Here is a 69,965-nt window from a genome sequence, read left to right as displayed (position 1 = left end):
ACTCAAAGTCCCGACGGGCTACTGTGTGAACCCGAAGAGGCTAGTGAACATGAGAGAAATCAAGTTCAACTGTGGCACTATGAAGGCCCATGACTATCATGTCATTATGACTCAGCTGGTCTCTATTGCTTTGCATGGTATCCTCCTCCCAAAGGTCGGCGCCCCAATCATAAAGTTGTGCTCATTCTTCAACGCGATCTTAAAAAAGATCATTGATGTGTCCATGCTGGACCAGCTACAGTGGGATATAGCCAAAACTCTCGTTAGGCTTGAGATGCATTTCCTGTTGACTTACTTTGATATCGCAGTGCTTCTTCTCGTTCATCTTGTTGACCAAATTAGAGCCCTCGGCCTAATGTACCCGCATCAGATGTTCCCTTTTGAAAGGTTGATGAAAGTTTTTAGGAGGTATGTTAGGAACAGATTCAGGCCCGAAGAGGGCATGGTTGAAGAATGGTCAACGGAGGAGGCCATTGAGTTCTACACATATTATCTGGGCATCAATAGGGTCGGAGTTCTAGAATCTTGTCACGAGGGAAGACTTGGTGGCAAAGGAACGATCGAGGAGAAATCTATCACAGTAGACGAACCCGTTTCTTTCAGACAGGCACAGTACGTTATTCTCCAGCAAGTAGCGGATGTGATGCCATACATTGACAAGAATAGGCAATCGCTGCAAACTTTTTATCCGAGAAGGTCACAGGCTTGGCTTGATAAAATCATAAGGAGAAATTTGTCAGTAGGTTGCGATGCCGCTTGATTGGAACAACATTGGGTAATCAGCTGGATATCTTTGCCAAGGGACCTTTGAGTACATTGCTTAAGTACCATGGGTATGAGATCAATGGATTTACATTTTACACAAAAAAGCAAGATGGAAAGAGCACATACCAAAATAGTTGTGTTCATTTCGATGCTCACGACGAAAATGGTGACGTACTATGGTTTCATAGAGAAGATATGAGAGCTAGACTATGGTCGGTTGAAGGTAGCTCTTTTTCGCTGCCACTGGGTCTGGCTTGAGGAAATCACCACCGACAGAGAAGCGTTCACTACCATTGATCTCACCAAGACCGCATACTAAGATGACCCCTTCGTCCTTGCAAAAGACGTTATGCAAATCTTCTATGCAGGGGACAACAAGACAAAAGGAAAGCTAAAAGTAGTCCTAGAAGGAAAAATGAAGATTGTCGGTGTCGATGGAGTGACAAACGAAGAAGACTACAGGGGCTATTAGGAAATGCCTGCATTTAGGGCGAACGTACCCCTACCTATCCTTGAATAGGTTGACGAGCTTGCTTACATCCAGCATGATCACGATGAGGCCCTCATTATTGGACCCAATGAAGATAGTTAGATTCTTATTAACTATGTAATCACTATTTAGACATTGTATTAGTAATTCACATTGAATATCTAATTTATATTTTGTGCGCATCTCTATAATTAAATTATTGACTATGTAATCAAATATTGAGATGATGTTCATAAACACTATTATTTGATAATTATAGACCATTAATTAATTATCATAGAATTAAATAATCAAGACATAAATTTTTATCTTATTTTGGAATATAAACTAATTACATTATATCTATTAATAAATAAAAAAGAAATGCAAACTAACCAAACTCCATATCCTAGCTCAGCGGTTAAGGCCGCGCACTCTGTACTCCGAGACCCGCGCTCGAATCCTAGACGGGCCAAACTTTTTTTATTTTTTATTTATTATTTAGTAGTGCGTGATGACAGGATAAGTGAAAAAATAAAACCAATCTTACCGAACTCCATATCCTAGCTCAGCGGTTAAGGCCGCAGACTCTCGACCCCGCGACCCGCGCTCGAATCCCAGGCGGGGCAAACTTTTTTTGATTTTTCATTTATTATTTAGTAGTGCGTTACCACAGGATAAAAGAAAAAGTACAACTAACTCTAACGTAATCCCTATTCTAGTGCAGTGGCTAAGGCTCCAAACTAAGAACCCCAAGACCTGGGTTCGAATCCTAAGCGCGGGACAATTTTTTTAACTTTTTTTAAAAAAGCTATGATGGCAAGCGGCCCAGCTACAGCATGGCAGGGCCCATCACTATCGGTTTCGGTATAAAAACCGACAGTGATACAAGCTATCACTGCCGGTTCCCAAAACCAGCATAGATGGCGACATTCACTGTTGATTTTTAATCCAAAACCGGCAGTGATGTCTAGATGCTCCTCATGGATACACATCTATGGCCTCTCTATGGGAGAAAGCCCTCCACATACAAATTTCAATAAGCGTAGTCATCCACAAGGATGGTGCACATAAAAGGTACTAGAAGAATGTTTCTGAAGATAGAGCAACACCGAAGCTTGGGGACGTCGCGAGGTTGACAGAGTCATCCTATGCAATGTGCTCTGTCCTATCTGACTAGAGCAGTATGGATTCATCGGTGCTCGGCAACCGTCCAATGTGCTCTGGATTGTGCTTGGCAACAGTGCCCGGCAACCTCTCCGTTCGTCTCGGCGTAGCTTGTTAGCCATCTCGGGTATCCTCTGGCGTCTATTTGACCTTACCTAGGTGCTAGAAGAATATTTCTAAGATGGTTATCTTATAATGTATTTGTACACTTCTATTGTAACATTAACCTAGATGGAAATAGGTTTTTGTTATCGTATATTTAATTTTAGTGTCATGTCTTTGTTATCGTATATGTAATTTTATTCTGAGATTTCTGTTATTTTATATTGTATTTTTGTAGCCAAAATATATATATATATATTGATGTTTGTCTCTTCAAATGGCACTGCATGTACAGATATTTTACATATATATTGTGCCCTAATAATTAATTATCTAGCGTTTTTTGTGGACAACGGTGTTTTTGTACCCATATATGAAATTATGCAATTTATACGAAATTTTTGGACATTATTTGAGCATTAAATAAAGATCACAGGATTAATTTTTTTCTCATAAGTAATGACCATGCATGCAGCATGCATGGAAGTATGTGGTGGCAGCCACATCACTGTCGGTTTTTATACAAAACCGATAGTGATAGGGTTACATCACTGTCGGTTTCATTACAAAAGCGGCAGTGATGGACACCATCAGTGTCGATTTTGTTTTAAAACCGACAGTAATGTGTATGCCCCATATAAAAAGGAACCATAGGAACATACACACGCACGCACCTTCACTTCACTCTCATTTCTCAGTTTCACATACTCTCACTTCTCCCTCTTTTCACTCTACGTGATTTGGTCATGGCTCCTGGGTATTTCATTGCAAGTATATATGTTCTCCTCTCTCATATTGTAGCTATGTATATATGCATCAATCTATATTTATTTAGTTTGTGATATTTTTTGGCATATTTTATATAATGCAATATATATTTCTATTCATATTTCTTGAATTTTATTAGGTATAATGCAATATATATATTCTCCTCTTCCATATTCTAGCTATGTATGTATATGCATCGATCTATACTTATTTAGTTTGCTACATTTTACTTGGCACATTTTATATAATGAAATATATATTTATAGTCATATTTCTTGAATTTTATTAGGTGGGATGAACGGACCTCCCCCACCACAAGAACCAGGTTTCCACCCTGGCGACGATCCATTCGATTCTGATGTGGCCATTTCAAACCGCCCTCTTGCAGCTATCGTATCAAATATTTTCCAACATCTTATTTTTTGATGCTAATTAATTAATAATTATAGTTTAAATTCCATAATAAGTGTTGTTTCATAACATGTATGGACTCATTCAAATAATATCATTGTTGCATATGTCATAGACGATAACCCCGATAGAGTGGCTGCAAGCAGCACTTAGCTTGCTCATGGTGTCGGACAGTGTTGAGAAGACAGCATCTGCTGATGATGGTCACACTTGGATGTGTGAACTAGGCTTCTACATCCCTTCGAGGCTACCATTAGGGCATCAGGAATTTATCCAGCGGACGGGATCATGGATGCCGAGTAGGAGAAGCGCCCAGTTCTCTGCCATGCGCAACTGTTTGGTGGCACTTTAGCACATTTGCTATCAGGTGCCTAATTTCTTGCAATTCAAGATAGAAGCTTTGCGTGCTGGTGATGTCCCCGTTCCGCAATTAAGTAAATACTAGGCGAGCTACAACCAAATGAATGTGGTAAAGTCGACAGTACTGATACCCGAGTCATGGTTATTTATTGTTGTTATTATAATAACGATCTCTTATTTTTTTCTTTTGCCCGCTTGCAGGTGGTGCTCCATGACAGTACCTATGCTGCATTGGGCTTGTTAGACATTTTAGACCAAGCTACGGAGAGACTCGAGTACGACTGGGAGTACTGTACTCAAAACCTCAGCCAGCACACTACTGCAGGACGCTAGTGCTGCATAAGATTTACTAACGGGGCCAATGGTCATTCAGTAGGTTACATCTATGGACGACCATGTCACCGGTCTTTTGAGGCACAAGAAAGTGCAATCGTACGGGCATTGGCCTTCATCGATAGTTATGGTTACAGAATCTGTGACATCAATTAACATGCTTGGATGCAAATGTATGGTGTTGCGCATCCACCCCCTCATTAGTGTTTGTTTAGGTTTAATTTGAAAGGTTTATGTTTAATTTGGTTTGTGTTTGTCATGTAATTAATGTGCTGTGAAACAAGAACTCTAAATTCTGGTGCCGTATTGGTCTCAAACTTTTTCTCAGGCTTGCACATGCCACGGGTGAATTAAACACCAAGTTTGGGATTTTTCTAAGGTGGTTTGATACTTTCTCTGGTTTAATTGAATTTTCACGCGACGTCACCGATTAATTAGAGGTTGAACTGAGTCTACCCCTAAAATGACCCGGAATGGTGCAATACTTTTCCATAGGGTCTTATGTGCCCTAGGAACCAATTTTTGGTTGAGGTGGATGCAAAATTCTAGTGTATCCAACATGTAATTGGACCTCTTTTGTCTCATCTAGCACAAAGAAAATATAATAATAAAGAAAATAATCAGAAAAACCTAAGCTCTTGTGTGGGGCCATAATTTGGGTGTACATGCTTACGAAAAAAATTTCAAGCCATTTGGACATAGGTGGTATATACCTGCTTCACAAACCTATACAAGTCGTCTAATGTTACAATGACTAAACACTTAGGTTCCCAAGGTTTTTGTGATTCATATGCATTCCGGTGTCGTATTGGTCTTAAACTTTTTTCCAAGCTTGCATGTGCCATGTGTGAAGGAGACATCAAGTTTGGGATTTTCTGAGATGGTTTGGTACTTTCTCCGGTTTAATTGAATTTTCGCACGTCACTGATTAATTAGAGGTTGAACTAAGCCTACCCCTGAAACGATCCGGAATGGTGTCAAACTTTTCCATGGGGTCTTATGTGCCCTAGGAACTATTTTTTTGCTCGAGGTGGATTCCAACATGTAATTGGGCCTCTTTTGTCCCGTCTAGCACAAAGAAAAATATAATAATTAATTAAGAGAATGATAAGAGAAACCTAAGATTTTGTGTGGGCCATAATTTGGATGTACATGCTAGCAAAAAAATTAAGCCATTTAGGCATTGGTGGAATAGGAATATAAATATGTGAATTTATTCTATTTAAAAAAGAAAAAAGATTATATATAATCGGCAGTGATGGGCCAAAACCGACATTGATGATAACTATCACTATCGGTTTCACTTTAAAAACAGACAGTGATAACTATATTTTAAAAAAAATCAAAAAATGTACCCAGCCTCGGATTCGAGCGTTCGTCTCGGGGTCTAGAGTAGCTTGCCTTAACCGTTGCGCTATGATAGTACTTGTGTCAGCTATAGTTTTTAATTTTTTTATTTGTATATAGTGTAGTAAATTTATATTAAAAAATAAAACAAAATTAAAAAAGTTTGCCCCCTCCCAGGGTTCGAACCCAGGTCTCGGGCTCCTGAGTGTAGTGCCTTAACCGCTGCGGTAGGATAGTAGTTGTGTTTGGTTTAGTTTCTTATTTTCTTTTATTTAGTTATAGTGCAGTTAGGTGATTGAAAAATATATCAAAAAGTTTACCCGCCCAGGGTTCAAACCTAGGTCTTGGGCTCCAGAGTGTAGTACCTTAACCACTGTAGTAGGATATTAGTCGTGATAGGTTTAATTTCTTATTTTGTTTTATTTAGTTGTAATGCAGTTAGGTGATTCAAAAATATATCAAAAAGTTTGGCCCGCCTGCGCTACACAGGGTTCAAACCCGAGCCTCGGGGTACATAATGCGGTGACTTAACCGTTGTGCTAGTTGTAGGAGTTTGTAAGGAACTCCAAACTAACTCTACATAAATGCTAAGCGAAACCTATAGTGCTGAAGCTCATCACTGTCGGTTCTAGGCTACCATCGGCAGTGATGCTCCATAACTATATAACCAGAGCGCGCGCTGGCAAAATATTTTGCCCTCTTTCGAACGCACGTGCCGCTCTGTTCGTCCATGCCAACAAAGCACCACCTCCACCCGTGCTGCCGTCCACTGCCCTCGCGCCCTCCTCTTCCTCCACACCGGTGGTCGTTCTTCACCGTGCGCCCTGCCATAGCGAGGAAGCCCCCTGATGTCGTCCCCCACCCCATTTGCCTCCATGCCACCGTCCTCCATGCCCCACGGTCCACCACACCACAGGCCTCAACACCCGTGGTCCTCCACGCCATCATCCCACATCCCGTAGTCGTCCACACTGGCCGTCCGAGGACCTTAGGAGCGCGCAGAAAGCAGCTTCTCCATGCTACATAGTGTGCGCCGCCCTCACTGCCCCTCCTCTATTCGATGGAATGCCCATGGGGATAACATCCTCCTTCTTTGTGTAGCATGGCCTCTTCTCTCCATCGCTGGCAGCGAGGAACGCCGTCAGCCATGGTCGTGCCCTCGTCTTCTGCGATGCCATCGGAGCACCGACGCCGCCTGTGCCCTCGTCTTCCTTGACGCCGCTAGAGCACCACCGCCTCCCATGCCCCCTTCTTCCTTGATGCCACCGGAGCACCACCGCCGTCTACGCCCTCGTGTTCCTCATCCACCCCCACCGCAAGACCTGCATCTCCCAAGATCGAGGCCTGCAGGAGCGCGCTGAGAGCTGCTACCCCCCCCCCCCACACACACACACACACGGTGAGTGCCTTCGGCCATGCCCTTAGGTGTTCGCTGAAATGCCCGTGAGGATGACAGCAGCTTGTTTATCCCTTTTTCTCTAGATTTGATGTAGAAACACTTCAAATTTCCTTAGTAGCAAATGTTCTTTGATCTATGGCGAACAAGTTAGCTTAAAACACTATGGTCATTTGAAGCATGGTTGAAGACATACTAGTGCTCAAAGTGGGATTGAAATGAGTTAGATGTTGAAATTCATGATTTAGTTGTGTTGCAAATTGAAGTTTGAATATTTCAATATAGTCTACAACTTTGCTCGATACATAAAATTTTGTTTGCTTGGTCTACAACATGTTTGAATGACATAGCTAAATGTCTTTCATATTTGTTTTGTTATGTCTTTCATGTACTGCCAATTACGATAATACTTTCATGTCCACAACATGTGTGTAATTTGGTCAAATGTATAGGCAACCATGACATGGTATGTAGTGCATGTTGGTCGGTTGCCTGGGATCTACCTTACCTGGGAAGATTGCTATGCTCAAGTCAATCAATACCTAGGTAATTGTTACAAAAAAATACAACATAAAAGCTGAAGCTTTAAGGGCCTACTATGGTCATCCAGCCTACTATGGTCCAATGAGTGTAAAACATGGCCATCCGGCCTACTATCGTCCAATGAGTGCAAACCATGGCCATCTGCCAGCACTGGAATTGAAGAGGAGCCACCCACTAGAGATATGAAAATTAGGAGAATTGCTCCTTGGTCTTGGAAAGATGCCATGCTTTTATTTATGGCTATGGTCATTATTTTTCTTATTTGGAAGTTGATGTAGGCTTTGTTTCATAGAACAGTAGGTGGACTTTGTTGTATGGAGCCAATCAAACAATGCATTTGTTCTACGTGAACTATATGTGGACTTATTATTAGACTTTTCATTAAATCTCTATTAGTTGGGAAATATATATGCACAAATGGTACTAGTAGTTGTACATAGCCAAAACTGACCATGATCATGTCACAGCCATGACTCATCATTGCCCGTTAACCCGTCGCCCAAGAACCGATAGGCAACAACAAGCGGATGATATCGGTGGACGGGAGAGCCTACTAGGTAGCCACACATGCTAATTAATTGAGAGCCTATTAGCTTACTTGGTGTCTCTAGCAGGAGGTTCAACAAACCGAGCAGCCAAATGGTTCAAGTAGCAGCAAGGCTAGAACCAAGCGAGGCGTGTCACAGCTTCCTACTAGTAGGAATGCACACTAGCACATCACTGAGTTTGACCAAGTTGGGGAGCCGTTCGCACCTAAAAAAGCCCCTCGCTCCAAGTGTCGGTGCTCCGTGCAGAAAATGACCAACACATAAATACTTATAGTTTTGTTGTATGTTGTGATCGGATGTGGCCTAGCACTTAATGACATAGGGTTTATACTGGTTCAAGCAACGTGCTCTATGTCCAGTTTGAGTCGGTCGATGACTTTATTCCTGAGCCCAGATGCTCGAAGTTTATTGTTGGTTACAAACGAAAGGGAGAAAGATGGGGGGTACAAGAGGTCTGGCTGAACTCTGATCTGAAGGGCCGAGAGTGATGGGAGCTCCGCTATGTGCTAAGTGTTCGAACGTTTATTGTTCATTGGGATCCTTGGTCGTTCGGATCGTGTGTGTTGTTCGAGTTGTCGTGGACTGATTCTCTCCTTTGGGAGAGAGCGCACCCCCTTTTATAGAGGAAGGGGATGGCCTTACAAGAGAGAGAGTGTACGTATGCTAAGTCTCATTGCCCACGCCATTTGGTACAAGATGATTGTAGGCACCCATAACACTGTTAATGTCAGATGCATGTGGAGGTTGCGTCGTCTTCTTCTGGTATGGTAGATGTCAGTGCCTACCATACTGTGATGCCTAGAGGCATGCAAGGAGTTTTACCATGCTCGCCTGGTATGGGAGTTTGCAGGCGCCCACAACACTGTAGGGCAAATGTCAGCGCCCACAACACTTCTTGGGTTCTGACATGCTTGGAAGGATGTAGGGCACCCTTCTAACATGTCCTGTCGGTACTATCCTATAGGTGTATAGGGTATGGTCCTTGGTATTGTGGTTGACTTGAGTGCCCTGCCCTACTTGCTCCATCCATTTCTTGGTCCTCACCGAGCGAGCGTTCTCGGTCGGTTGGTCCCAGTTGGCTCTAACTACGCCAGTCGGTGAAGAGCAACAAGCAGGGGTTTATTGCGTCCACGGTCAGAGACGTGGGTCGGAGTTCAGAAGCGGTGTTTGGCCAGGCCTTTCGGTCGGAGAGGCGGGCCAGAGTTAGAAACGAGCTATGTTCCTCCTTGGCAAGGCCTTCCAGTCAGAGAGGTGGGTCGGAGTCAGAAGCGAGTGTTGTTCCTCCTTAGCGAGGCCTTTCGGTCAGAGATTAGATTACCCTTCTGGCCTGTCATTTAGGTGTTTGGGCCAGCCCAGGAGTTTGCACGTCATTCACAACATCGTCTGCTAGGCCGAGCTTTTGCTGGGAAGTCGGTCCATGAGGGACCCTGGGTTTATGAACCCGATAGGAGCCCTCGAGCCCCCGAGCGATTTAGGTAGAATCATCTAGGGGATTTTTGTCTTGATGGCGGGTGCGCGTGAGCACAACCTTGGGTGTAGCCCCTAGGCGATTCGGGTAGAATCGTCTGGGGGGGTTTCATGTTGCCTGTGGGGGAAGTTTTGTTTTGCCAACAGGTGCGTGCGAGCGCACCCGTGGGTGTAGCCCTCGGGCGACTCGGGTAGAATCTCCTTGGGGGGTTTGTCAACGGGCGTGAGTGTGTGCACTTTGGTGGGTGTAGCCTCCCTTTTCTAGTTTCTGGCCCATCATTTCTAGGAGTGTGGTCATAGGCGTTTGGTCGTGGCTGAGGGACTGGGTGAATCAGAGTCGCGGATCTAAGGATCAGGCGAGTCAGAGTTGCTAACCAAAGTGTTGGGCGTGCCAAGGGATCGGACGAGACAAACTCGTGGATCTAGGTGTCGGGCGCGCTGGGGGATTGGGCAAGTCGGAGTCACGCATCCAGGCGTCAGGCGTGCCGTGGGATTAGGTGAGTCGGAGTCGTGGACCCAAGCACAGCTGAGGTGTTTGGGTGTCTTGAGCCCCTGAGCCCTGTTGAGCTTGGTAGGGATTAGTTGAGTTTTGTGAGTTACCCCATTCGTGGTTTCTCGCAACTGAAGGGGTTGAGCTAACGTCGCTTGCCTCAATGGCTTGAGTGACATGCTCGGTGAGCTCGCTAATAGGCATGTTCGAGTGAAGTCCAGGTCCGTCGTGATGGGGTTGGCATAGCCCTCATGTGGCACTCCACTACTCCTTAACCCGCAACCCGACAGATGCCTGGGTTGTTCCAGAGACCAACCTGGGTGGCCCGCTGGCCTCCCCTCGATGGAGATTCTGTGGGTTTAGCTCGAGGTTAGGATCGAACGAGAAGGTTGAGATGACCCTGTCTACTTCAGGACAGACTGGGCGAGGGCTGCTTGGGGCTCATCTATGTTTTCTCCCCTGACTCTATTTGACATGAGGTAGCCTCGAGCCCTTCATGGGCTGGCCTTCGAACCCCGATCGGTCATTGCTCATGTTGAATGAGGCAACTGTCGCTTTGTGATGCAACACGGAGTGTTGTGATGCATTTAACTGCATATGCAATGATTTTAGATGTATGGAATGAATGAATGCGTGCATAGATGAATGAATGTTCATATAAAGAAATAGTGGGGGTTGGTAATGTTACCTTAATGACTTGAGTGACAGGGTTTAAGGAGCTCCTATCGGATATGTCCGATCAGGATCCGCGCTCGTCGTTCGTGACGGAGCCAGCATGGCCCACATGGGGCGTCCCTTTGCTCCTTACCTATCTCTCGGCGTTCGCCTGAGCCATCCGATTGACTCAAGAAGCTAGTTGGTCTCTCCTAATGGACATCCTGTCATTGGGCCTTTCCAAGTCCCACCTAGGAAGGCGGAGAGCCACCTACGAGTAGTGGCGCCTTGTTTCTTGCGCCCGGTGTGCAATAGTGGTGGGCCATACCTAGGCCACATCCCGTCTGACCAAGCACTGTTCCATTGGGCAGGTGAAAGGTCCTAATATGGCTAGAGGGGGATGAATAGCCTATTTAAAAATCTACAAATCAACTAGAGCAATTTGATTAGTATGACAAATAACGAAATGCAAACTTGCTCTAGCACTACATGGGTTGCGAGCCACCTATCCAACAATTCTAGTTGCTATGATCACTAAACACACAATTTTCCCATCTTGCGTACAAAGAGTGCCATAGCTTCATCATCAATATCACTAAGATCATCATCATCACTTGATTCTTTCTTGGACTTTCCCTTGTTCTTAGATGATGATAAGCTAGCCTTGAATGCTATACTCTTCTTCTTCTTGTCTTCTACTTCCTTCTTGTCATCCCCCTCTTTTTCCACACGGTATGTCTCATGTGTCATGACATCACCTAGTACTTGGTTGGGGGTAATCTTCTTTAATCCTCCTCTTATGATAAGCAATCTCAACATCTCAAATCTTGGAGGTAGGCACATTATGAACCGATGAGAGACATCATCATCCTTGATCTTCTCTCCCAAAGCCTTCAAGTCATTGATAATTACTTGCAACTGATGGAACATCTCTAGAATGCTCTCATCATCCTTCATCTTGAAGCTTGTTAACTTATCCTTGAGGATGTACAACTTGGCACTCTTTACCACTGGTGTGCCCTCATATGTTTCCTCCAATCTCCTCCACACCTCATTATCTCTTTCACAATCCTTGATTTGCTAAAACACCTTGGAATCAATGGCATTATATATGCTGTTGAGAGCCATTATATTGCATTACTTGTTGGTCTTGTCTTGGTTAGTGGGATTGTCGGGATCAATGATAGCATAGTCATTCTCGGTCACCTCCCATACTTGATCATTGATTGAACCAAGATACATCCTCATCTTTCTCTTCTAATAATTATAGCATGTGCCATCAAAGAATGGTGGTTTGCCCCCCACATGGTTGAACACAACTTGAGCCATAATTTGACACCGAGGTTGTTAAGCCTTTAATCAAACGGTGACCACGGCTCCAATACCACTTGAAAGGTCCTAATATGGCTAGAGGAGGGGTGAATAGCCTATTTAAAAATCTACAAATCAACTAGAGCAATTTGATTAGTATGACAAATAACGAAATGCAAACTTGCTCTAGCACTACAAGGGTTGTAAGCCACCTATCCAACAATTCTAGTTGCTATGATCACTAAACACACAATTTGCTATGTCACTACTCACTAAGAGCTCTCACACTTGCTACACTAAAGAGCTCCACTAGATGAACTTAAACTACAAAGCAAGCTCTCAATTCTAGTTACACTAAAGAGCTTGCTACAACTAGTTTACAAGAATATAAATGAGTGAGTAGGGTGATTATACTATCGTGTAGAGAAGTGAACCAATCACAAGATGAATACTAAATCAATCACCGGGAGAATACCAAAGGGCAAGAGACAACTAATTTTTCTCCCGAGGTTCACGTGTTTGCCGGCACGCTAGTCCCCATTGTGTCGACCAACACTTGGTAGTTCGGTGGCTAAGAGGTGTTGCACGAACCTCGTCCACACAATTGACACCATAAGAACCTACCCACAAGTGAGGTAACTCAATGACACAAGCAATTCACTAGAGTTACCTTTTGGCGCTCCGCTGGGGAAGGCACAAGACCCCTCACAATCACCACGATCAGAGCCAAAGACAGACACCAACCTCCGCTCAACAATCCTCGCTACTCCAAGCCATCTAGGTGCTGGCAACCACCAAGAGAAACAAGTGAATCCCATAGTGAAACATGAATACCAAGTGCCTCTAGATGCAATCACTCAAGCAATGCACTTGGATTCTCTCCCAATCTCACAATGATGATTAATCAATGATGGAGATGAGTGAGAGGGCTTTGGCTAAGCTTACAAGGTTGCTATGTCAATGCAAATGGCCAAGAGAGTAAGCTTGAGCCGGCCATGGGGCTTAAATAGAAGCCCCCATGAAATAGAGCCATTGGCTCCTTAGTCCACTGAAAACAGGGCGACCGGACATGCCGGTTAGATCGACCGGACACTGGACTCCAGCGTCCAGTCGCGCGATGTGTGCCATGTGGCCTCTGCTTCAAACGCTGATCGCCTGATCTCAATGGTCATCAGTACATTTAAGTTGTGACCGGACGCGTAGCTTGAAAGTGACCAGATGCAGGACCTTAGCATCCGGTCGTTTCTAGTAAGCTTCCATTTGCGAAAAATCACAACAGGACGTGTCCGGTCATGCCCTGCTAGACTCACCCAGCGTCCGGTCACTCAGTGTCTCCTCTATGTGTTGCCACGTTAGTAGGACTGGACGCACTCCGTTAGTGTTCGGTCACTAAGTGACCCAGCGTCCGATCGAAGACCGACGCCAGCGTCTTCACGCTTCCACTGACCGGACGCACTGGTCCTACCGAGACCAGCGTCTGGTCACTTACAGTGACCTCCATCTTTTCTATAGAGTGCGCTAGTGGCACAGTCAGACTGTCCACACTCTACGGGCGAACACTCTACCGGTGAAGTTTCTAACCCTTGCTCAAATGTGCCAGCCACCAAGTGTATCACCTTGTGCACATGTGTTAGCATATTTTCACAAACATTTTCAAGGGTGTTAGCACTCCACTAGATCCTAAATGCATATGCAATGAGTTAGAGCATCTAGTGGCACTTTGATAACCGCATTTCAATATGAGTTTCACCCCTCTTAATAGTATGGCTATCAATCCTAAATGTGATCACACTCTCTAAGTATCTCGATCACCAAAATAAAAATGACTCCTACCACTTATACCTTTGCCTTGTGCCTTTTGTTTTTCTCTTTCTTCTTTTCAAGTCCAAGCACTTGATCATCACTATGGCAACACCATCATCATGTCATGATCTTCATTTGCTTCACCGCTTGGAGTAGTGTTACCTATCTCACAATCACTTTGATAAACTAGGTTAGCACTTATGGTTTCATCAATTCACCAAAACCAAACTAGAGCTTTTAGCAGGGTGCGTCCCATCGGTCAGGGTGTGTCCCATCGTATCCCATCCAAATTGAATGGGGAAAGGGAGAGGGTTTTTTGCCCCCATCGTTTTGCCTTTCCCCAATTGCTGTGCCTTTCCCAACTGATGTGCCTCTTTCTTTAAGTAGGGGAAGGGAGAGGGCTTCCATTTCATTCCTTCGCCTATTCCTCATCTGCCACCTCTTCTCCTTCTTCCTTCTCGCCAAGAGCGTTTGAGTGCCATGGCGGTTCCTAGGAGAGAAAAGGGGAGAGCGAGGGAGAGGAGAAAACTCATAGATCCATTCATGAACCTGAAGCGCAATGTCGAGCTAGAGGTCATCCATCGTGAGGGAGTCAGTGCTAGCTGCCTTCGCTGAGAAGGGGTTTCTATCGCCGAAGGAGGTGGCGCACTAGAGGGCTCCTGCTGGGGAGGATTTCCTACAACCTCAGGCTAGTGAGGTTGTTTCCTTCCTCGACTTTCATGAGTGCGGGTTAGGATATCCCGTGCATTGGTTCCTGTGTGGGCTCCTTAATGAGTGGGGCCTAGAGCTGCAGCACCTCAATCCGACTGGGGTGCTACATATCACCGGCTTTGTTACCGTATGTGAGGCCTTCCTTGGGATGGAGCCACATGTGGACTTCTTCCGGTGGATGTTCTCTGGGTGAGATTTGTCGAAGGGGAAGCCGCTCATGATTGCGCCGGTGAGAGGCTTCGCGCTGTAGAAGAAACTGAGCGCGTCAGGCTCACACCCCACGTACACCCCCTGTGATTCCAATCGGGGGTGGCACGAAGAATGGTTCTACATCAGAAACCCGACAGAGACATCGTTCCTGCCTTTTACCGGTAGGAGGCCAGAGAGGTAGGAGAGCTGGTCATGGGGCCCTGCCAGCCGATAGAAGAAGAAGGTGGAGATTATTGAGGTGGAGCTCTAGAAGCTCGTGCGGCGTAGCCTTGATGGGGTGTAGGTGTTCCACACCTTCTTCCGCCATCGGTGGCTCCACTGGCGGAGAGGACACGACTGATGTGGATGTATGGTGGCTCGATGGACCCCGACCGTGCGTCGCCAGAGGAGCTGGTGAATGACGAGGTCTAGAGTTGTCTTGACTGAGTGTTGCAACTAAGGCCTAGAGAGACCCTTGATGGAAAGCCCAGAGCTCTCAACGCTGCGAAGCAGTCCAATCTAATATGCTCCCCTCTCTTTATTTCTATGTTCTTTTCCCCTTTGGCTCTCCCGTATCCTGACTTTGAGTCGTCCCTTCTGTAGGGACTTGGAGTTTACAAGTCCCGGCCGCACCTTCCGAAGGGGCTAGAGGGAGCAGCTTGGCAAGCCGCCCTGAAGGAGGCGGCGGTTGAGAGGAAGAAGAAGAAACCCGAGGAGGCTCGACGAAAGCATGAGAAGGAGATGGAGATAGCCTGGCATGTGTGGGCCAGGGAAAATAGGAACGACGTCGAGCAGGTCCTGAGTGGTACGAGGCTTCAGGTAGCCAAACTTGTGGATTAGGGACTCATAGGATATCCCAGAGAGGAATGCGCTGATGACATCCACGTCGACGACATTAGGAAGGGAGTTGCACCGCTTTGAGAACCTACGGATGTAATCCCGCAGGGACTCGTTGGGCTTCTGCTGGCAGCTCTTGAGGTCCTAGGAGTTCCTAGGGCAGACATACATCCCCTAAAAGTTCCCGATGAAGACCCTCTTGAGGTCCGCTTAGTCGTGGATGCTGTCGCGTGGGAGGAATTCGAGCCAAGCTCGAACATCCCCTACGTAGATATCGAGGTACTAAATGATGAAGTGGTTATCATCCACTCCACCAGCTCGGCAGGCAAGCTAGAAGTCTTCAAGCCATATACCAGGGTTCATCTCCCCGGTATACTTGGTGATGTTGGTAGGCGATCAGAAGCATTGTGAGAACAATGCTCTCTGGATGTGTCGGCCAAAGGCCCATGGTCCCGAGCCATCTGGGCTGGGACTCCGATCATCCGACCAGCGACTATGCCTGGGGTGCATTTCACCACTCCCCGTGATGGTCTAGCTGGGGTCTGTGTCGCCTGCCCTCACTGCCGCTCGATGGACGTCATCATCATGCTAGGACTGATGTCGGTTGGTGATGACGCTGCAAACATCTTGGTTCGGCCCGAGCCGCTCGCGCATAGGCGGTCGGTGCAGAGCGGGCGCTAGGTCATGTCGGGGCATAGATGCGGCCTCCTATGCCATGCTCAGTGGCTGTAGCAGTGAGCAGGTGGAGCGATTCATCTAGTGCATCCCCACTCCCCTGGTGGGGAGAGAGGCTGCGAGTTGGTGTCACGATGCGGAGCTCTCTGCTTATTGAACAGCGGCGGTTTTCACCAGTGCCCGGAGGTTCTAGTGGATTGCCTATTCTTGGGGGTCATTCTGCTCTAGAAGGCCACCCACGCCAAGTGCGCCAGCGTAGGTGGTGGCTGGTTCTGTCGCCGTTGTCGTACCTCCTCGCCGTGCTTTTGTGCGAGCACGAGAGCCCCCGCATGAGGGTCTGGAGGGGTGTGAGTCTGTAGGGACTTCGCTACCACCGGTGGTTGTCCTAGAGTGTCCGCCATAGCGCACTCCTAGGACGGACAATGGCTAGGTGCAATGTCGCTGATGCTAGAGCCATCGCTCTCAACCTCATCATCTACGAGTTCGTAGAAATAGGTGGGAGCGTAGCTCGTCATCCCCACAAATTCGGATGTGAGAGGAGGCGGCGTTAGCATCTTTTGGAGCCCCTAGGCATATGCGTCTGTGGGGGACGCGAGGCCGTAGGGGGACCATCGAATGGTGGTTGCGGTAGGGACAGTAGGGTCCATCCAGAGAATCAGCAGAAGATAGTAAATAGCGAGTAAATAATAGCATGTACATTACTCACAGCGGGGTTTGAGCAGAGCGTTTGCTCAGAATGAAGTGCAGGCGCCTCATCGTTGAAGTCGTCGGGTGTCCCGGAGCCGATGGAGGGTGCCCCTCCGACGGTGCCGAAACAAGTGCCTTCTCACGGGGGTGTAGTACGCCGAGCCAATCGGCCATGAAGTCCAAGCTTCCGAAGAGGATGGCCTAGGACAGCTCAAAGATGGGAGGCCCCACATCCCAATAGGTGGGAGTGCGGGGAACCCTAGTGAGCCGAAGCGAGTCATATCGCTTGAGCCTGCCATGGCGCTGGCGAAGGTGGCAGAAAAGTGGGCCATCCGATGACCAAAAGTGTGAACGTACATCGTCTTCCCCATGGACGGCGCCAACTGTCGGTGCAAAAAATGACCAACACGTAAATACTTATAGTTTTGCCGTACGTTGTGATCAGATGTGGCCTAGCACTCAATGACACAGGGTTTATACTAGTTCAGGCAACGTGCCCTACGTCCAGTTTGAGTCGGTCGGTGACTTTATTCCTGAGCCTAGGAGCTCGAAGTTTGCTGTGGGGTTACAAATGGAAGAGAGAAAGATGGGGGTACAAGAGGTCCGGTCGGACTCTGGTCTGAAGTGCTGAGAGTGATGGGAGCTCTGATATGTGCTAAGTGTTTGAACTTTTGTTGTTCGTTGGGATCCTTGGTCATTCGAATCATGTGTGTTGTTCAAGTTGTCGTGGACTGATTCTCTCCTTTGGGAGAGAGTGCACCTCCTTTTATAGATGAAGGGGATGGCCTTACAAGAGAGAGAGAGAGAGAGTGTGTGTGTGCGTATGCTAAGTCTCGTTGCCCATGTTGTTGGGTACAAGACGATTGTAGGTGCCCATAACACTGTTAATGTAAGATGCATGTGGAGGTTGTGTCGTCTTCTTCTGGTATGGCAGACGTTGATGCCTGCTATACTATTGATGCCCAAAGGCATGCAAGGGGTTTTACCATGCTCATCTAGTATGGGAGTTTATAGGTGCCCACAACACTGTAGGGCAAATGTCGGTGCCCACAACACTGCTTGGGTTCTGACATGCCTAGAAGGTTGCAGGGCACTCTTCTGACATGTCATGGTGATACTATCCTGTAGGTGTACAGGGTACGGTCCTCGGTATTGCGGTTGACTTGAGTGCCCTGCCCTACTTGCTCCGTTCGTTTCCTGGTCCTCACCGAGCGGGCATCCCTGGTCGGAGTTCGGAAGCGGTGTTTGGCCAGGCCTTCCGGTCAGAGAGGCGGGCCAAAGTCAGAAGTGAGCGCTGTTCCTCCTTGGCCAGGTGTTCTGGTCTGAGAGGCGGACCGAAGTCCGAAGTGAGTGTTGTTCCTCCATAGCGAGGCCTTCCGGTTGGAGATTGGATCACCCTTCTGGTCTATTGTTTAGGTGTTTGGGCCAGCCCAGGAGTTTACGCATTGTTTGCAACATCGTCTGCTGGCCAAGCTTTTGCTGGGAAGCTGATCCATGAGGCACCCCAAGTTTATGAACCCGACAACATGACTATCATCGGGGCACTTGTAAGGGACTACATCCCGATTAAGTACAGGAAGTGGATTGGGAAAGATGACGATCCATGGAGGGTTCCTAAAAGTGAGAAGGATGACATATGGGAGAAATGGATCCCACAGTATTTTAGTTTCCCATAGGACTATGACAAGGAACAAGTCAAGAAAAAGGCAAAAGAAATCATGGGGACATGCTTCAAGACTTTCAAGGGGACATTGTACAAGAATTTTATCCTCAAGGATAAAGAGCCAAATTGGGATGGTGGAGAGTACGCCAAGTAGGACTTCTAGCAGCTATTCAAGCAATAGAGGCAATCTGAGGAGTACTTGGAACTGAGCAGGAAGAATAAGGAGATCTCGCTTAAAGCGATGAATCCTCATAAACTCGGCTCTCGTGGCTACGCCAGTAAGATGGATGAATTTGAAAGAGAACTTGAGGTGGCACGCCATGGCGTTGAGCCTGAGACTTCCAATTGGGAGCCTAGATCGATATATTTCTATATGGCAAGGGGGTACACCATGGCCCGGACAGGAGCTTTAGCTCCACACATCCAGCCATGAGCAGCCTCGTCCAGTGGATCTCATAGGTAAATGATGAGGTGAGGAAAGGGACCCGCAGTACTAATAGGGAGAATGACGTGCTCACCCAAGCACTCGAAAACAAGGTGCACCCTAGTCGTACTAGAGGAGCCGGTCTTGTTCCTTGGAAAATAGCATTCGAGGAAGAATCTTGCACTTATCGAAGTCGCTCGAGGGGTAGAGCGGTACAAGAGTATATGAGGGTTCTAAAACAGATGGAAGACAAATTTGAAAAATGGATTGATGAGAGGGTTCAAGAAAAAGTCAATGTACTTTTGGCGTCCATGGGATCAGGAGTAGTACCACAAGAACCTGTTCCGACTAGCTTTAGCCCATAGTTCAGGGGTCGTAGCAGCTGTGGATCGACTCCGCTCGACGATGAAGAGGTGAACACGCCTCATCCTGTGGATAGCATCACTGAACCCATCAATGTCAGGCTATACATCTGTCAGTAGTGGACAACTTACAAGGTGGCGGTCGACCAGGCCTAGCCTGCGGGAGACGGGACCATTAATGGCCACTCAATTCCAACGGGGTATGCCCACGTCAGCATTGATACTATACTTGATAAGAAGTATAACAAGATGCACATTGATTACCCACACAGGAAGACAGCCAATGCCTTGTTCAGAACAAGGGCACTCATATGGCTTGGCGCAAGTCCTTCATTAAGCTTGATCACCAGTTGTCTTCGGATGATGATGAGGACAGTGGCGAATCTTTGCCGCCCAGAGATGATCACTCACTATTCCCAACAGAGGAGATCACTCTACCTTCCCTCCTCCCTTGTCATCACCCTCGAGAAGACAGAAGTCTCCTTCTCTTCCTTGTCCTCCTCCATCTTCATTAGCCCCGACAAAAGAGAAGACTCCTCCTCCATCTTTATCAGCCCTGAGAAAATATAATTCTCGTCCTCCTCCTCCACAACCGCCCAAAACAAGATCTAGGGCATCTCGCGATCGTAGAAAAGGTCCTCGGATTCGATCGCTAATGCTCCCAAAGTAGACCAACAAAAAAAGAAAAGGACGATGAGTGGTAGCATTACAAACTTGATGAACCAACAAAAGCTAGAAGTAGCCTCCAAGGAAGATAAAGTTAGATTCTAGAATCTATTCGCCTCACTGCCTAAGTGGAGGGTGCGGTTCGAATTCAATAGACAAACAGAGAGTAAGCACAATCAATTAAGAGTTGAAGAAATACACCATGAAGATCAAAGGAAGATAAACAAGATTGTCGATGACAACCCCGGATTGACCAAGGATGATGCCGCGAACATCTATTATGATTCACTATATGAGACGGCAAGATCGGCAATGCAGTTTCAAAGAGGCAATTTCTTGGTGGACGAGGAGGAGTATAAAAATTTGACAACATATATACGTGATTTGCATGATTATTACATGGCCCAAGCACTTGACGGGGCAGGCGGGTTTCGAATATATTATCCGCCTGCAGCATGTTTTCCATTATCCTAATGAAGAGAAGCACTTTGTCGATTGGGATCACTTGTTTCAGCTATTCCAGAGACATGATCTCGATACACAAATGTTGACGCTGTGGACTATCTAAGTACCCTACTCGCACGATATTATAATTAATTACTCTCTCGATACACAAATAGTTAACGACTGCACATTCCCCATGAATTATATATGTGTGTAGCAAAACATTGCTTCAAAACAAAGTACGCTCATGTCTTTCCTAGACCCCGAGCTAGTCAATGAGAGAACATGCGAACATGCGGAGGCATGCATGGAAATAAAGTGAAAGATCTGACGGAGACACTAACTGCCATTTTCAAAAATTTCAAGATGAGTAATAAAACCAAAATACTTCTAGCCTACAACTGTGAGTATGTGTTCTCTGCTCTTATTTTTATGCTTGTTTTTTGTAGTTACGATTATTCGTTAACTAGGGTTTTGTGATTGCAGCAACCATTTCGTCTTCATTGTTGTCGATATTAAAAGAAATCGTATCAAGGTGTGGGACTCGAAGAAAAAAACCACTTTCTTTGCTCGATCCCCTAGTGGAAGTGCTTAATGTGTAAGCGAACCTAATAACATATTATTTTCTAATTGCACATAGCACATTCTAATGTTGCCCCTTTTCTCACACTATAATGTGGCACAGTATCCAGGCAAGAATAGTCGGTGGGACGAAGGTCCCATTTCAGGTTGCACTAATGCAATTGGAGACCCTAGACTAGCCGACGGGCAATAATGAATGTGGGTTCTACGTAATGTGGGTAATGCTTCGCTACCTTGGAGTAAAATCAGATATGGCAGATTATTTGGTGTGTAGAATCCCCATTTCATTTATATCTGTTAATTCAACAAAATGATCTACTTATTTCTCTAACATTTCTGCCTTTCGAAACCGATTTTTTTGAATGACAGCGCAAGAAATTTAAACACAATAGGCTGTTAGAAATGGAGGTCATAGCAGTGTCATCGGAGCTAGCAGCCTTCATCGTATCGGAGTGCTTGGAAAAAAAAGGAACATTCTCCATTGTGAAGTCCGTGAAGTACAAGGCGTAGTACGGCCCAGAGCGGCTCGCTAGACTATTGTAATTTCTTTTTTATTTCAAGGGATCGAGAGCTTCATAAGTATATTTGAACTGTAACTGTAACATTTGTAATGTTTAATGTTGATCGACCTGTCGTCTACGTAGCGAATATAAAGCGAAACCTGATTCTAAAAAAATAAATTATATAAAACAATAAAATATGAAAAAGAGATCACGGCCGGCTAGTACCAAGCCGGCAGTGATGGCTTCAACAACACTGCCGGTTTGAGATACGATACGAGCCAGCAGTGTTGCTGAACATATCACTGGCGGTTTGCATGTCAAGCCGACAGTGATGTCTGAGCAACACCGCCGGTTCAAAGCTCAAGCCGGCAGTGTTAGCTTGATCATCACTGCCGCCTCGAGCCACAAGCCGACAGTGTTGCCTTGAGCATCACTATCGGCTCGAGCCACAAGCCGGCAGTTTTGGCTTGAGCATCGCTGTCGACTCGAGCAACAAGCCGGCAGTCTTGGCTTGAGCATTACTGTCGGCTCGTACCACAAGCCGGCAGTGTTTGGTTGAGCATCACTATCGGCTCGTACCATAAGCCGACAGTGTTGGCTCAACTGACACTGCCGGATGATGCTAGGAACTGACAGACTTGCCTGCACATCACTGACGGTTCTGAGTACCGGTAATGATATGAACCCCACATCACTACCGGTATACCACTGCCGGTTCAAAATCCGGCGTGAAGGAGGACTTTGAATGGACAGTGACGTCCTGATCTGAGGCAGTGGTGTTAGCCCCGAGCAACAAGGATCTGAGTCGCTTGGGTGTAGCCCTGGCCCTGAGCCCCTGACTGATTGGGGTAGAATCAGTCAGGTCCTCATGGGGTTAACTCTGTGGTAAAAGGTGTTTAGTAAGGGATTTCCGAGACCCTGGTGTTAGGTACTCATCGTAATAGGTAACTACGTACAGGCAAAGTGCACTACACAAGCTTGATATGCAGACTAACGTAGGCAATTAAACAGACCCTGTACCAACGACACCAATGAGTAATGACAGATTGGGTTTGGGACATACACTTTGAAATGGATTGACGAGGTCAATTGTCTTGCCATGCATAGAACGAAAATAACTAGATCACTGCCGATGTTCACGTATACCAATCAATCAGTATGCATGTTCCACGCTAGCTAGAAAGCTAATAATAACCAGGTAATTAAGCTCGGCATTAGGCACCACGTACAATTAATTACTTCAAAAAAAAATCTTTACATCACTTTGCTACTAGTAGTAATTATATACATAAATATAAATAATAGGCTAGTACTAGATCACGCTGCTAGTATTAACAAATATTTAAATATAGTGACGTGTCCCCATCGCGGAAGGGATCTTGGGCATCCCCGATTCTAGTGGGTATTGCGACATGCCGCGCTGGCGCTAAGCACTTGTACTTAGCACCTTTTATAATAGTACTCCTATTACTACACTACAAGTGCTAATTATGAGTATATATATATATATATATATATATATATATATATATATATATATATATATATATATATATATATATATATATATATATTCTGTGTTGCTTATCATTTACACCATAACACATGAAGTAATCATGCTCTAACAGAAACTAATCCAGGCTAATTGATAAGTACAACTCATTAGAAAAGCAAAATTTTAATTAGTCTAATCCAAGCAGGACCTAATCTATTTTGAGCAACCAGGGTCCATGAACCAAACCAAGGCGTGCCTACCATCCTAGTTATAAGCATGTTTGGTTGGCTGGAAGCATGTTTGGTTGGCTGGTTCGTTTCGTTGCTGGTTCATGAAGAAATACTGCTAACTGGTTTATGTGAGAGAAAAATACTATTCCGGCTAAAAATTTACGATCGTTTACAACAAGCCACAGCCAAACGATCAGGCTGAGTATTATCAGCTAGCTACTAGGAGCATCTGACGTGAACTATAGTACGTATATGGGGGCGCAATTATCAATGCGCTCGAGATTATACATGCACGTTGGACCGTACCCGCGACCTATATGTACATATATACATATACATATACATATTTTTTTTTCTTATTCTTATCTCTGACGGCTCCCTGTCTGCTTAGCACATGCATGGGTATGCACACACCTAGCTCTCTCTCCCCAGATCCAGCCATGCATGCATCCTGCAGGGAGCCCTTCTTAACTGATAGTTGCATATGGTTTAAAACTGGATCAGATCAGATCTCATCGCACTAGCAGATTAATTAGATAGTGCATGCATGATACATGTGTTAATTCCAAGGGATGTTGTGAGTCACATGTACTTCACATGCATGTGTAGTAGAGTGCTGGTGGATGCTGCTAGCTTATACCCCGTATACTTTAATTCAGATCGAGGAAGTTCGGTACGAAATAAAGCAGCAAATATGCTTGTGGATGTAAATATATACCACGAATATTAATTAGATCTGCACACACATTATCTGACTATTCGAGTGAAATAAAGGAACTAATACTAGGTGCTAGGTACACTTGGAAGATTATCTAAGCATAAACAACATCGTGGCACGAGAAACTCCCGCATTCCCAGCAGATCATCGGGGTAGAATAGGAAAGCGTAGAGAGCCATTTAACAAGGTATTAGAGCATCTCCAACAGATTACTTATTATACCAACCCTAATACAAAAAAGCCATCATATAAGGGATTAAGATTGCTCTAGTAGATTACTTGTCATATCCCCAATGCCTAAAATTTATAAGTAACTAAATACTCAAGACTCACCCTCTCCGTCTCTCAAATGTATAGGTGATCCATCACCTCCCCCCATCCATCCAAAAAGAGTATTGATAATATGCTGGAGGAGAGGGGAAAAACTACAAGACCAATAATAGGAGATCACCTATATAAATTTTAGGAGATAGGGAATAGGTAATCTAGCGGAGATGTTCCTACATTCTTTTCTTCCAAATCAGAGAGAAAATATGGGACGATGCAGCAACCTCCTTGACCTGGTCATTTTTAGTGAGTCTCTCTCTCTCTCTCTCTCTCTCTCTCTCTCTCTCTCTCTCTCTCTCTCTCTCTCTCTCTCTCTCCACCTCTTCCTCTATTAGCATAGCTCCAACAGGCATCGCTGAACATAACATGAGCATTCGAAAAGATATGAGTATTCATGATAATGGTTGGGTGATCATCACGAAGTAACAATGAATTTATTCATAAAAGCATAACAGAGCACAATGTGCACAATAGGGAAATGACATGGGGAGCTATATACAATAAGAACCAAGATGTCTCATTCATCTTCCCATTGGGAATGCTTATTTGAAGACGTCTGATTCTCAGGTGACCTAGCCACCCGAACACAGTCGTTCTTCCTCTCGCACCCCGTGTGCTTGTCCATGTGCATGTGTGTTCATCTCTCCCCCTTTCACCCTACCTGGTCCCCTAGAGCTTTGCCATTTTGTATATATATCGTACTCCCCTCCATTCCAAATTACACTACTACGGAAATCTTAATGGAGACGGCGAAATGGGTTAATGGAGGCGGGCATTGCAACTGCCTCCAATCAAAGGTCATGGTTAATCGTAACATTAAGGAGGCGGTTGCCCTGCCCGCCACGGTTAATCCTTTAACGGCCTCCATTAATTAATTTAAAAAAAACTAGCGAGCCCAATCGAGCCCGCTGCCGTCGTCACGTCCGCTAGATCTAGGCGCCCCTCCTCCTCGCTGGATCGGGCATGGCCGTGGGAGAGCCCGTCGACCACCCGCCGCCAGATCCGGATGCCCGTCGACAGATCCGGTCGCCTACCGCCGCATCCGCCCACCTGCCGCCGTCATCTAGAGGTGGGGGGAGCGGGCCACCGCCGCTGCGAGAAGGAGTGGTAGAGGAGGAGCATGTGCCGGCCGGAGGAGGAGCAAGCGCCGCCAGAGGAGGTGCAAGCACCAGATCCGGCCTCTCCGGCCACGCCGCCGCCGGATACGGCCTTCCACACGCCGCCGGTGCCGGATCCGGAGGGGTAGAGGAGCGTCGCGCACGTGGTGGAGCCGCACCATGGGAGGAGCGACGCGCCGTGGTGGAGCGCCGCGTGCCACGCCGTGGGAGAAGGAGGGAGGAAGCCCGCTTCCGTGGAGCCGCAGCGCACCGTGGGAGAGAGAGGGAGACCGCGTGGAAGAGGAGGAAGAGGGAGAGGGAGCCGCCGGCGGTATGGGAGAGGAAACGAGGAGAGGAGGAAGAGATATCATGTTGGGACGAGGGAGCGCCGCTGGGAGAGGGAGTCGGCTGAGGAAGAGAGAGTGAAGGAAGAAACTATAACTTCCTCTTTTTATATGGAAGACGACTATCGGGCCTTGTCTGGGCCTGTTGGGTCTCAGCCATTTTAGCAGGCGGGCCTTATAGTGTGCCCGCCTCCGAAAATCGATTTATGGAGACGGGCACCTTAAGACGACCGCCTCCGAAAATATGCTATTTTTGGAGGCAGTTGTCTTAAGTCGTCCGCCTTCGTAAATCGATTTATGGAGGCGGGCACCTTAAGACGACCGCCTCCGAAAATATGCTATTTTTGGAGGCGGTTTTCTTAAAATGCCCGCCTCCATTAATCATAGGTATTAACCGCAACGGTTGGATTTTGTGACCGCCTCCATTAATAAAAGAGCACCGTCTTGCAAAATCATTTGTGTAATAATGTTATAAATAATTACATCCAAAGCTGTAGCGAACGAGTTGTATATTTTGGAGTAGCAGATGAAAACCCATGGTCCATCCATGGATGTCAGCGCGCCAGCCATGCTCTTATTTTTTCCCCATTACATTCCTCTTTTCCTAGCTACTCAATGAATTTAAAGAAACAGGAGAGCCACCATTCCAAGCGCAACAGCAGCCGCCACTTGTGTGAAGGAAAAGAAAAGAGCAAAAAAAAAAGGGTTTGCACTTTACAGTACCACCACTTGTGACGGGCATTGAAAGGCTGGTGATGGGTCCACGGGCACCTCCAAATCAACGGCCCAAACTGAAACGGCTACCCCCTCCCTCGTCTCGTCTGTCCCCACTCCCCAGCCACCCATTTAAACCAGAGCACTCCCGAGGCCTCGACCCGCCCGACCCCGACGCCTCCAACCCTCCCATCTCCCAACGCCGCGACCCCTCCGCCACCCGTCTACTCCCAGCCTCCCCACTCCCACCGCCCACCGGCACATCCGCGCGCGCGACCCCTCCCTCGTCCCCCTTCCCCTGTCCCACCCGCGCGCCGGAATGGCTGCGGGCTCGTCCGCGGTCTGGGCCGCGCACCACCACGCTTGCAGCGGCGGCGGCAGGTTCCACCACCCGTCGCCGTCCCACTCCCACCACCACCGCCCGCGCCGCGTCCTCCCTGCCCCACTGCCACCGCTCCCCGCGAGGCGGGGCGGCGCGTCGCTCGCGCGGCCGCCGCGCGCCAGCCTCGCCGCCGCCGCCGCGCCCGCGGTGGCGGTGAGGACGGCGTCGGAGGAGGCCGTGTACGAGGTCGTGCTGCGGCAGGCGGCACTCGTGAAGACCGCGGCGCCGCAGCGGCGGCGGACGACGCGGCGGGAGCAGCCGCGGTGGGCGGAGGAGAAGGAGGAGGAGGAGGGGGTCGTTGGCTGGGGCCTCCTCGGCGACGCCTACGATCGCTGCGGCGAGGTCTGTGCCGAGTACGCCAAGACCTTCTACCTCGGTCTGTGCCACTGCCGACCACACCCCACTGCTGCTTTCCTCCTCCTTCTTCAGTATCAGTAGTGCTGCTGTTAACAATTTAATATCAATCTCTTCATTGCATACTTATAGTACTAGTTGTCTAGTACAGTAGTAGTAGAATTTAATTAACAGGCCAAATGGAAGCCAAGTGGAGACATTTTATTCCTAGCGAACGCGATTCTGGGGTAGTGCGTGCGATTGAGGGAGTCTAGTGAGTCTCAGTCTTTTCACTGAATAGTTTCTTAAGAGTGTGATTAGTGCGGCAACCCACATGTGGGAGGATCTCTGGACTCTCGGCAACTGCACATGTTTCCAGTTGATACACAAGATCGTGCCGACCTCGGTAGGTAACAAGAAGATAGTGTGCACGTGGGTGCTGGACTGCTGGGTGCCATCTTCTATGTCTCTAGGGACAAATAATCAGTAGAAATGCTATACAACAAACATGTGTTTTAGCACACAAAAAAACACATGGATTTTTTTTTATCTCTCTCCCTCTCTCTTTCTCACCGGTGACCACCGGCGCCGGCGCCGGCGACTGGCGAGCTCGCCCCGGCGCCCGCGCCCGCGCCCGCGCCAGCCATGGCAGTGGCGGTGGCGGCGGCGGATCTATGATTTATCCTTCCATAGAAAAAAAATTGTGATCTGTGATCTGTGGAGGCCGGAGACTGGAGGTAGAAGAAGGGTGGAGGCTGTTGGATCTTAATCCTATGGTGTAAAAAAATTCATGTGTTGAAACTGTATATGTGTAGTTGACAGACTCATCAATCAATCAATCCTAACGTCTGTCTGCTTTCTATTTCCTGGGTGTCGAATTGTGGCCGACTACTGGCAACTGATATAAGTAGGTTCCTTGAATAAGGTTATCTGGTTATGGCTGGATTGGTTGGCGGGGGCTTTAGGTGATTTGGAGACGCATGGGCTTGATTTAATCCCTTGTTTTCTACTTCTTTTAAGCGCACTCTCTAGATCTCTCTGATCTCTGTAATTGAATTGTTTTTCTATTGCCTTGACCATATGGGCCTATGGGTAGCAGGAAGCTGCTTCATGATTAATACTGAGATTTGGTCATTCTGATATCATTTGTATTTTCTTTTCTTTTTGCAAGGATATGATGTATCTTCTCGTGGCTCATGTTTTCCTCCGTTTACCTGTCAGGCACACAGCTCATGACTCCTGAGAGGCGCAAAGCCGTCTGGGCGATCTACGGTACGATTTATGCTGCGGGTTTACTTATCTCATCGGACATCGCTTGTGTCGTAGCTAACATTGTCGTTCTTGTTTGTGACGTCGTTGATTCTTAAGCAACATATGTTTTCTTTCCCTTGTGCAGTGTGGTGCAGAAGAACTGATGAGCTAGTGGACGGTCCTAACGCATCTTACATCACGCCGACTGCTCTTGATCGCTGGGAGAAGCGATTGGAGGATCTCTTTGAAGGGCGCCCGTATGATATGTACGACGCCGCCCTCTCAGACACAGTGTCAAAGTTTCCTGTTGATATTCAGGTAAATCCATCCACCAACTGAAATTACCACAAAACGTCTGAAGATCTGCTAAGAGTTACTTGATACTAGTACATTTAGCAATTACTGCAATTCACTCACGATGTTCTGCAACGTCACAATTTCTTTCGTTTCCAGCCGTTCAAAGATATGATCGAAGGAATGAGGCTGGACTTATGGAAGTCGAGGTACACGACCTTTGATGAGCTCTACCTCTACTGCTACTACGTCGCTGGCACGGTTGGCCTCATGACAGTTCCTGTCATGGGCATTGCCCCCGACTCCAAGGCCTCAACTGAGAGCGTGTACAATGCTGCACTGGCTCTTGGCATTGCTAACCAGCTGACAAATATTCTCAGAGATGTAGGCGAAGAGTAAGTACTGGCTTTATCTAGAACTAAGCATATAATTATACTACATCTGTTTGATACGGCGCCCACTAAGTTTTTATATCAAACACTTGTGCGATACAATCTAGTCCAGGATTTAATATTCAAAGTGCTAGAGGCGTACTGTATTTTACTGTCTATTTGTTTGTCAACAAGGAACATGTGAGCCTGTCGCTGTTCAGATTTTTATTTTATTTTTTATTTTTTTGTTTCTTGATTGTGATGTAGTTTGTTTGTTGTTGTGGATGGAATTTCAGTGCGAGGAGGGGGAGAATATACCTTCCCTTGGACGAGCTTGCACAGGCAGGTCTGACAGAAGAGGACATATTCAGAGGGAAAGTGACAGATAAGTGGAGGAGGTTCATGAAGGGCCAGATTCAGCGTGCCCGGTTGTTCTTTGATGAGGCTGAGAAGGGCGTCGTCCATCTAGACTCTGATAGTAGATGGCCGGTATGTGAGCGTAGAAGTTCTCTCTCTTTTATATGCCTATGATTTAAATTTTTCAGGAGAACCGGGTGTTCTTTTACAGGCTCTGAATCGCTTATCCTTTATTTGGACAATTCTTTGGTTGCACAGGTTCTCGCTTCTCTGTGGCTGTACAGGCAGATCCTTGATGCCATTGAGGCAAACGACTATGACAACTTCACCAAGCGTGCGTACGTCGGCAAGGCGAAGAAGCTGCTGTCATTACCTGTTGCATATGCAAGGGCAGCTGTTGCGTCATGAACCATCCCTAGAGCAGATTTTCTTTTCTTTTCCAAACCCACTTTGTTTTTCCACCCTTTTCATTTTTTGCTGTCTCTTGGCTGTTGTATATAATCAGCTTCAGCTGCCTGCATGGCATAAGCCTTGCCTGTCACACACAGTTCTTAGTTCAGGGGACTGATTCCATGTCCTTCAATACTCGGCTCTTGTTACCACAAGGAATGAAGAATTAGAATTCGAGAAGCATACTTGTCATGGATAACTAGGGATGAAAACGGTACGGATATTTTCCGACCGTATTCGAAACCGAATCCGTTTAGAGGGGTTGAGATCTGTCCGTATCCGAGTCCGGATATCCAACATCCGATACCGTATCTGTATCCGAATACTCAAATCGCATATTTATGATGTCGATATCCAATCGTATCCTATCCGACATTGTTGACACTATCCGTATTCGAATTCAAATCCGAATCCGGACAGAAATATAAAAACAAATGTAATATCGGTGATATCCGTCCGTATCCGATCCGTTTTCATCCCTATGGATAACTGATCTCTGTGCATTTTTCTTCAGAATTCAGGCTCACCAGCTTGATTACTGTCTGAAGTTCTGAACCTCAGGCTTTTCAGGTGTTCTGTTTTGGGTAAAATCAGTACATTTCTCGAAGTAATGACAGATGGCGTTAACACAATACTAACATTTTTAACATGATGGCCTAAGGCCCTGAACAAGTTTGGCTCAAGTTCTTGGCGACTGCCGAAACTGGCACCTCTAATCCCTTTCTTGACTGGTCTGCTCTGCATTTGGTTTAGACCTGTGGTGAGGGCTTGTGGCTATGCAGCTCAGACTGCAGTAGCCGAGAGCCATGGAAGTGTGCACGTGCTGCGAGTGGCACCCATGGCTGGGAGAGAGGCCACATTGTCGTCCACATATGTGATAGATACACCAGCGTGTGAACCGGCCAGCCTGACTTGCAGGACCAAGGATGGTGAAAGCTGAGCTGCACCTGCTGACTGTGCCCGGTTTTTCACCTCCAACTCCGAATACCGGACACAGAGCACCGTGTACACTATATATACTGGAAAATTAGGTAATTGAACGATTCAATACTGAATTGAAAACATGTCGACAATACTAACTAGCACACATCTCTCTAACATAAATGATAGAAGGAAAAATAGCATCATGAACTCAGTTAAAATGATTAAGGATCACACAGAACTTCAGCAGCAGAACCCACAATCTATACAGCACCACATCTCAAAACCTGGTAAAGAACATACTACCGAAGCTAAAACAGCATAAGCTGTTTGAGACCACCCTCCAACTGTTTTTTACAACACATCTAAACACTTAAATACCACTTTGCAGTGTTAATACTGCGAACGTACAAGCACAAAACCGTATCATGCACCTATGCTGCCAAGCCAGAAGAATAGGGGGAACTGTGCTATTGCCATGAAGAGAAGGAAGTAATGCTGTCGCGACGAGTGCCTCTCGCTGCTTCTCATCTCCGTGAAGAGCACCCTCTTCATCGTCCTCACCAGGAACACTCCCATGCACAGGCTCATCCACGGCATCATGACATAGTACGAGTATGCCCATACGAGCCTTGCAACGACAGCGAGCGAAAGCCCAGCAAATAAATAGCCACCATATGCTACCAAGTCGAGCAGTGGCACCTCACCCCCACCCATTGAGTAGAGCAGACCTTTCAGGAGCATGAGCTGGAAGCCCCATCCGATGAGTGCCCTTGTAAACTGCAGATTTATAGCTTCTGGAGTAAACCTGCACAAGTATCATGTACAATCAATTAGAGACATTAGGTCAGAACCATTTGGAGATTGAAGAACAATTGTTTGTCAACAACTCACTTTCCCATGAAACCTAGTGTAAACCCTGAAAGAATGATGAAGCTTCCAAATGCCATGAAAGGGATGTACAGATCTGGCGCATTTATGTCATAGATTGGAGGTTTGTAGGACAAACGGCCACCAACTGGCTCACTTATTCGGGTCCAGTGCCCCTGCAAATATATTAAGGAAATGCAGGTTTATCATGGCAATCTAGATTGAGGAACCAGATTTGTGTACAATGTTATTAGGAAATACTATGATTTACCCTGTGAAAGAATGGAAACAGTATAATTTTCAACTTGTTCCGGACATATTGATCATTCACATGGAAGTAATACTGTGGGTTGGAGAAGTATCTATTGATCTGCAAGAGTTGAACCAACAACTTAGAGAGAATGAAAGCAATAAAAATAAAGTATAAGGTTTGTTGGAGGATCCATACGTTGCTTTGCATGAATTCTGAACTAGAACCGAAGAACTTCTCGCCATATACTCCTATCCCAGATCTGATTAGACCTGAGCTTGCACCGTATAATGGATTGTCAAACTGGACAGGTTGAGAGTTCTGTGGGGGCATCTGCATCCCTGGAGGATTCCCGTAATTATTATACATGGCTGCAGTGAAGAAGCAGAGCTAAAAAAAGAAGTTAGACCATAATTATAGTATGATAATTCATAACAGAGACTTGACATATTTGCGGCCAACAAATAAATGAGGAATTGAGGATAGCACGACATGAGCATGATGTTACATAAATCGCAGTTAAATATACGGGAGCTATTTATGTCATTGCTAAGGCAGAAAGTTCTTCTGTAGTTTTGCTTAGTCCCCAATCATATCATCATAAAAATAATTACATGCACCAATCTGTAACAAGAGAGATAAAAAAATGGACGCAAAACAATAATGGAATTATTCTACATTCTACACTATATCTGGAAGAGATAATTTACAAACTGCAAAGATAATTGAGAAATTACACAGATCATCTCCTTGAAGTATAAGCAAATATAAAATCAACTGGAGTCGAACTCCATTTACAGAGTCCAACTAATGTACTTGTGCACCGTTGACCTTTTGTAAAAAGAGGGGTGATACCAATCAAGATCGTGTTCTAAGGTTAGCATCACGTGTGCATTCCATTTATCAATAACTACAAGCAAAGCAACCACCCTCGTTGAGATGTAACGAAGCAGAAGCAGCTAGGCATATATTCAGCTAAGTGTTTGCCCGCAATAACATACTAATGCTGATTTTCGTAGAAACAGAGAAATAGCAAACTATTCTTTGGTCTTTCTTTTCTGTTTAGCTCATGAAGGAGGCAAACAAGAAGCGGTGCGTGTAATAAATATCGAAATTCCTTGTTAGGTCTATTGCTAGAGCACGCGGAATTACATAAACAGAGATATGAAAATGTTTTTCGCTCTACAATTAATAAAGCAGCAAATCTCTGCCAGTTTTCCTTGGATCATACCTAGGCACTTCCCCTGTTCCAAACTGTATGTCTGTTTATTAAATTTGTCCTAGCCTCACCAAGTTTATAGAAAAACCATGAACAGGTAAGAAGCTACAGTTTGTAGAATCCATAAACATTCAAACCATGTTTTAGGGGGAAAAACAGGTACAGGTGGATAGAGTTTTTAAAATTTCAAACAGGCTATAGTTTTAGCAAATAGTATGGTTTCCGAAACTACAAACTCTGTTGCATCCAAACGCTTCATTCATAGCGCTCCAAAACCATAAATAAATTCTATATGCATACAAACAGGGCCTAATCTGTTCTGTTTTGCAGCACCCGCACCTCGATTGGGTTAGGCCCCACAGATTCCTGTTCCAGGGGTCCAGGGCCCGTTGGTTGACCCAAGGCCGGTTGATCTCTCTCCCGCGCTGAAGAGCGAGCGAGCTAGCGAGCGGGGCGAAGAACCTAACCGAACGGAAACGAGGGATTGGTGGGCGGACTGATCCTAATTTCGCAGGGCACCCGGCACCGACGAACGAACGCAGCAAAGCGGAACGAGAGATTTGGGTCCGATTGAGCGAGCGAGGAACCGGCTCGGGAATCCGGATCCACGCGAAATAGTACGGCGACGACTTACTTGGGTGAGCCGACGGAGGCGCGGCGGGCGGAGAGGGAGAGGGAGGGAGGTGGCCGCCGGAGACGCGTCGGGAGTCTCTGCCTGCGCCTGCGGTCCGCGGTGCGGGTTCCTTCCGCCCTGCCCTTTTGTGGCGGTGGGGTCCACGCGGTCGAAGGGAAGGAAAACTGTTTTGGTGGGTCCGGGTTCTTTTCCTTTTCCGTTTCCTCTCTGCCTGCGTGGCCGCGATGACGTGTCCTCACGAATCAGGGTCACGGCTTTCTGCGATGCCTCGTCATCGGCCCGGCCCACCCTCCGTTAATCATTTGGACCGTACGTAGTCGCCGCACGGAGGCAGCAGCAGGCTCAATCAAGGCTCGCTGAAGCCCACGAGCCCACGCTCCCGCTTCTTTCCGCTCCATTCCGTTCAGGGCCGCAACGGACTTGAGCGGACGAGCCTGTTTGCTTCATGGGCTGAAAACTCGCTTGGCCCAGGCAAGCGCGTCTGATGTTGGACCTGGGTTCGGATAGGCTGCCTGCCTGGCCAAACCATCGCTGCCGACCCCTCCCCTCCATGCTCGCGATGACGGCCCACAGCAACGCGCGACGGCCCAGCGGCAGACCAGGTAGAGCTCGCGGTCCGCGCATTTGACGCCAACGTAGGTGCGTATTTCGTGCCGTTGGTTTGGTAGTTGCATATTTTTTTTTCTTTTTTCTATTTCTTTTTCGCTTTTCTTTTTTATTCCTGTCTACTATTTATTTTTTATTTTTCTTTCTTTTCATATTTTATTTTTTTTCTTTTTCTTTTCTTTTATTCTATTTCTTTTTTCCTTTCCTTTCTTTGTTTTTCTTTTTTTGGTCATTTATTATTTTTTGTTTCCTTTTTCTATTTTCATTTTTTATTGTATGTTTTCTTTTCTTTTTTTTCAATTTTTTGTTTCTTTTTCTAGCTTGTTAGTGGTTACCTTTATTGGCGTAAGAATGACTTGACGAATCGGGTATAGTGCGGTCTTTGTCCCCTTGTGTATAGGTTGCGCGTCATTATGCCATCGGGAAGGGGCGCTCTACATCTGTTTGCCGAGTGAATCTAATGGCCCTAACTTGTTAGACGAACATTTGAAAGGCTTCATAGTGAACCCTGCCGACTTTTCTTAGAAGTGGGTCAAGAGATTAGCTACCTCGGGCGAAAGGATAAATCACGACTCATAGTGAAAGTGTACAACATCTGCAGAGTGTAAAACTGGTATATCAGCCGTGCTCACGGTCACGAGCGGCCTTGGAACCCTTACGGAATAGATGATGACCACTGATGATACTAATGATAAAGATACTCACTAATGATTATCGTTTTTGCTATTCATTATTCATGTTTACCTGATCATGTGTTTATATGGGCTTGTGATAAACTTGTTGCTACTCCTTTGCTAAAATTGTGACAATTAAAAGCTAATCGCAGTTAAACCAGTGTCAGCCTTTTGAGCCTCATGAACCCCATGTTATATTTGGTGAATACGACATGTACTTACGCTTGCTTAATTTTTTAATTATTTGGATAAAAATCCCAGGTGGGTACCAGATTGCTAGAGTTTAGAGAAATTAGGCTTGTGGTCAACCAGTCAGTTGTTCATGTGGATTTGGAGTCTTCGCCTGAAGATTGGAGTTGTCTTTCCGCTGTCTATACTCTGAGGTTATATTCTTTATACTAATACGCTATGTATTTAAGTATTGTCTATTAATATTATCCTTATTTGTAGCTATATGTGAGATTTGATTTTCTGGGCTCACATATAGTGTGTATCTGGTTTTGTTCTTAAAACTGGGTGCTACAACCACTATGGCTCCTGCAGAGCAAACTAGAGCAAGCTAATTGGTGTGTGCAATTACACGGCTAGAATCAAGAACCTAAGTGTACACTTATATATGTTGCCGCATCCTAATTTACTACCATCCTTTATGCTTTATTTGATATGAATAATTTGAATCTGAGAACTACTAGTGACACATAATGAAGATTTTACCCGTTCATCCGCTAATCCTGCCTCTTTAAATTTATGTTACATATACATGATCTACTTTGTGGGCACTTTTATTTTCTTTGTTTTCCAACCGAATATTTTTTGTAGTAAAGTTATGGTCCATCAATATATTCCACCTCTAACTTATCTTCATCCATTACACTACTATGTGTATAGGCTGCTTGATTGGCTCCTCCACCACATCCTACTGCACAAAGTGAGCCATTGACGATGACATGGATCTAACAATGATCCATGTAGGAGCATGTCTCGTCATAGCAATTTTGTTTCTCAGCACTAAAATGACCATCCCGCTAGGAAGAAGAAATCTGAACAAAAAAGGACCAGCACTTCCACCTATGGTGAGTGGGGTTTCACTGATTGCTTGTCTACCTACACTCCTATCCAGGGGTCTCCGTGCTGTGATCCATGGTCTGCACACAAAGCTGGGTACCGTGTTCACGATAAGCATCTTTGGGGTGAAGAAGGTGACCTTCCTGGTTGGGCCAGAGGCGATACCTCATTTCTTCCAAGGCTCAGAGTCAGAGATTAGTCAGTCGAATATGTACAAAATCACAGTGCCCGTTTTCGGCCAAGGGGTTATTTATGATGTGGACTTGACTACCAGGAGCAGGCAGATCAGTTTCTGCATCGACGCGATAAAGCCGATGAACTTGAGAAGCCTCGTTGATGCTATGGCTCAAGAGGTGGAGGTAATAAGTTATTCACACACATATATATACGCAGTTAATTTGGTTTCTTGATGATGTTCTCTGGATTGGATCACGGACCACCTTTGAAATTAATACACAAAATTTGTAGGATTACTTTGCACAATGGGGGCAACATGGCGTGTTGTTGATCTAAAGCATGAAATCGCGCACTTGATCCTGCTCATCACAAGTCGGTGCTTGCTTGGAAAGCATATCCGAGACAACATGTTCGACCAAGTAGCTCCACTCTTCAATGAGCTCTTTGACAACAGCTTCTACTTGATCAGTTTCTTCTTCCCACATCTCCCTATCCCGCCGCATGACCGACGCGACAAATCTCGCGCTAAGCTAGGGGATATTATCCACGAGGTGGTGAGGTCACGCAGGAGTTCAGGCCTATCTGAGAACGACGTGCTACAGAGACTCATAGAATCCAACACTAGCAATGGCCGGCCATTGACTGAGAGTGAGATCGCCGGGATACTCGTCGCCTTGGTGGTCGCCGGGCAACACACGAGCTCTAGCAACAGCATCTGGACAGGAGCTTGCATGCTCAGCGATGGTGGAAGAAACCACATGGCAGCCGCCATGGAAGAGCAGAAGGAGATTATCGGACGGCATGGGGAACGCCTGGACTACTGCATCTTGCAGGAGATGGTCACATTGCATTGCTGCATCAAGGAGGCGTTGAGGCTGCACCCTTCATAAGAAATGCTGATGCGTCACGTGAGCAAGGGCTTCAGCGTGCGGTCAAGAGAAGGAAACATATATGGAATCCCCAAGGGACATGCCTTGGTGACATGCACAAACGGTGGGCAACAGTCTGCCATACATCTTCAAGGACCCTCATGTATATGATCCAAGTAGATTTGGTCCAGAGAGAGAGGAGGACAAAGTTGGCGGCAAGTTCTCCTACACACCATTTGGCGCCGGGCGGTAGGCATGTTTGCCCTGGAGAACACTATGCTTACATGCAAATGAAGGTGATATGGAGCCATTTGCTGAGGAACTTTGACCTCGAATTGGTCTCCTCTTTTCCAGAGGAAGAATGGGAAAAGTTGTTTTCAGGGCCTAGAGGTAAAGTAATGGTTAGTTACAAGAGACAGGTGTGTTCTTGAGAGAAATTGCTAGATTGTGTTCTTCTTGAGAGAATTTGTTAGATTGTGTTCTTGTAGCAGTGGATGTAAAGTGTGGTGTGTGTATGTGTATGATGTCTATTGATGTAATAGTTAAAATATAGGTGTGCATGAAGAAATATGTTGAATACATATTGTATCTTAAAGAGAGAACAAAATAGATGTTTAATTTATGTGTGACAGCAAATCAGTAGCACAAAGTGACAAGGATAAAAGTGACAGGTATATATCAAGGTAGCTTGATCTTCAAATATTGTCGTTGAGGTATGTATGTGTCTTGTCCGACACATAACAAGAACAGTTGTCAATCTGGAGAGCACTTGAGTAAGCTGCTTCGAGAGGAGGAAATGATGAATACTATGTGCATGCTAACGTGACGGATCTTCTTTTGGGGACAAAAATACTAAATACTTTCAATTGATGGCAAATAAAAAAACAAAGAAACAAAAAATTTAGTTTGACCATTAAAATGGTAAGATCGAGGGACAAATAAAATTGAAATCTTTCGTCACTAGTTTGTACGAAGGTTTATTTGGTGAACCGGCCAGAGGATAGTTCCATCTCCTTGTTCAGTCAAGGATTATTGATATGATACACCTCAAGTAACCTACATGGAAACTGAGTTCTTTGTAGCCCCTTTGACAGAGACAGAAATACAGAACACATTATGTGAGATGAAACATAATAAAAAGCATCAGTTGAATACACAGGCGCATGCGCGTGCACACACACACACTATTTAGAGCCTTGGGCTTTCAATAACTATTGGAGGCCCACACCAAGATCATGACATGTGTCCTAGTCCAATCTAAAATTGGTCAGACCCCCTCACCGTCCGAATGTGTGATTAGGTGCCCATGGATTCGAGATAGGACCACATGTGTGCATAGAAACATTGTGCCCCACACTACTGGAAAACTGGACTTTGCCGAGTGCCTAAGACTTTGCCGAGTGCTTTTTATCGGGGCACTCGGCAAAGCAATATTTTGCCGAGTGCCGCACTCGGCAAAATAAAGCACTCGGCAAAGGTGGATTTGCCGAGTGCCAGGCACTCGGTAAAGCCCGGCTCTCGGCAAAACTAGGCTTTGCCGAGTGCCGCGGCACTCGACAAAGATCCCACTCGGCAAAAGGTGGCCGGCCCGTGACGGCGGCCACCTGCTGTCACATTTTGCCGAGTGCCTAACGGTTGGCACTCGGCAATTTATTTTTTAAAAACTTATTTTGCCGAGTGCCAGCCCCAGACACTCGGCAATTTTTTTTATTTTTAAAAACTTATTTTGCCGAGTGCCAGCCCCAAGCACTCGGTAATTTTTTTTAAACATGTTTTGCCGAGTGCCTCCTGGGCCGGCACTCGGCAAAGCCCACTTTGCCGAGTGCCCCGCATGGCACTCGGCAAAATAAAATTTTATTATTATTTTGGGCCCAAATTTTTTTCTGGGGCCTTGTGACAGTATTTCAAACTCTATTTTAAAATTTGGGGTAATTTTGACTTTTTTTGATATATTTTATTAGTTTATTTCATTTCGTCGAATTTTTTGGATATTTCAAATTTGAACTGCAGGTACATGGAATAATGGACTTTGGTCATCCAAAAATTGATACTCATGATATTTAGGGTATGTTTAGGCCGTATCCAGGAACTCACATGAAATCTCGAGCATCTCGTTGACGTAACATGTCGAGGTACTTGCTGGAAATGTGATTTTAAATTATATAAAATACAAACGAAGTCCGAAAATCACGAAACTTGTCGAGGCGTCGTGTTATCGCATGTGGAGGCTGTGGTAAAAAATTGAGAAGGTTTCGAGCAAGTTGTGACGTCGGATGCCAAAAACCCAGACATCTCCACATGCCCTCGCCCGCGCCCTCCGCCGGCCTCGCCCGCGCCAGTCGCCGGCCGCACCGGCCGCACCCACCCCCGTCGCCGGCCGCGCCCTACCCCCATCCGCCGACCACGCCCCGCCCCGGCAGCTCCCCGCGCCCGCGCCCATTGTCGGCCGCGCCCGCTACGCCCACCCCCATCGCTGGCTGCGCCCCGCCCCCAGCCACTGGCCGCGCCCCGCCCCGGCAGCTCCCTGCGGCCCGGCCCCCCTCGCCTCGGCCGCCCAGAGGTGGCTGGCTGGTGCCGGCCGGCCATTTCCGGTAGTGGCGTCCGTGTCCCGGGCGTCCCTTCCCTGGCCGCGCCGCCCGTAGGAGCAGGGGAGGTTGGAGGAGCAGGGGAGGAGGGAGAGAAGGGAAGGGGAGAAGAGGAGGAAGAAGGGAGAAGGGAGGAGGAAGAAGGAAGAAGGTAGACAGGAGGGAGGAGAGGAGAAGAGAGGAGGAAGAAGGAGAAGGGAGGCGGAGAGGAGAAGGGAGGAGGAAGAAGGGAGGAGGAGCCCCGGCCGCTGTCCACGCCTCGTTAGCGGCGGTGCCGTGCCCTCGGCGCCCCGCTCCCGAATCCGCCCACCGTCGACGAGCACACTAGGTTCGCCCTTCCCTTTCTATTCAAATCGTGCAATGGATGTCGGCCATCGAGCCCTTGTTAGTAGTAATAGTTGTTGTATGTGGTTTTTGGCCATCGAGTCGTTGTTTGTGGATGTTGGCCATCGTGCCGATCTTTTTTGCAGGTTTTTGAAACCTCCCTGTGCAGGGGAGGTTCTACCAAAATTTTCAATTGTCACTAATGTATTGCCTTTTTATGCAGGAGGAGGCCCCGACGGAGGGACCTCGGTGACCCCGATTGTCTTCATCAGCGTTGCGGGTCTGCCTGCACCGCGTCGCGGCGCCACTGTACCGACTCGCCACAGCCCCGCTAGCCTGACCTCACCGGCACCCTAGGTATAACCCCTCTATTTGTATCATGGTCTTAGGTCGCTGATCCCAGTTAGGCGTCTCCCATCCGAAAGAGATACGGTCGGAGTTATGCATGTCTTTGCATATCTACGAGCGTTTGTGTTTCGGATTGTCCACGTTTTTTAGACAGCCTGTGGATACGTAGATGGGTTAGTTTCCATGGTCCGCTCCAGTCTGAGACGGTGTTTCGGCATCAGCCCCCTGTTGTTCTCTGGATACACACTCTCCCTTGCAGGACGTGTATCGAGAGAACAGCGGGGAGGTACTACCGAAATTTCGTCTCAGATAGGAGCAGAGCATGGAAACTAACCTCATCTACGGATCCGCGGGTGGGATTAGGACCCTATCCTCACCTATTAGAGAGTAGGGACACCGTGTAGATGCAATTGATGGTGACTCATATGTGCTGATACGTCTGTTAAAGGATGGAGGACCGTGAGTGGATGTACACGCTTTGGAGAGACGAGCACGATTACGACTTGCTGTTTATAGTCAAGGTCGAAGAATTCTTACAGCATGCATTTGGTGAGAGTGCTGGAGGCCATTCTCTAGTGGTTTGTCTGTGCAATGGTTGTGACAACAGAAGAAGGAAAGATAGGTTAACCATGGGTAAACATATTGTGAAGTTTGGATTTACTCTAGGCTACCACCGGTGGATCCACCATGGTGAAGCCGATCGTATCAGGGAGGAGGTGGTGAGACCATGGCTCGAGGCTTTTGATGATGATGCTGGGGTAGCAGACATGTTGGATGACACGCACCAAGCTCAGTTCGCTGAAGGATGTGACAAGGAGGAGATGGAGGCTGCCGCAGATGCCTTCTACCTGATGTTGGACTCGGCACAGAGACCCCTTCACGATCATACTAATGTTTCTCAGCTGGATGCCATTGGTCGCGTAATGGGGTTGAAGGCCGAGTTAAACCTAAGTCGAGAAGGCTTCGACTAGATGGTGGCCGTGTGGAGCGATATGCTACCGAAGACACACATTATGCCGAAGAACTTGTACGAGTCAGAGAAGCTCCTTCTTGCACTTAAGATGCCGTATGACAAGATACATGTGTGTCCGAAGGGGTGCGTCCTATTTAGGAAAGAACACGCGGATGCAAAGTACTGCCTGAAGTGTAAATCCTCCAGGTACGTGGAGGTAGACTCAGGCGATGGCTAGAAGAGGCAGCTTAAGATCCCTATGAGAGTCCTACAACACCTTCCGTTCCTGCCGAGGCTCCAACGGCTATTCATGACCAAGGAATCCGCGAAACAGATGACATGGCACAAAAATGGCACACGGTACAATCCTGAGAAGATGGTACATCCATCCGATGCTGATGCATGGAAGTACTTCAATTCGCGGCATCCTCTCAAAGCAGAGAAGGCTCGTAATGTACGTGTCGCGCTGGCAACAGATGGGTTCAATCCATATGGCATGATGGCTACACCATACACATGTTGGCCCATGTTCATCATCCCCCTGAATTCCCCCCCCCCCCGGCGTCTCCTTTCAACGGCATACCGTGTTCCTGTCGTTGATAATCCCTGGACACCCGGGGAGTAATATGGGTGTCTTCATGGAGCCTGTGATAGATGAGTTGATCGATGCTTGGGTCAAAGGGGTGTGGACATACGATTGAGCTACGAAGACTAGCTTCAAAATGCACGTCTGGTACCACTACTCCCTGCACGACTTCCTGGCGTATGGGTTAATGTGCGCCTGGTGTGTTCAGGGGAAGTTCCCATGCCCAATTTGCAAGGAAGCTGTGAGGTTCATATGGTTGAAGAAGGGTGGCAAGTATTCGTCGTTCGACAAACATCGTCAATTCCTCCCTCTTAACCATCCATTCAGAGAAGACGTCAAGAGCTTTACGAAAGGTGTCAAAGTGACGGACCCTAGACCGCGCTTGAGGACTGGGGCGGAGGTTCGTGCTCAGATAGATACTCTCGTGCCCAACGAAGATGGTGGTTTCGTGGGATATGGTGAGCAACATATGTGGACTCATAAGTCCGGCTTGACGAGGCTCCCCTATTTCGATGACCTCCTACTGCCCCATAACATTGATGTCATGCACACTGAAAAGAATATCGCCGAGGCACTTTGGGCAACGCTCATAGACACTGACAAGTCTAAGGACAACCTGGCGACGTTGTGCGATACTTCACTCATGTGAGTATGAAAGTTTAATGCGTTCGTGCCGTTGGGATTGTCGGCCTTTGTGCCGTTGTGATTTTTGGCCTTCGTGCCGTTGTGATTGTCGGCCTTTGTGCCGTTGTGATTGTTGGCCTTCGTGCCGTTGTTTCTTGCAGGTTGGAAACCTCCCCGTGCAGGGGAGGTGCTGCCGAAATTTTCAATTTTGAGTCTAACACATGTAATCCCTTCTCTTTTGTGCAGCCTCCATCGGCGGGTTCAAACAATCCCGCTACCGTGACACCGGCGGCTGATCGCGTCAACCTTTTGCCGCAGTTCGGTCCTTCACCGCAGTCCGGGGGCCACACCTGTAGTCTCCGTCGCCGCAGTAGGGATGCTGAACTTGTAATAATAAACTTGTGATGTTGAACTTTGGTGCATTTGTGATGGATTTTTGATGGATTTATTAAATATGCGTGTGCTTGTGATATATAATGCATGTTGGTGATATATATATATATATATATATATATATATATATATATATATATATATATATATATATATTGTCTGTTACAATGGAATGTAAATTTTTTTTTTGTAATTCTCGGGGTCTTTGCCGAGTGCCATGGGCAAGGCACTCGACAAATATTTTTTTAAAAAAAACATAAAATTTCTTTGCCGAGTGCCTTGCCGGGGCACTCGGCAAAGTATTTTTTTTAAAAAAAAATCAGAAATTCTTTGCCGAGTGCCTAAACAGGGGCACTCGGCAAAGAAATTATTTAAAAAAAAATAAAAAACCTTTGCCGAGTGCCTGGGCAGGGGGCACTCGGCAAAGTAATTTAAAAAAATAAAAAAACTTTGCCGAGTGCCTGGGCAGGGGCACTCGGCAAAGTACTTTTTTAAAAAAAATAAAAAAACTTTGCCGAGTGCCTGGGCTAGGGCACCCGGCAAAGTAATTTTAAAAAAAAATAAAATTTTTTTGCCGAGTGCTGGGTCGGGCACTCGGCAAAATAACCGTTAACGGCCGGCGCCGCAACGGCCGAAAATATTTTGCCGAGTGTCGCCCCAAGCACTCGGCAAATTTTTTTTTTATTTTGCCGAGTGCTCGGATAAAAAGCACTCGGCAAAGACCCTTTGCCGAGGAAAATTTTGCCGAGCGGACTTTGCCGAGTGCAAATGGCTCTTTTGCCGAGTGTTAGTATAAAAACACTCGGCAAAGCCGCGGCCTCCAGTAGTGCCAAGCGTAAAAACTTCTAGTAAATAGTAGTCAATCTTCCGTATAAAATCCCATGTCCTCATCCTAATCATTTGAATTCTCTCTCCTCTGTTCACACATCTACCTGACTCGACCCACGGATACCGTTCTTCCTCTCTGACGACTATGGTGACGGTGCTCGATCCCTCCCTAGCTGTGACCTCAATGAGCCCACATGAGTCGTAGCTGCAGCTGCAACCAGCTCAGGTGAGCAATGGTTGCGGGCTATGAGAAGGGTGGGCCAGCAGCGGGGATCTCAGGCAAGTGACGACGTCACTGGCTCATGTCACGACCGAGCTCCAAGGGCCCACGCACCGGTACATCTTGACAGTGCCATCGGCGGAGCTTGTGAAGAGGCACCCATCCACCACGTTCACCACCTTGGTGTTGATGGGCTCGTCTTGCGCCACTAAGGAGTCAGCACAGACGTCGTCAAAAAGCTTCCATGCCTTCACGATATGGTCATGGGAGCCAGTGTCCTGATTTAGGTGTGGGTGCTTCTTCCGAAGGGGTGGAGCAACAGACCAAGACAAGGAGCGTTGCTGCCTTCTTAGCGTGGATGTGGTCTAAGACGTGGCAGTGCAGACGGTTCAGAACGAAAGTGGTGGTCGTGACCGTGGAACAAATGACGAGCGTGTTCCCTCAAGCGATTGTTGAAGCAGCCGCGGACGAGTCGAGGTAGCCATTGTTGAAGCAGCCAGGGGCAGCCCACGTACGGACACGGCCGCACCATGCATGAACAGCACACCACGTGCGATGGCCACCGTGCATGACATCACCCTCAAGACGAGGCAGCATAGCCAGGTAGTAGTAGATGGTGACAGGCGAGGGCGGGAAGGATGCTGACGTGCAGCAGCGACTGCACCCATGGGGAGTAGCTGTTGAGAAAGTACGTAATTTCATGATTAATTTCAGAACATAAATCATGACAAACTCAGATAATAGTATGTATAACTCTAACGTACTAGTTGAATTGAACAGCAGCATGAACGAACCAACAGATATATATACCGAAATAACAACCATCCCGATTGAGATGTAATGAAAGAAGCAGCTAGACATATATTTAGCCAATTGTTTGGTCTTAATACCATACTTATGCTGGATTTTGTAGAAGCTGAGAAATAGCAAACTATTATTTGGTCTTTGTTTTCTATTTAATTCATGGAGGAGGCGAGCAAGAAGCGTTGCGTGTAATAAATAGTGGAATTCCTTGTTAGGTCTGTTGCCAGAGCACACAGAATTACATAAAAACAACAAATCTCTGCCAATTTTCCTTGGAGTCCGATTGAGCTAACAAGGAGTCGGCTAGGGAATTGGGAATAGAGGGACAACTTACATGCATGGGGTGGATCGATGGAGGCATGGCGGCGAGCGGATCCCACGGGCGCAGAGATAAGGGCGGAAAGGCAGAGAGATATAAGGGGGAATTTTCTTCCTCTCAAGGCAGCTTAGTCAAGTGCTCTCGAGATTAAGACAACTATCCTTGTTACGTGTCTATGTCAACTATCGAGACACATACATACCTCGATGGCAATATCTGTACATCAAGCTACCTTGCACTTTTATCCTTATCACTTTGTGTGAGTGATTGGTTTGAAATGTGGAACATATATATTGCTGTCACATGTACATATAAATTAAACATCTATTTTATTCTTTGTTTACAATACAAATTTAACATATTCCTTCACGCACATCAATATTTTTTCTATTACATGAATAGACAGCACACACGTACACAACGCACTTTACCTCCACTGGTAGAACTTTTATGTTGGAATTGGTTCTTATTAATATGGTGTGGTGGAGCCATGGAGGCATATGCCTTCACTCCTTCACCGTTGTACCTATTGCACCCAGTAGTCCTCCACACGCAAGAACAGAACCTAGCAATTTCTTTCATGCAGAACACACCCGTCTCCTGTAACTAACCATCACTTTACCTCTAGGCTCTGGAACAAGCTTCTCCCATGCTTCCTCCGGAAAAGGGGAGACCAATTCGAGGTCAAAGTTTCTCAGCAAATGGCTCCATATCGCCTTGATTTGCATGTAAGCATAGTCCTTCCCATGGCAAGCATGCCTACCGGTGCCGAACGACATGTAGGAGAACTTGCTGCCGCCAACTTTGTCCTCCTCTCTCTCCGGACCAAACCTACTTGGATCATACACATGCGGATCCTTGTAGATGTATGGCAGGGTGTTGCTGACTGCCATACATGTCACCAAGGTATGTCCTTTAGGGATTCCATATACGTCGCCTTCTGTTGACCGCACGTTGAAGCCCTTGCTCGCGTGACGGAACAACATCATTGCTGGAGGGTGCAGCCTCAGCGCCTCCTTGATGCAGCAATGCAAGGTGACCATCTCCTCCAAGATGTCGTAGTCCAGGCGCTCCCCATGCCGACCGACGATCTCTCTCTGCTCTTCCACAGCAGCCGCCAGGTGGTCTCTTCCACCGTCACTGAGCAGGCAAGCTCCTGTCCAGATGCCGGCGCTGGAGGTGGTGTGCTGCCCTGCGAACACCATGCCGACTAGTAGCCCGGCGATCTCACTCTCGGTCAAGGGCCGACCATTGATGTAGTTGGAGTCTACAAGTCTCTGCAGCACGTCGTTCTCGGCTAGGCCTGAGCTCCTGCGTGTTCTCACCACCTCGTGGATAATCTCCCCAAGTTTAGAGCGTGCCTTGTCACGCCGGCGGTGCTGCGGGATAGGGAGGTATGGGAAAAAGAAGCTGATCATGGAGGAGGTGTTGTCGAAGAGTTCGTTGAGGAGTGTGGCTACTTGGTCGAACATGTTGTCTCGGATATGCTTTCCGAGCAAGCACCGATTTGCGATGGCAAGGATCAAGTGCCAAATCTCATGCTTTAGATCAACAACGCCATGTTGCCCCCATTGTGCAAAGTAATCCTACACATTTTGTGTTAGCTGAAATAAGTACTAAACAACAGGTATGTGCACACACACGCTATATATATAGTTAGCATGAACTAACTAATAATTATAAAGAAAAAGATATCCGATCCAGAGAACATGCATCATCAAGAAATCAAATTAATTGATTGAGAATATGTGTGTGTGAATAGCTTATTACATACCTCCACCTCTTGAACCACAGCATCAACATGGCTTCTCAAGTTCATCGACTTTATCGCGTCGGTGCAGAAGCTGATCTGCCTGCTCCTCGTAGTCAAGTCCACATCATACATAACCCCTCGGCCAACAACGGGCACACTGAATTCGTAGATATTCGACTGTCTGATCTCAGACTCTGAGCCGTGGAAGAAGTGAGCTGTGGCCTCTGGCCCAACCAGAAAGGTCACCTTCTTCACCCCAAACAGGCTTATCGTGAACACGGTGCCCAGCTTTGCGTGTAGGCCATGGATCACGGTGGGGAGACCCCTGGTTAGGAGTGTAGGTAGAAGAGCAATCAGTGAAGCGACACTCACAACGGGTGGAAGTGCTGGCCCTTTTTTGTTCAGATTTTTTCTTTGTAGGATGATCATTTTAGTGGTGATCAGAAACAAAAGAGCTATGGTGAGACATGCTGCCACATGGATGGTTGTTAAATCCATGTCGCTGACTCTCTCCGTGCAGCGGTGGTGGCGGTACGATGCAGTGGAGGAGGCAATCAACCAGCTAGCCTACACACATAATGGGTGAAGACAACTAAGTTAGATGCGGAATTTATTAATGGAGAGTAACTTTCAAAAAAAAAATTTGGTTGGAATGGAACAACAAAGAAAACAAAAGTGCCCAAATTGTACACCATCTATACGTAAGATAAAATTGAAGAGAGATAGTGGATGGACAGATAAATATATATGATAGTTCCCCAGTGGCTAGTTCCCATATTCGAGTGTTCCGTTCTCATCGTTTGAAAACCGCCACCGGAACCTAAATACTGAATCAATCAGAACATGCATCCGTCAAACCAAGAACCGAAAAACCGATAGTTTGGCTCGGTTCGGTTCGATTCACAGTTCTCGGCTCCAAAGTGCCCAGCCCTAGCTGGTGTGCTTTGCTGCCCCTCAGGCGATGGACCTGTTCCTCACTTAATTAAGCTACCTTTTTTCTGAGAATTACACTGCTAATCCTGCACAGCGTTCCCCTGTAAACCAGTTCAGGCACATCCAGTCTTGGGTTTCAGTTATCTTATTGCTGATCTTGTTGTCTCCATGATGGAGGGTGAGCGGATGATAAGAGCACACAAATTCCAGGTTACCACGGAGAATAATTAAGGCACGAAACAAACATTACTCCGTAGTAGTTATCAGGAATTTGAGTGCAAGGAGACTTGGTTGCGCTGGCAAGCAGGAATTTAGTAAGGAATGTCGGGTTATGGTGTATATTGGGGGACGAAAATCATTGTTAAAATTCATGCTGACATTCTTCAGCTTTGTTTGGTGTACTGTTCCCTCCATTTTTTTAAAAAAATGGCCTAATAAGGTAGAAATGTTAGAACTAAAACGAAGCTAAAAGATTCTATTCATGTTCAGTGCATAATAATGATGGAAGTTAGTGGAGCGAGTCTCACGATGTACAACACTTCAATTCATGTGGTATCATTCCTACAGTTTGGCCTTGATTAGATCCTATCAAAGTTCCAAGTTTTTTCATTCTCTTTCCATCATATCAATTTTTAGCCGCTTGTATAGAGTATTAAATGTAGATAAAAAAATAACTAATTACATAGTTTAGTTGAAAATCACGAGATGAATCTTTTAAACCTAATTGGTCTACGATTGGACAATATTTACTAAATAAGACGAAAGTGGTACTATTCATCAGGTTGAAAAAAGTTGCAATCTAAACAAGCCCTTTTTATATATTGGAAATTCATTCTTCGTCACCTCGCGTGGTCCCCAGCTTCCCTCACCTCGCGAAACGAGCGACGTGATCCACCTCTTCGTCTTCCTCCGCCGTGGCCACGCGGGCGTGGGCGCTCGGCAATCCCTCCGCTCGGGTCCACCTCCACCTCCACCTCCACCTCCTGTCCTCCACATCATGGGCGGCCCCACATCAGCCATCAAGGATGGGATCTCCCTCTCCGGCGGAGGCGAAGGAGCAGCCGGATCCGGCAAAGTACGATCGGATGCTGCGAAGGGAGGAGTGGATCCGGCACTTGGTTTGTCGATGAGGACTCGGAGGCAGCAGGAGCGAGCACACGTCAACAACCACCGCGACGTCAACGCGCAGGTTAGCGGCGGAGCACAGAGGCTGATGTCCGCTTGCCAACAGTCCGACGACCTTGAGCTGTCACTACCGGAGACTGTGTAGTTACCGAGTGCCCAGACAATTACCGAGTGTCAAAAGTCGGGACACTCGGAAAACATTTATTACCGAGTGCCAACACTCGGAAAACATAAACACCCGGTAGTAGACCTCTTTACCGAGTCCGAACACTCGGTAACCTCAAACACTCGGTAGAACTACAATTTTACCGAAGGGGCGCACTCGGTAAAAAGAGACACTCGGTATTGAGCTGCCACGTCTCCTAGTGTACCAACCGTGCGCCAAACGGCGTCACGGCATGACATGTTTGCCGAGTGTAGAAGTATTTGCACTCGGTAATAATAAAGTTTTACCGAGTGTAAGTTCACAACACTCGGTAAACACTACTTTTACCGAGTGTACTAGCGCAACACTCGGTAAAATTCAACCAAATTTCTTGTTTGTTCCCTTCATTCTTTTTCCTCATCCACATATGATATTTAGTACTCCATTCCAAAATATGGTGTTTATTTCGATTTATTTACTATATTTCACAAAATTTTCATTCTTTATGATAATTAGATACATATCGTGTAAATTTAATTGTAATAATTAAAATCGAACTCGATAAATCACGAGATTGGAAGAATTAACATTGAAGCATACATCTATATTATAGAAAAATTTTCATAACGTTTCGGAAGTATTTTTACATTCGTCGCTGCCGAACCGGTACATCTCCCAAAGAGACACTAAACATTGACAATGACGAGTAGGATTTCTATTAAGAGTGAAATTCAACATTATGATTTGAACTTGGAATTTTTTAGATAGTAAATAGATGACATGAAATAGTTCATGTGAAAGTTTGGTGAATTTTAGGATTAAATTGGCATTTTTTCATTTTTGTTTTTGCATGAAATAATGGAGAATTTTACCGAGTGTGACCTCAAACACTCGGTAAAGATTAGCCACGGCCCACCTGTCTCTTTACCGAGTGCCGTAGATCTAGGCACTCGGTAAACATGTACCAGGCCCACATGTTATTGGGCTGTGGTGCTTCTGTTTACCGAGTGCCGTAGATCTGGGCACTCGGTAAACATGTACCAGGCCCACATGTAATTGGGCTGCGGTGCTTGAGTTTACCGAGTGCCGTATATTTAGGCACTCGGTAAACAGAGGCATTCACTTAGTCGTTTCTCCCTCAAATCGTGCAGACGACACCCACACCGCACGCCCGCGCATCCCCGCCGCACCGCCGCCGTCCCCCGCGCCGGCGCCTCCCCGCCGTCCCCCGCACTTGCGCCCGCGCGCTCCACGCCGACGCCGGCGCCTCCCCGCCGTCGCCGGCGCCTCCCCACCGCCGCGGCCGCCTCCTCCCCTCCACGCCGTCGTAGAACCGGCGCGCGCGGTGAAAGACGACGCGCTGAAGCTCCAGCTCGACGCCGTCAAGGCCGACAACGACTCCCTCCTCTCCCACAACAAGAAGCTCCACCGCCGCGGCCGCCTCCTCCCCTCCACCACCGCCGCCACCGGGCGGTCCCCCACAGCCGCCGCCACCGGGAAAGGAAGGGCTGCAACCTCATCCATTGCCGAGGTTTGTTGCTAATCTATCTTCTCAGATTGCAAAAAAACGATATGCATGACTTATTCTGATGCTCACAGCCATAGGATTCTAGACCTTATCATTTTCGTTTTTTTCCGTCACAGAAAAGACATGATTGTGGTAGACGAACTGTATATATGCAGACTAAATTAATCCGACATGGACTTGTTTGAATGTATTTAATCCAGTGTTAGTTCAAGAAAAAAGAGGCACACAATTCCAACCAGATGAGAACTTTTGATGCCAGTGCTAATCTATATTCGTAGTGTCATGTATGGGTCCTTGGAAACTTCAATCTTGCCTTAGCCTGGTCGATCTGAAGTTTTGATGGCAGCAGCTCCCTGCCGATTTCTGATTATTGATCACAGAACTGTGACAGAGTGTATGAATGGAAAGGAGTACTAGTATAGGTTAACTCAGCTGTCAGGCATACAGGGAATCGCAGTGTTGGTGTATGAGAGGAATCTATGAGCTAGTGAGAACAGAGCTTACGAAGTGGAGAACAGAGCACACATGTTACTGTGTCATTTGTCATTTATGCATTTCCTCATGGTGATGTATATGCATCCTGCATGCTTTAGCATAATACATATACCAGTGTAGTGCTTGATTAGATCATTGCTTCTACTAGTAAAACAAAGTAAATGGATGAGTCCTTGATAAATCAAGGACCCTATTTCTTTTCTAGGAAAGTGTAACCAGATCACCATTTAGGGAAAATGAGTAAGCTACATTGAGTAGTTAGTTGAGCACCAAGGAAGGAATCTCAAGCTTTTCCTTAATAAGAGGAATAATTCTTAAAACGCATTGTATGCCCTTTTGTATGTTAGCTTACAACTTTATTGTGAAATAAAGTTAAAAATGTTAAGTCGTCTTAGATTCACTTGTTTCATAATTTATATTGCAATATCGCAGGGTTGGCTTGAATGTTGTCATTCTTACACACGTGTTCATACATTCAGTTACACACTTGTTTCCATCAAGTTCACTCCAAATTAAGTTGAATGTTGCATTGTCACTTAACCATGTGTGATGTCTACCCGGCGTATATGTATTTCACTCAGTGCATATTTTGTTCTTGCTTAACTGCAATGTAATTATTTCACTAATAATAAGGGGAAGAAAATACAATATGCTTATGTGAACTGCTGATTAAACTTTAATTTGGCATGCATAATGGAAACTTCATATAATTCGTTCACAGCATGCTAAAATGCTCTCATAGTTAGATATTCTGTTGGATTTGAATACTAGCCCACTATGCAGTGCAACAGATAAAAACATAATAATTAGCTTGTGCATACACGAATAAGCTGACAGAGCGCAGACTAGATGAAATGAGTATATATTTTGTCGCATTGGTATAGAAGCCTCCAAATTAAGGAATTGGTACACAATATTGACCTGCCACCATTATTATAGTGGGCAACATATAGTGTTATGTATATTTATTTATGTTAATAAATGGAAGATGGCTATATATCTAGCTAGCAAATTATTAGTACAGCTAGCTATAAACTTGTGGGCCCATAGAATTGGCTGGCTAATTGCAAGGTGGTTTAGCTAGCTATAGATTCAATCGAGTACCATATTTTAGTGTTATTAGTACTGATTTAGGTGTTCGAATTGGACAGCCATATTAGTTATCTAATTAATACTCCTAATTAAGTGTAATGCACATAGCACATACCTTGTCTACATATCTATAGGAGCTTAATTAATATCCTTTGTTTTTTACATATATGAACATGCATGCCTGATTGACAGCACAATGAATATCCAAAAGAGTAATAAAGGGGACCAATAGATAAATGGACCTTATGTGCAAAGAGAAAATAAAACAAATAAAAAGGAGACTCTTATCTGTAAGGAATGTATATGATGAATGCAATGCCTGAACTATATATGCATGTGTAGTATGATGATATTATAATATAAGATTTGCACGAATATATATGCTGCTTAACCTACCCACCAGTGGCACACAATTTGCACAAAAAAATACTTCTCTTTGATCAGTTGAAACAAGCAGAAGAAGCCACTATTAAGCCTTTCAGATTCTTACCTCACAAAGAAAGCAACAAATAAAAGCATGTGCCAGACAACAACCAAGAATAACACATGAGGAAAGAACCAAAGAGAAAAAATAGATACAGTCAAGTACACAGAATAGTCTTTAGAGACGGTGGCACCTAAAAAGGAGCTGGGAATAATTAGTTGGCCTAGCTGATTGAAGGTGAGAGGAGGCAAAAAATATAAGATTATGTGTGCAATTACACTATGCTTCTTAGATCCAGACAGATACCGTGACGCTTGTATTTCCAAGTGTCGACCAAGAACATGAATGTCTCTTTATCATCTCATATGGTTTTTCTCTCGCACTACTACTCTATTGCTCTAAACTGCAATATCGTCTATATGTTAGGATGGATGACCGTCAGTGGATGTACACGGGCTATCAGAAGAGGGGTCAATACACAAATGAATGGATTGAGAAGGCCAATGATTTCATGACGAAGGCATTTGCAAACGGACGGCGACATGCCTGGTGTCCCTGTAGGAAGTGTAAGAACAAGGCAATGAAAACATATGAGGAGATGAGTAAAGATCTTGTCAACAATGGATTTGTAGAGAACTATACCCGGTGGACCATGCATGGTGAACGCCATCGTGCGAGAGAAGAGGTCGTGAGACAACGGATCGAGGAGTTTGATTCTGAAGCCGGGGTGGCAGAAATGTTAAATGACCATGACATGGCTTTCGATGAAGGAAGTGCAGAGCAGGAGCCAGAGCAAACTGCAAAGGCGTTTTACGCCATGTTGGATGCGGCACAACAACCCCTTCACGGGCGCACCAATGTTTCTAAACTGGATGCCATTGCACGTCTAATGGCTGTGAAGTCCCAGTTTAGCTGGAGTAGAGAATCCTTCGATCAACTGTTGACAGTAGTTGGCACCCTACTTCCGGATGATCACGTTCTGCCAAAGAACACATATGAGTCAAATAAAATCCTTTGTGCACTCAAGATGTCGTACGAGCAGATACATGCTTGTCCGAACGGATGCATCTTATTCAGGGGAGAACATGCTGACGATAAGTACTGTCCGAAGTGTAAGGCATCTAGGTACATTGAGTTAGAATCTGGTGATGGTTGGAAGACGCAAACAAAAGTCGGCGCAAAGATCCTGAGGTACCTTCCTTTCATACCGAGGATCCAACGGCTTTTCATGAGCGAGGAATCCGCAAAACAGATGACGTGGCACAAAACTGGACGCCGATACACTGACAAGATGATACATCCGTCCGATGGTGAATCATGGAAAAGCTTCGATCGGAAGCATACCGACAAAGCTGATGAGGCTCGTAATGTACGCATTGCACTGGCAACTGATGGGTTCAATCCTTATGGAATGGGTTCTTCACCATACACATGTTGGCCCGTATTCGTCATCCCTCTCAACCTCCCACCTGGCGTCGCCTTTCAACGGCAAAATATTTTCTTGTCACTTATAATTCCAGGACACCCGGGGGCTAATATGAGTGTGTACATGGAGCCTTTGATAGACGATTTGGTCCGTGCATGGGACGAAGGGGTAGTGACATACGACCGATTCACAAAGACAAACTTCAGAATGCATATTTGGTACCATTATTCCATGCATGACTTCCTGGCTTATGGGTTATTTTGTGGCTAGTGTGTTCACACGAAGATGCCATGCCCGATATGCAAGTCAGCTGTGGAGTTCTTTCGGTTGGAGAAGGGGGGCAAGTTTTCTTCGTTTGACAAACATCGACAATTCCTCCCTCTTGACCACCCATTCAGGAGAGACAAGAAGAACTTTCGAAAAGGTGTCACAGTGGAAGACTCTGCACCAGAAATGATGACAGGTGCCCAGGTTCTTGAGATGTTAGATGGTCTTGTGGTCGACAATGAAAAGGGGGGCTTCGTGGGATATGGAAAAGAGCATGCCTGGACACACAAGTCGTGCTTGTGGAAGCTTCCTTACTTTAAGGACCTCCTTCTTCCACATAACATTGATGTAATGCACACTGAAAAGAATTTTGCCGAGGCGGTCCTTCACACAATCATGGACTGGGAAAAGTCAAAGGACAATGTCAAGGCTAGATTGGATCAAGCAACGCTGTGCGATAGACCAAAGCTAAACATGTTGCCTCCCTTACGCGAGAAGTCATGGAAGAAGCCTAAGGCCGACTTCGTCCTAACGAGGGCCCAAAAGAAAGAAGTTCTTCAATGGTTCCAATCGTTGATGTTCCCTGACGGGTATGCAGCGAATTGGAGGAGGGGTGTGAACTTAAGTACCATGCGAATCACAGGGCTGAAGAGTCATGATTACCACATATGGATTGAGCGCCTTCTTCCGGTGATGGTTCGTGGCTATTTCCCTGATCACATCTGGCGAGTGATGGCAGAGTTGAGCATGTTCTTCCGCAAGCTATGTGCTAAGGAGATATCTCGGACCGAGATTGAAGAAATGGAAAGAATGGCCCCGGTGTTGCTCTGCAAGTTGGAGAAGATCTTTCCCCCCGGCTTCTTCAATCCGATGCAACATTTGCTCTTGCACCTACCATATGAGGCAAAAATGGGGGGCCCTGTGCATGCCCGTTGGTGCTATCCAATTGAGCGATGCCTAAAGGTTCTTAGAACAAAATGCAAAATTGAAGCTTCCTGTGCAGAGGCATCCATTGTGGAGGAGGTGTCATACTTCACAACAAGATACTATGCTGACAACCTTCCTAACGTGCATAATCCACCCCCTCGTTACAATGCTGCCGACAATCAGTCGACCCTCAGCCTTTTCCGAGGGCAACTCGGAAGTGCAAGTGAACCTACCTTGAAGATGTTGAGCCTAGAAGAGTGGCGCTCTATCCAGCTGTATGTGTTGCGGAACCTTGAAGAGGTTGGCCCGTACATTGCGTAAGTTTTACACAAACTTGTTTCTTTTCTTGTCAGTATTTCGCATGCACCCATCCAACCCTCTTGTTAACGGCCGTTACAGCAATTTTGTTCTCCTCTACCATCGTCCATCACGGAGGGAACCCACCGAAGCGGAAGTTGAAACCCTTCTAAGACATGGCGCGGGAGAACGAAATCCCACTTTTATTTGTTGGTTCAAGGAGGAGGTACTGTTCAATTTCATTTGTTGTTTGTACTTAACTCTCAACTTGACAAATATATAACGAATCATCCTACTTGAACTAGCAGGCCAAAACTGACGTGTCTATGAGTGCCGAGTTGAGGCAAGTTGCCAATGGATTTGAATTTAGGGTCAAGTCATTCTCTGTGTACGATGTCAATGGATATCGCTTTCACACAACTCGGCATGAGCAGCGTCGGCCGAATCGAAGAACCACAAATACCGGTGTTTTCACGCCAGGCACAGATGGGTTGGACTACTATGGAATAATTGAAGAAATATACAAACTCAAGTTTCCTGGTTGTGTACCTCTTCATCCTGTCATATTCAAATGCCATTGGTTTGATCCCAAAGAAGTGATAAAGACCCCTGAGCTTGGGTTAGTCGAAGTTCTAAAGTCATCCGTCTTGTTAGGAGACGACGTGTACATTGTGGCCCAACAGGCCACGCAAGTTTATTATCTCTCATACCGGTGCCAAACCAAAGACCGTCTTAAGGCGTATGATGTTGTGTACAAGGTATCGCCGCATGGTAAAGTACCCGTCCCAAACGATGATGATTATAACATCGATGCAAACACATATGACGGAGAGTTCTTTCAAGAAGAAGGATTAGAAGGGAGTTTTGAGATTGTCTTAGATGTAGATCTCGCAATGGAAGTAGACAATGATACGATCATTGTTGACGGGGATGATGGAGAGGAGGTTCACAACGCGAAGGACTTGTTATTACTTGAGCAACACCATTCAGGCAGTGTCGCTAGTGATGAGACTTTGAGAGACGATCATAATTACGTCGACAATAGCGATGATGAGATTTTTGGCCCACCTATCGATGATCTTGATGATTATTTCTAGTACATGTAAGATCTGTAGTACTTATGGCAATTTTATACATGTATGATACATTTACTTATTTTGCATCTCTTTTATACATGTATGATATATTTACTTATTTTGCATCTCTTTTATACATGTATGATACATTTACTTTTGTATATGCGTACTGATAGTTTATTCCTTTTGTTGTAGGTGATTGATGGTGGGCGGTGGAATCAGGAAGCTTAGGTCGGTTATGACCTTAATGGCTGGTGGCGAGGGGTCCAGCCAGGGTGGAGGAGGAGGGCGTGCACAGACTGAGGGTGGAGGGCGTGCCCAGGGAGGAGGAGGAGGACGACGACGAGGGCGTGCCCAGGGAGGTGGAGCCCAGGATGAAGGAGGAGCCCAGGGTGGAGGAGGAGGACGGCGACGACGAGGGCGTCGAGAGCCGACACCTCCTCCACAGGACGATGACCACGAGTTCGTAGCGGCCACGGAGGAGGATGAGGAGGAGGAGGAGACCAGGGAGGAGATAGCGGAGGCGGTGGAGGAGGCACGGAGGGAGGATGCTTTCGAGCGGGTTGAGCGCGAGGAGGATGCCGACTTGGTGGCAGAGGAAAATGGGGTGCCTACGGTTTGGCTGCGAGGGTCGTCGCGCCTCCCAGACTTACCCATACAGAGACGGCCAGTGATTCGACCATCCGGAACTAAGTAAGTAATTTTTGCATGTTAACACTAATTCACAGGTTTTTAAGTTATAACAGAAACTAATATTCAATCTCAATAACTTTGTGCAGGGATTGGGAAATGGTGATCCCAGGGAGTCACTCTCGCCGAGTAAACGGGATCCTGGGTCTTCTGTGCAGGGCAAACTACCCCGGGATGGTGAGGATCGATGGTGTTGTGCAGCCCGCCATGAAGTGGTCCCACTGGCACGCCGCCAGCGATTAGACTGATCGAGCTGGCAGGTGTTATAACAGCAAGGCCGACCGGGTGATGAAAGAGCTGTGGGTACGTGTTCATCGCACTATGCTGATAATAACATCACATTAATTGTATATTACTGACTGTATTTGCTTGTAGGATTACTACACCTTGGCGGAGGGAGTACGTAGGGAGGACGCGGATGACGTGGTGAACAGAGTCTGTGTTCACCGAGTGCAGGACCTCTTCTACGAGACAAAGCTCCTGTGCAGAAGAATTTACTATGCCCGCAGAGGAAACAGAGTCACCAGAGCGCAGGCAGTGCACCTGCCCCTAACTAAGGAGCAATACTTGACGGTAAACATGAGATTACATCGTCTGTGATTAATTGCACTGAAATTGATTTATGATTTGTCATGTGCTCGTGTATGTGCAGGTGCCTCCTGCTTGGTGTGCGGGGATGGACAACTGCTGGGAGGCCATTGTGGACACGTGGTTGAGTGAGGAGTACGAGCAATATCACGCCGTACGCTCACGTTGCCGTGCGATGATGCAGGGTTCCTCGCACAAACAAGGGCCAACTACCCTCAAGGAATATGCAGCCAGATATGTACGTGGATTTCATTTCGTTGTTGCTACGCTAACTTCTGAATGCATAATATCTTATTGTTGTGCTTCTTCCTGCAGACGCGGTTCCACCCCGGCCAGGAGTGCGCCTCGTTCAAGGCATATGCCTTGGCACACAAGGGCAAGGCAAAGGACCCCGACCTCGTCTACAACCCGGAGGACCCGCCTGAGGCATACAGTAACCTGAGCGTGCACAGTCGCCTCAGCGAGTACATGGCGATGGCGAGAGAGATCCATGGGCCAGAATTTGATCCGAGCACCGCTGACCTCGAGGGTGACATCGTCATGAGGTTGGGACCAGGTAAGCCACACGGGAGGTACTATATGGGCAACAACACCATAGACACGGCCAACACTCAGACACTCGCCCAGATTAGAGCCCGGAGCACGAGTTCGAGCCCGGCCATACGCCCACGCTCACAGCCCCAGGTGGTAGCACTCCAGGTTAGTTCTGTTGCATTCGTTGTCCATTCATTTTCTACCCGTTCTATATTTGCATTCTAACTATGTGATAAATAATTGTAGGCCCAGATTGAAGCCCTGCAGGAGTCACAGCAGGCCTCACAGAGCCAGTTTCAGGCCCTCCAGCTATCGCACCAGGCCGAGTTGGCACAGGAGAGGGCGCGAGTGCAGGCCCAGCTTGAGGCCTTCCAGCAGTCGCAGAAGGCCTGGTACGAGTACATGGCCAGCTTTTCTCAGAGCATGGGCCAGCCTCCACCGCCTCCGCCGCCGCCGATGATACCGTTGGTGCCTCCACCTCCGCGCGACGGCACTCCTGTGAGTCACTCTTCATCTTGAAAGGCTTTTTCAGTTCAGATTGTGCTACAGTCAACACTATCATGTTAGAACCTAGAAGAGAGTAGGATACATACATGTATAAGTTAGATTATTAGTAATATTGTTCAGACCTTGAAAGGCATCATGTTAGGTTCTACATGAGTACATAGGTGTTTGCCCAATTCATGTTCAGTCTACTCGACCATGTGTGACGATATCTTGCACATAGAGGAGACCTAAACAGCAACTAACTTGATATGTGTTATCTATTATATGCCTATATATTGATGTCACTGTTAACTGGTCTTTCGAAGGAATATTTGAATTTGGCATACTACCTTATGATTAATTGACAAATATGTTTATTTTCTTTTGCTCCCTCATTCCAGGGACCTTCTACAGCTGGATCGAACAACGATCAAGACTTGGACTTGTCTCCGTTTCTCGGTAGGGCTCCGACCATGTGACAGGACCATGTTTCACTTGTTTGTATGTTGAACTTAGAAGTGGGTTGAACTTTGTGGACTTTGGACATGTTGATGGTGTTTGTGGACTTTGCATTGTGCTTGTGACATTTGTTGTAGCTATATGTTGGTTATAATGAGTGGATGTGACATTTGTGGACATATATGTGATATATATTGTCTATCTGTTCGTAACTGTGATATTCTGTTATAATTGTTGTTAATTGTGGCTGGATATGCACTGAAAAAAACAAAAAAAAATACTGTGGACAAGTTTTACCGAGTGTTACACTCGGTAATGGTCATGTTTACCGAGTGTTACACTCGGTAAAACAGAGAACAGAACCAAATTGGTTCTGATTCTGTTAATTTTGCCGAGTGGTGCCATTTTTTACCGAGTGCCACGACCCCACTCGGATATATGTGCCATTTTTTACCGAGTGGAACACTCAGTTAACGAGTTACATGTTTACCGAGTGTTACTGGTCCACTCGGTAAACTATATTAGGGAAAAATATTTGCGTGAAGAATTAGAATTCGAGAAGCATACTTGTCATGGATAACTAGGGATGAAAACGGTACGGATATTTTCCGACCGTATTCGAAACCGAATCCGTTTAGAGGGGTTGAGATCTGTCCGTATCCGAGTCCGGATATCCAACATCCGATACCGTATCTGTATCCGAATACTCAAATCGCATATTTATGATGTCGATATCCAATCGTATCCTATCCGACATTGTTGACACTATCCGTATTCGAATTCAAATCCGAATCCGGACAGAAATATAAAAACAAATGTAATATCGGTGATATCCGTCCGTATCCGATCCGTTTTCATCCCTATGGATAACTGATCTCTGTGCATTTTTCTTCAGAATTCAGGCTCACCAGCTTGATTACTGTCTGAAGTTCTGAACCTCAGGCTTTTCAGGTGTTCTGTTTTGGGTAAAATCAGTACATTTCTCGAAGTAATGACAGATGGCGTTAACACAATACTAACATTTTTAACATGATGGCCTAAGGCCCTGAACAAGTTTGGCTCAAGTTCTTGGCGACTGCCGAAACTGGCACCTCTAATCCCTTTCTTGACTGGTCTGCTCTGCATTTGGTTTAGACCTGTGGTGAGGGCTTGTGGCTATGCAGCTCAGACTGCAGTAGCCGAGAGCCATGGAAGTGTGCACGTGCTGCGAGTGGCACCCATGGCTGGGAGAGAGGCCACATTGTCGTCCACATATGTGATAGATACACCAGCGTGTGAACCGGCCAGCCTGACTTGCAGGACCAAGGATGGTGAAAGCTGAGCTGCACCTGCTGACTGTGCCCGGTTTTTCACCTCCAACTCCGAATACCGGACACAGAGCACCGTGTACACTATATATACTGGAAAATTAGGTAATTGAACGATTCAATACTGAATTGAAAACATGTCGACAATACTAACTAGCACACATCTCTCTAACATAAATGATAGAAGGAAAAATAGCATCATGAACTCAGTTAAAATGATTAAGGATCACACAGAACTTCAGCAGCAGAACCCACAATCTATACAGCACCACATCTCAAAACCTGGTAAAGAACATACTACCGAAGCTAAAACAGCATAAGCTGTTTGAGACCACCCTCCAACTGTTTTTTACAACACATCTAAACACTTAAATACCACTTTGCAGTGTTAATACTGCGAACGTACAAGCACAAAACCGTATCATGCACCTATGCTGCCAAGCCAGAAGAATAGGGGGAACTGTGCTATTGCCATGAAGAGAAGGAAGTAATGCTGTCGCGACGAGTGCCTCTCGCTGCTTCTCATCTCCGTGAAGAGCACCCTCTTCATCGTCCTCACCAGGAACACTCCCATGCACAGGCTCATCCACGGCATCATGACATAGTACGAGTATGCCCATACGAGCCTTGCAACGACAGCGAGCGAAAGCCCAGCAAATAAATAGCCACCATATGCTACCAAGTCGAGCAGTGGCACCTCACCCCCACCCATTGAGTAGAGCAGACCTTTCAGGAGCATGAGCTGGAAGCCCCATCCGATGAGTGCCCTTGTAAACTGCAGATTTATAGCTTCTGGAGTAAACCTGCACAAGTATCATGTACAATCAATTAGAGACATTAGGTCAGAACCATTTGGAGATTGAAGAACAATTGTTTGTCAACAACTCACTTTCCCATGAAACCTAGTGTAAACCCTGAAAGAATGATGAAGCTTCCAAATGCCATGAAAGGGATGTACAGATCTGGCGCATTTATGTCATAGATTGGAGGTTTGTAGGACAAACGGCCACCAACTGGCTCACTTATTCGGGTCCAGTGCCCCTGCAAATATATTAAGGAAATGCAGGTTTATCATGGCAATCTAGATTGAGGAACCAGATTTGTGTACAATGTTATTAGGAAATACTATGATTTACCCTGTGAAAGAATGGAAACAGTATAATTTTCAACTTGTTCCGGACATATTGATCATTCACATGGAAGTAATACTGTGGGTTGGAGAAGTATCTATTGATCTGCAAGAGTTGAACCAACAACTTAGAGAGAATGAAAGCAATAAAAATAAAGTATAAGGTTTGTTGGAGGATCCATACGTTGCTTTGCATGAATTCTGAACTAGAACCGAAGAACTTCTCGCCATATACTCCTATCCCAGATCTGATTAGACCTGAGCTTGCACCGTATAATGGATTGTCAAACTGGACAGGTTGAGAGTTCTGTGGGGGCATCTGCATCCCTGGAGGATTCCCGTAATTATTATACATGGCTGCAGTGAAGAAGCAGAGCTAAAAAAAGAAGTTAGACCATAATTATAGTATGATAATTCATAACAGAGACTTGACATATTTGCGGCCAACAAATAAATGAGGAATTGAGGATAGCACGACATGAGCATGATGTTACATAAATCGCAGTTAAATATACGGGAGCTATTTATGTCATTGCTAAGGCAGAAAGTTCTTCTGTAGTTTTGCTTAGTCCCCAATCATATCATCATAAAAATAATTACATGCACCAATCTGTAACAAGAGAGATAAAAAAATGGACGCAAAACAATAATGGAATTATTCTACATTCTACACTATATCTGGAAGAGATAATTTACAAACTGCAAAGATAATTGAGAAATTACACAGATCATCTCCTTGAAGTATAAGCAAATATAAAATCAACTGGAGTCGAACTCCATTTACAGAGTCCAACTAATGTACTTGTGCACCGTTGACCTTTTGTAAAAAGAGGGGTGATACCAATCAAGATCGTGTTCTAAGGTTAGCATCACGTGTGCATTCCATTTATCAATAACTACAAGCAAAGCAACCACCCTCGTTGAGATGTAACGAAGCAGAAGCAGCTAGGCATATATTCAGCTAAGTGTTTGCCCGCAATAACATACTAATGCTGATTTTCGTAGAAACAGAGAAATAGCAAACTATTCTTTGGTCTTTCTTTTCTGTTTAGCTCATGAAGGAGGCAAACAAGAAGCGGTGCGTGTAATAAATATCGAAATTCCTTGTTAGGTCTATTGCTAGAGCACGCGGAATTACATAAACAGAGATATGAAAATGTTTTTCGCTCTACAATTAATAAAGCAGCAAATCTCTGCCAGTTTTCCTTGGATCATACCTAGGCACTTCCCCTGTTCCAAACTGTATGTCTGTTTATTAAATTTGTCCTAGCCTCACCAAGTTTATAGAAAAACCATGAACAGGTAAGAAGCTACAGTTTGTAGAATCCATAAACATTCAAACCATGTTTTAGGGGGAAAAACAGGTACAGGTGGATAGAGTTTTTAAAATTTCAAACAGGCTATAGTTTTAGCAAATAGTATGGTTTCCGAAACTACAAACTCTGTTGCATCCAAACGCTTCATTCATAGCGCTCCAAAACCATAAATAAATTCTATATGCATACAAACAGGGCCTAATCTGTTCTGTTTTGCAGCACCCGCACCTCGATTGGGTTAGGCCCCACAGATTCCTGTTCCAGGGGTCCAGGGCCCGTTGGTTGACCCAAGGCCGGTTGATCTCTCTCCCGCGCTGAAGAGCGAGCGAGCTAGCGAGCGGGGCGAAGAACCTAACCGAACGGAAACGAGGGATTGGTGGGCGGACTGATCCTAATTTCGCAGGGCACCCGGCACCGACGAACGAACGCAGCAAAGCGGAACGAGAGATTTGGGTCCGATTGAGCGAGCGAGGAACCGGCTCGGGAATCCGGATCCACGCGAAATAGTACGGCGACGACTTACTTGGGTGAGCCGACGGAGGCGCGGCGGGCGGAGAGGGAGAGGGAGGGAGGTGGCCGCCGGAGACGCGTCGGGAGTCTCTGCCTGCGCCTGCGGTCCGCGGTGCGGGTTCCTTCCGCCCTGCCCTTTTGTGGCGGTGGGGTCCACGCGGTCGAAGGGAAGGAAAACTGTTTTGGTGGGTCCGGGTTCTTTTCCTTTTCCGTTTCCTCTCTGCCTGCGTGGCCGCGATGACGTGTCCTCACGAATCAGGGTCACGGCTTTCTGCGATGCCTCGTCATCGGCCCGGCCCACCCTCCGTTAATCATTTGGACCGTACGTAGTCGCCGCACGGAGGCAGCAGCAGGCTCAATCAAGGCTCGCTGAAGCCCACGAGCCCACGCTCCCGCTTCTTTCCGCTCCATTCCGTTCAGGGCCGCAACGGACTTGAGCGGACGAGCCTGTTTGCTTCATGGGCTGAAAACTCGCTTGGCCCAGGCAAGCGCGTCTGATGTTGGACCTGGGTTCGGATAGGCTGCCTGCCTGGCCAAACCATCGCTGCCGACCCCTCCCCTCCATGCTCGCGATGACGGCCCACAGCAACGCGCGACGGCCCAGCGGCAGACCAGGTAGAGCTCGCGGTCCGCGCATTTGACGCCAACGTAGGTGCGTATTTCGTGCCGTTGGTTTGGTAGTTGCATATTTTTTTTTCTTTTTTCTATTTCTTTTTCGCTTTTCTTTTTTATTCCTGTCTACTATTTATTTTTTATTTTTCTTTCTTTTCATATTTTATTTTTTTTCTTTTTCTTTTCTTTTATTCTATTTCTTTTTTCCTTTCCTTTCTTTGTTTTTCTTTTTTTGGTCATTTATTATTTTTTGTTTCCTTTTTCTATTTTCATTTTTTATTGTATGTTTTCTTTTCTTTTTTTTCAATTTTTTGTTTCTTTTTCTAGCTTGTTAGTGGTTACCTTTATTGGCGTAAGAATGACTTGACGAATCGGGTATAGTGCGGTCTTTGTCCCCTTGTGTATAGGTTGCGCGTCATTATGCCATCGGGAAGGGGCGCTCTACATCTGTTTGCCGAGTGAATCTAATGGCCCTAACTTGTTAGACGAACATTTGAAAGGCTTCATAGTGAACCCTGCCGACTTTTCTTAGAAGTGGGTCAAGAGATTAGCTACCTCGGGCGAAAGGATAAATCACGACTCATAGTGAAAGTGTACAACATCTGCAGAGTGTAAAACTGGTATATCAGCCGTGCTCACGGTCACGAGCGGCCTTGGAACCCTTACGGAATAGATGATGACCACTGATGATACTAATGATAAAGATACTCACTAATGATTATCGTTTTTGCTATTCATTATTCATGTTTACCTGATCATGTGTTTATATGGGCTTGTGATAAACTTGTTGCTACTCCTTTGCTAAAATTGTGACAATTAAAAGCTAATCGCAGTTAAACCAGTGTCAGCCTTTTGAGCCTCATGAACCCCATGTTATATTTGGTGAATACGACATGTACTTACGCTTGCTTAATTTTTTAATTATTTGGATAAAAATCCCAGGTGGGTACCAGATTGCTAGAGTTTAGAGAAATTAGGCTTGTGGTCAACCAGTCAGTTGTTCATGTGGATTTGGAGTCTTCGCCTGAAGATTGGAGTTGTCTTTCCGCTGTCTATACTCTGAGGTTATATTCTTTATACTAATACGCTATGTATTTAAGTATTGTCTATTAATATTATCCTTATTTGTAGCTATATGTGAGATTTGATTTTCTGGGCTCACATATAGTGTGTATCTGGTTTTGTTCTTAAAACTGGGTGCTACAACCACTATGGCTCCTGCAGAGCAAACTAGAGCAAGCTAATTGGTGTGTGCAATTACACGGCTAGAATCAAGAACCTAAGTGTACACTTATATATGTTGCCGCATCCTAATTTACTACCATCCTTTATGCTTTATTTGATATGAATAATTTGAATCTGAGAACTACTAGTGACACATAATGAAGATTTTACCCGTTCATCCGCTAATCCTGCCTCTTTAAATTTATGTTACATATACATGATCTACTTTGTGGGCACTTTTATTTTCTTTGTTTTCCAACCGAATATTTTTTGTAGTAAAGTTATGGTCCATCAATATATTCCACCTCTAACTTATCTTCATCCATTACACTACTATGTGTATAGGCTGCTTGATTGGCTCCTCCACCACATCCTACTGCACAAAGTGAGCCATTGACGATGACATGGATCTAACAATGATCCATGTAGGAGCATGTCTCGTCATAGCAATTTTGTTTCTCAGCACTAAAATGACCATCCCGCTAGGAAGAAGAAATCTGAACAAAAAAGGACCAGCACTTCCACCTATGGTGAGTGGGGTTTCACTGATTGCTTGTCTACCTACACTCCTATCCAGGGGTCTCCGTGCTGTGATCCATGGTCTGCACACAAAGCTGGGTACCGTGTTCACGATAAGCATCTTTGGGGTGAAGAAGGTGACCTTCCTGGTTGGGCCAGAGGCGATACCTCATTTCTTCCAAGGCTCAGAGTCAGAGATTAGTCAGTCGAATATGTACAAAATCACAGTGCCCGTTTTCGGCCAAGGGGTTATTTATGATGTGGACTTGACTACCAGGAGCAGGCAGATCAGTTTCTGCATCGACGCGATAAAGCCGATGAACTTGAGAAGCCTCGTTGATGCTATGGCTCAAGAGGTGGAGGTAATAAGTTATTCACACACATATATATACGCAGTTAATTTGGTTTCTTGATGATGTTCTCTGGATTGGATCACGGACCACCTTTGAAATTAATACACAAAATTTGTAGGATTACTTTGCACAATGGGGGCAACATGGCGTGTTGTTGATCTAAAGCATGAAATCGCGCACTTGATCCTGCTCATCACAAGTCGGTGCTTGCTTGGAAAGCATATCCGAGACAACATGTTCGACCAAGTAGCTCCACTCTTCAATGAGCTCTTTGACAACAGCTTCTACTTGATCAGTTTCTTCTTCCCACATCTCCCTATCCCGCCGCATGACCGACGCGACAAATCTCGCGCTAAGCTAGGGGATATTATCCACGAGGTGGTGAGGTCACGCAGGAGTTCAGGCCTATCTGAGAACGACGTGCTACAGAGACTCATAGAATCCAACACTAGCAATGGCCGGCCATTGACTGAGAGTGAGATCGCCGGGATACTCGTCGCCTTGGTGGTCGCCGGGCAACACACGAGCTCTAGCAACAGCATCTGGACAGGAGCTTGCATGCTCAGCGATGGTGGAAGAAACCACATGGCAGCCGCCATGGAAGAGCAGAAGGAGATTATCGGACGGCATGGGGAACGCCTGGACTACTGCATCTTGCAGGAGATGGTCACATTGCATTGCTGCATCAAGGAGGCGTTGAGGCTGCACCCTTCATAAGAAATGCTGATGCGTCACGTGAGCAAGGGCTTCAGCGTGCGGTCAAGAGAAGGAAACATATATGGAATCCCCAAGGGACATGCCTTGGTGACATGCACAAACGGTGGGCAACAGTCTGCCATACATCTTCAAGGACCCTCATGTATATGATCCAAGTAGATTTGGTCCAGAGAGAGAGGAGGACAAAGTTGGCGGCAAGTTCTCCTACACACCATTTGGCGCCGGGCGGTAGGCATGTTTGCCCTGGAGAACACTATGCTTACATGCAAATGAAGGTGATATGGAGCCATTTGCTGAGGAACTTTGACCTCGAATTGGTCTCCTCTTTTCCAGAGGAAGAATGGGAAAAGTTGTTTTCAGGGCCTAGAGGTAAAGTAATGGTTAGTTACAAGAGACAGGTGTGTTCTTGAGAGAAATTGCTAGATTGTGTTCTTCTTGAGAGAATTTGTTAGATTGTGTTCTTGTAGCAGTGGATGTAAAGTGTGGTGTGTGTATGTGTATGATGTCTATTGATGTAATAGTTAAAATATAGGTGTGCATGAAGAAATATGTTGAATACATATTGTATCTTAAAGAGAGAACAAAATAGATGTTTAATTTATGTGTGACAGCAAATCAGTAGCACAAAGTGACAAGGATAAAAGTGACAGGTATATATCAAGGTAGCTTGATCTTCAAATATTGTCGTTGAGGTATGTATGTGTCTTGTCCGACACATAACAAGAACAGTTGTCAATCTGGAGAGCACTTGAGTAAGCTGCTTCGAGAGGAGGAAATGATGAATACTATGTGCATGCTAACGTGACGGATCTTCTTTTGGGGACAAAAATACTAAATACTTTCAATTGATGGCAAATAAAAAAACAAAGAAACAAAAAATTTAGTTTGACCATTAAAATGGTAAGATCGAGGGACAAATAAAATTGAAATCTTTCGTCACTAGTTTGTACGAAGGTTTATTTGGTGAACCGGCCAGAGGATAGTTCCATCTCCTTGTTCAGTCAAGGATTATTGATATGATACACCTCAAGTAACCTACATGGAAACTGAGTTCTTTGTAGCCCCTTTGACAGAGACAGAAATACAGAACACATTATGTGAGATGAAACATAATAAAAAGCATCAGTTGAATACACAGGCGCATGCGCGTGCACACACACACACTATTTAGAGCCTTGGGCTTTCAATAACTATTGGAGGCCCACACCAAGATCATGACATGTGTCCTAGTCCAATCTAAAATTGGTCAGACCCCCTCACCGTCCGAATGTGTGATTAGGTGCCCATGGATTCGAGATAGGACCACATGTGTGCATAGAAACATTGTGCCCCACACTACTGGAAAACTGGACTTTGCCGAGTGCCTAAGACTTTGCCGAGTGCTTTTTATCGGGGCACTCGGCAAAGCAATATTTTGCCGAGTGCCGCACTCGGCAAAATAAAGCACTCGGCAAAGGTGGATTTGCCGAGTGCCAGGCACTCGGTAAAGCCCGGCTCTCGGCAAAACTAGGCTTTGCCGAGTGCCGCGGCACTCGACAAAGATCCCACTCGGCAAAAGGTGGCCGGCCCGTGACGGCGGCCACCTGCTGTCACATTTTGCCGAGTGCCTAACGGTTGGCACTCGGCAATTTATTTTTTAAAAACTTATTTTGCCGAGTGCCAGCCCCAGACACTCGGCAATTTTTTTTATTTTTAAAAACTTATTTTGCCGAGTGCCAGCCCCAAGCACTCGGTAATTTTTTTTAAACATGTTTTGCCGAGTGCCTCCTGGGCCGGCACTCGGCAAAGCCCACTTTGCCGAGTGCCCCGCATGGCACTCGGCAAAATAAAATTTTATTATTATTTTGGGCCCAAATTTTTTTCTGGGGCCTTGTGACAGTATTTCAAACTCTATTTTAAAATTTGGGGTAATTTTGACTTTTTTTGATATATTTTATTAGTTTATTTCATTTCGTCGAATTTTTTGGATATTTCAAATTTGAACTGCAGGTACATGGAATAATGGACTTTGGTCATCCAAAAATTGATACTCATGATATTTAGGGTATGTTTAGGCCGTATCCAGGAACTCACATGAAATCTCGAGCATCTCGTTGACGTAACATGTCGAGGTACTTGCTGGAAATGTGATTTTAAATTATATAAAATACAAACGAAGTCCGAAAATCACGAAACTTGTCGAGGCGTCGTGTTATCGCATGTGGAGGCTGTGGTAAAAAATTGAGAAGGTTTCGAGCAAGTTGTGACGTCGGATGCCAAAAACCCAGACATCTCCACATGCCCTCGCCCGCGCCCTCCGCCGGCCTCGCCCGCGCCAGTCGCCGGCCGCACCGGCCGCACCCACCCCCGTCGCCGGCCGCGCCCTACCCCCATCCGCCGACCACGCCCCGCCCCGGCAGCTCCCCGCGCCCGCGCCCATTGTCGGCCGCGCCCGCTACGCCCACCCCCATCGCTGGCTGCGCCCCGCCCCCAGCCACTGGCCGCGCCCCGCCCCGGCAGCTCCCTGCGGCCCGGCCCCCCTCGCCTCGGCCGCCCAGAGGTGGCTGGCTGGTGCCGGCCGGCCATTTCCGGTAGTGGCGTCCGTGTCCCGGGCGTCCCTTCCCTGGCCGCGCCGCCCGTAGGAGCAGGGGAGGTTGGAGGAGCAGGGGAGGAGGGAGAGAAGGGAAGGGGAGAAGAGGAGGAAGAAGGGAGAAGGGAGGAGGAAGAAGGAAGAAGGTAGACAGGA

At 46.3% G+C, this 69,965-nt stretch overlaps 5 protein-coding genes, 1 long non-coding RNA gene and 2 pseudogenes across 9 annotated transcripts; 5 read left to right on the top strand and 3 right to left on the bottom strand.

Annotated features, from left to right (window-relative positions):
* The first annotated feature begins 26,757 nt into the window (after positions 1 to 26,757).
* Positions 26,758 to 30,220, top strand: LOC136535071 (phytoene synthase 2, chloroplastic-like). The gene is made up of 6 exons (XM_066527405.1): positions 26,758 to 27,360; positions 28,539 to 28,589; positions 28,714 to 28,886; positions 29,022 to 29,257; positions 29,530 to 29,722; positions 29,849 to 30,220. Exons 1-6 carry the CDS (start codon positions 26,922 to 26,924, stop codon positions 29,996 to 29,998), a joined length of 1,242 nt encoding a protein of 413 aa, XP_066383502.1. The 5' UTR covers positions 26,758 to 26,921; the 3' UTR covers positions 29,999 to 30,220.
* A 987-nt stretch (positions 30,221 to 31,207) lies between these two features.
* Positions 31,208 to 34,066, bottom strand: LOC136535074 (uncharacterized). Of its 2 annotated transcripts, none has more exons than XM_066527408.1 (5): positions 33,935 to 34,066; positions 32,280 to 32,452; positions 32,103 to 32,201; positions 31,856 to 32,007; positions 31,208 to 31,769 (listed from the first exon to the last, which is right to left on the bottom strand). In XM_066527408.1, the coding sequence occupies exons 2-5, from the start codon at positions 32,448 to 32,450 to the stop codon at positions 31,388 to 31,390; spliced, it is 804 nt and encodes a 267-aa protein (XP_066383505.1). In that variant the 5' UTR covers positions 32,451 to 32,452; positions 33,935 to 34,066; the 3' UTR covers positions 31,208 to 31,387. The 2 variants fall into 2 exon arrangements, with proteins under 2 accessions (XP_066383505.1, XP_066383506.1); XM_066527409.1 differs by having other exon boundaries at positions 32,280 to 32,471; positions 33,935 to 34,058.
* Positions 34,067 to 36,161: 2,095 nt separating this feature from the next.
* On the top strand, positions 36,162 to 37,756 carry LOC136535069 (obtusifoliol 14-alpha demethylase-like; annotated as a pseudogene).
* Positions 37,757 to 45,886: 8,130 nt separating this feature from the next.
* Positions 45,887 to 47,559, bottom strand: LOC136535066 (obtusifoliol 14-alpha demethylase-like). Its single transcript, XM_066527401.1, has 2 exons — positions 47,083 to 47,559; positions 45,887 to 46,894 (listed from the first exon to the last, which is right to left on the bottom strand). Exons 1-2 carry the CDS (start codon positions 47,557 to 47,559, stop codon positions 45,887 to 45,889), a joined length of 1,485 nt encoding a protein of 494 aa, XP_066383498.1.
* A 9,792-nt stretch (positions 47,560 to 57,351) lies between these two features.
* LOC136535060 (uncharacterized) lies at positions 57,352 to 58,275 on the top strand. Its single transcript, XR_010778920.1, has 4 exons — positions 57,352 to 57,489; positions 57,576 to 57,789; positions 57,862 to 58,059; positions 58,139 to 58,275. It is a non-coding gene; the product is annotated as an uncharacterized lncRNA (long non-coding RNA).
* Positions 58,276 to 58,570: 295 nt separating this feature from the next.
* On the top strand, positions 58,571 to 59,635 carry LOC136535063 (uncharacterized). Of its 2 annotated transcripts, none has more exons than XR_010778923.1 (3): positions 58,571 to 58,630; positions 58,855 to 59,106; positions 59,496 to 59,635. XR_010778923.1 is itself a non-coding variant. In XM_066527398.1 (3 exons), the coding sequence occupies exons 1-3, from the start codon at positions 58,654 to 58,656 to the stop codon at positions 59,571 to 59,573; spliced, it is 435 nt and encodes a 144-aa protein (XP_066383495.1). In that variant the 5' UTR covers positions 58,627 to 58,653; the 3' UTR covers positions 59,574 to 59,635. The 2 variants fall into 2 exon arrangements, 1 of the variants encoding a protein (XP_066383495.1); XM_066527398.1 differs by having other exon boundaries at positions 58,627 to 58,758.
* A 1,466-nt stretch (positions 59,636 to 61,101) lies between these two features.
* Positions 61,102 to 63,960, bottom strand: LOC136535073 (uncharacterized). 2 transcript variants are annotated; one of them, XM_066527406.1, is made up of 5 exons: positions 63,829 to 63,960; positions 62,174 to 62,346; positions 61,997 to 62,095; positions 61,750 to 61,901; positions 61,102 to 61,663 (listed from the first exon to the last, which is right to left on the bottom strand). In XM_066527406.1, exons 2-5 carry the CDS (start codon positions 62,342 to 62,344, stop codon positions 61,282 to 61,284), a joined length of 804 nt encoding a protein of 267 aa, XP_066383503.1. In that variant the 5' UTR covers positions 62,345 to 62,346; positions 63,829 to 63,960; the 3' UTR covers positions 61,102 to 61,281. The 2 variants fall into 2 exon arrangements, with proteins under 2 accessions (XP_066383503.1, XP_066383504.1); XM_066527407.1 differs by having other exon boundaries at positions 62,174 to 62,365; positions 63,829 to 63,952.
* A 2,095-nt stretch (positions 63,961 to 66,055) lies between these two features.
* LOC136535070 (obtusifoliol 14-alpha demethylase-like) lies at positions 66,056 to 67,650 on the top strand (annotated as a pseudogene).
* Positions 67,651 to 69,965: the final 2,315 nt, after the last annotated feature.

This window comes from Miscanthus floridulus, unplaced genomic scaffold, assembly GCF_019320115.1.
Source record: "Miscanthus floridulus cultivar M001 unplaced genomic scaffold, ASM1932011v1 os_2496_1_2, whole genome shotgun sequence".
Taxonomy (NCBI): domain Eukaryota; kingdom Viridiplantae; phylum Streptophyta; class Magnoliopsida; order Poales; family Poaceae; genus Miscanthus; species Miscanthus floridulus.
The sequence above is the reverse complement of the archived record's forward strand: the minus strand, read 5'-3'. Positions and strand labels throughout refer to the sequence as shown.

Coding starts and splice junctions, on each gene's coding strand:
- LOC136535071 (XM_066527405.1), top strand. CDS start 26,922: ATGGCTGCGGGCTCGTCCGCGGTCTGGGCCGCGCACCACCACGCTTGC. Junction 27,361..28,538: donor CGCCAAGACCTTCTACCTCG/GTCTGTGCCACT, acceptor TTTACCTGTCAG/GCACACAGCTCATGACTCCT. Junction 28,887..29,021: donor AGTTTCCTGTTGATATTCAG/GTAAATCCATCC, acceptor TTTCGTTTCCAG/CCGTTCAAAGATATGATCGA.
- LOC136535074 (XM_066527408.1), bottom strand. CDS start 32,450: ATGTATAATAATTACGGGAATCCTCCAGGGATGCAGATGCCCCCACAG. Junction 32,202..32,279: donor CAGAATTCATGCAAAGCAAC/GTATGGATCCTC, acceptor CAACTCTTGCAG/ATCAATAGATACTTCTCCAA. Junction 32,008..32,102: donor TGTTTCCATTCTTTCACAGG/GTAAATCATAGT, acceptor ATATATTTGCAG/GGGCACTGGACCCGAATAAG.
- LOC136535066 (XM_066527401.1), bottom strand. CDS start 47,559: ATGGATTTAACAACCATCCATGTGGCAGCATGTCTCACCATAGCTCTT. Junction 46,895..47,082: donor CTGTGGTTCAAGAGGTGGAG/GTATGTAATAAG, acceptor CAAAATGTGTAG/GATTACTTTGCACAATGGGG.
- LOC136535063 (XM_066527398.1), top strand. CDS start 58,654: ATGGGCAACAACACCATAGACACGGCCAACACTCAGACACTCGCCCAG. Junction 58,759..58,854: donor GCCCACGCTCACAGCCCCAG/GTGGTAGCACTC, acceptor AAATAATTGTAG/GCCCAGATTGAAGCCCTGCA. Junction 59,107..59,495: donor CTCCGCGCGACGGCACTCCT/GTGAGTCACTCT, acceptor CCCTCATTCCAG/GGACCTTCTACAGCTGGATC.
- LOC136535073 (XM_066527406.1), bottom strand. CDS start 62,344: ATGTATAATAATTACGGGAATCCTCCAGGGATGCAGATGCCCCCACAG. Junction 62,096..62,173: donor CAGAATTCATGCAAAGCAAC/GTATGGATCCTC, acceptor CAACTCTTGCAG/ATCAATAGATACTTCTCCAA. Junction 61,664..61,749: donor ACACTAGGTTTCATGGGAAA/GTGAGTTGTTGA, acceptor ATACTTGTGCAG/GTTTACTCCAGAAGCTATAA.